Below are 72,089 nucleotides of genomic sequence, written 5' to 3'. Positions count from 1 at the left end.
AATCTCCCTCTGTGTTTCCTTGGACAATGATTACTTACTTCCCTGATTCTATAGTCCCTCCAATTTCGTGTTCCTGGCTACCTAACTTCAATGAGAATAAGATTAAAGCCTTTTGCCTTAATCTTATTCTCTCTACACATTCTCTGGACATCCCTCCCTTTTCAAGATCATCTATGATGTGTATGCTAATGACTCCCAAATTCACTCCCTAGCACCAGTCCTAAAGCCTGCTCAAATTCAACTTCAGTGTGCTGAAAACCACTCTCATTGTCTTCTATAACCCTGCAGGGAATGATAGAGTAAGAGAGAAGGAGAAAGGGGAAGTGGGGGGGAGACAAACTTGCACTCTTCCCTTTCTGTCTCGATAAAAAGCAACATAGGTTCTCAACCAACAAATCCCAGGCCCATCCTTGTTGGTCCTTCTGTTTCAGCCTCTAATTAGTTACCAAGACCTTTAAATTACATGAATTTCTCTACAGTTTCTCCCCTTCTTTTCACACTCCTATTGCTCCAATTTGGGTCTGAAGCATTTCTAACTTGAACAACTAAAACAATCTCCAAACCAGGCTCCCTCTCTTAACCCTCAAAATTCATCCCTCACTTAGATATTACAATGTTTCTTTTTTAACTTAATTTTTATTTTTAAAATTTATTTTATTTTATTGTTGTTCAATTACAGTTGTCCCAATTTTTCCCCTGTTGCTCTCCCCTGCCCCACCAATTTTTTAAATTACAGTTTACATTCAATAAGTTAGTCAGAGAAAGACAAATACCACATGATTTCACGTATAAACGAACAAAACAGAAACAGACTCATAGACACAGAGAACAGCCTGATGGTTGCCACAGGGGTGGGGGCTTTGGAACTGGGTGAAAAAGGTGAAGGGACTGAGAAGTACAGATGGGTAGTTACAAAATACTCATGGAAATGTAAAGTACAGCCCCAAAATGTAGTCAATAATATTGTAATGATTATGTATGGTGTCAGTTGGGTACTGGAAATGTCAGGAGAAACAGAGCCATGACACTGCTGTGATTAAAATCCTTCAGTAGTACCCCGTAGTACAGAGCCTTGCTATTGAAACCTGCATCATCTGGGAGCTTGTTAGAAATGCAGAAACTGGGACTCCTGGCCCCCAGTCTGAATCAGATCTGCATTTTAGCAAGATCTCCAGGTGATTCATATGTATATTAAGGTCTAAGAGGCACTAATCTAAATAAAGCACAACTGTAGCCTCATCCATTCACCCTATACAACTCCACAAACTGGTAATCATCTGTCTTTCTAGTTTTAACTCTAGCCCTTTCCCTTCCACACTGCATTTCCGGCCTCAGGACCTTTGTACAAGCCATTCTTTGCCCTTGAATACACTTTTCTACATCATTTGGCAATTTCTGACTCATCTCTCAAGACTGCACCTAAATGTCACCTCTTCTTACAGTGTGTCAAGATTAGAAGTTTTATTTCAAGAGAAGAATAAAAAAGAATAGGCCATATTAGAATACAGTGTCTGTACTAAACATGAGTATTTTTTTCATGAAAATTTTGTTCCAATTGTGTGTGTAAAAATGCATATTGGTAATGACCTAAAATGCATTTCTTACTATAAATAACAATAAAACTTAGTCTTAAAATTAAGATACCTTCTCTAATTCAGAGGTGGTTAGAAGAGCCTCAGATTCTTGCCATGGTATGCATACTGTTCTTATAAAACTGATTCAATTTTACAAAAGTAAATTTTTACATGTCTTTTCCCCATAAGACCATGAGTTCCTTCAAGGTGGGGGCTATAACTTCTACATCTCTGAAAACCCAAATACTACCATAATCAACATCTATCGAATGAATGAGCATTAGTGAAATATATCTAATATTACTCAGGTAAAGGAAATGGTAAGGTCAACAGATGGAAACTGTCCCACCTCTGATAGAAACACAGCACTATCCTCATGCTAGAGGATGACGATGATCTAGATGATGATGATGATAATGATGTTAACAATGAAAGAACAGCAATTGTCAAGCTTCTTATGTACTAGACATTGTTCTAAGTGCTTTGCATATATTAACTCTTTAATCCTTACAGCAACCTTAACTGCTATCTCTACTTTACAGATGAGAAATTCCAAGGCTTAAAGAGGTTAGAGTAAGCAGTTTACCAAAAGTCACACAACTAAGAAGTAAGTGTAAGGGCCGAGATTTAATGCAAGGTACTTTGATCCTAGATCCCCATATTTATTTCTGTTGAAGAGAAAACAAAATAGAGGTTACTGGTTGACTATACCACTAGACCAAAACTCATAGTCACATAACCAAAACTTAAACCATCCTAATTTACCTGAAATGCTGATTCCGACCTTAAACAAAACTTAAGTTTTCTTCATGTCCTTAGAGCATAACCTTATGGCCTCCTAGTGAATCAACTACAAACACATTCATGCAATAAAAAGAATTATATGTTTCTAGTAACCAAGCACAAGAGAAACAATGTGCTCACTTATGCTTTATAAACCAAAGCCGTAACTACTGAAAGCAAGTACTAAGCAACTTCCATTTGAAGTTTTTCTGTTCTAACTTGCCCTGTTCACAGTTCATTTCTTACTAAATAAAATATTCATATCAAATTAAGCTTTCTGAATTTTCTTCTGATATTTTGAAGTATACAAAAATGTTTTAGGATATCCCAAGAAGAAAGTCTATCTTATATGAGATAGAGCATAAAATGACAAAACAGTAACTGCCAGGCCTTTGCAACCATGGGGGAGGTTCACATTTTTTTTCTCATTGGAGAAATACATATCAGTTTAGCCCCAACAATTATTTTACCAGAAGAATGAAAATAAGACTCTCCTAATACATCCCAGAGGAGCAGACAACACAGAAATAGACCAAAATAAAATATAATGCCAGAATAAAGAGCACTTGGATAAGAGGGAGAAGGTGAGAGAGAAAGAAAGACTTGCACTACTATGTTAGTTCATACAGATGGCAGGAAGTTAATGTATCGCAAAAACATTTTTGGAGAAAATGTAAGCCATCTTGGTAATTACTACTGAAAAAGATTTTGAATTCAAATGAATCTGAGGTAAATAGAAAGTATCAGGAAACAGTACCGTACTAATTCCCTGTGGTTACTATAATAAATTACCACAAACTTGATGGATTAAAACAATAGAAATTAAAGTGTCGCTGGTTCAATTCCCAGTCAGGTCCCCAGTTGGGGGCACGAGTGAGAGGCAACCACACAGTGATGTTTCTCTCCCTCTCTTCTCCTTTCCCCTCTCTCTAAAAACAAACAAAAACAAAAAACAAAAAAAACAAATTATTTTTAAAATGTATGTATTAAGGAATCAGGGTTATTTTTAAAAAAACAAAAACAAACAACCAAAAAAACAATAGAAATTAATTAAGTTCAGTTATGGAGCTCCGAGGTCTGAAATCACTATCACTGGACTGAAAACAAGGTGTGGGCATAGCTGAATTCCCTTCAAAGATTCTAGTGGAGGATCCATTCCTTATCTCTTCCAGCTTCTTACAGCTACCAGCATTTCTTGACACGTGGCCACATGACTCTCATCTTCAAGGCCAGCAGCTTGAAAACTCCTTCTGCTCTGTTCTCACATTACCTTGTCTTCTGTGTGTGTAAAATCTCCCTCTGTTTCCTTCTTATACAGATAAATCTGATGTCATTCAGGTCCACCTGGATGAACCTGGGTAATCTCTCCATCTCAAGGTTCTGAACTTAATCACATGTGCAAAGACCCATTTTCCAAATATGGGAATATTTAAAAATTCTAGAGAATAGAACCTTATATCTCTGGAAGTGGTGGGGAGTGTATTTCAGCCTCTTACAAGTACAAAGTGCTGTGATGACAGGAAGTAGCTATCCTTAGCATAGACCAGTGAGACACAAGAACACTGTAGACCTCAGAGAAGACCAGCAGACTTTATTTAGTGCAAGAAAAGGAATTCCTCCTGGACCAGAAGACAAATCATACTTAAATGTTTTTCCTAATGCTCTAATGAGGAGATAATTGGATATTAAAGCCAGCATAATTATAGTAGTGTAATGCGTAAAAGTTTTTGCTTAATTCAATTGTAAATTATATCTAATTTTACTCCATAACATGGGTTTAGTCAATGGTGAAAAATGCTTGGCTGTATTTATGGAGTTCTAAGTTCAAGTGCCAATGCAAATACACTTATGCAGGATAAAAAAAGAGAGGGCTTCTCTGTTTTACTCTAGTTATAAGAATCCCAGAGAAATGCTCTGATTGACAGGCCCACATTAGCAAGAGGGATAGCTTGTGCTAGGTGGAGGGAGCAGGAAGGATCTTCAAAGCAAAGGGGAAGCTCTACCAAAGAAGAGAGGAAGGTGTGCTGGACAGATACAAACCACAGAAGTCCTACTACACTCCATGCCAATCCACACACACCTACTATAATACACACAACTATCTCGCATTCATACATATACACAGTAAAGAAATTACACTCACTCTTCCTTCAAGGAAAACAACCCAAAGCTTTGTCCTGTTTCTGCATCTAGCCACGAGTTCAGAATATGAAGGTGGCATGGACTTTTCTTCATTGGATGCAGGCATGTCTCTTCTTGACTTTGCACCCTTTAGTTAACAGTCTGGCTTAGTGGTTAAAAGCATGGGTCCATTCAGACTGCGTGAACTTAAATTATGGCTCCACCTTTATTCTATAAAATGGGGATTCTGATAGTATCTACTACATAAAATTGTTTTAAGCATTTAATGAGAGAAAATGTATGAAATGCACAAAGTAAGTATTCAATAAGGTGTATGGTTATGACTGTTTTTAGATGATGGAGAAAAAGCAGTAAGCAAAATAAGCACAGCTCCTAACCATCATGGAGTTACAGTTCTAGCAGGGGAAATACATAATTTTTCTTTTTAATAATAAGTAAGTCTACTCCTAACAATTTCTGACCAGCTATTCAAGCTTAGAATGAAATCTTACCTCTTTTTGCACTCATGAGGCTATTGCTGAACATATTTAAATGAGGTGAAACTTACAGGCTGACATGAAAGGTCATACAAAATAGATTAAGTAAAAAGAGAAAGAGGCATAATAGTATATATAGTGTAAGTCCTGATTATATTAAATATACATATATATCATGCATTCCTTTGTTTCTGCATTAAAATGCCAAAGAGGATACACAACTTGTTAATAATTACTTTTAGGAAAAAGGAAGAAGTAAGGGCTTTACTTTTCTAAGTGGACACGTAATACTACTTCTTTTTTTAAAAGTTTATAAAATTTTAATTTAAAAAATTCTGATGGCTGGAGTTGATTTTAAAAACTCAAAATCCATGTAAATAATACATAGTTTTATAGCCTGTTCTCTGAGTTAAACTTGTTTCTTGTCTGCATGTATGTTAAAACTAAATCTTATCAGTTTACTGAGCACCCTTCCCTACTAAACCCATATATCTTTTCTGCAATAATGACAACATATTTCCTTCATTAAAAAGACACATACATACAGGTTAACTACTTTATCCTTGGTATTTGTTTACTCAGATGAGTAGAAAACTTAGGTCCAAACAAAAAAACTTGTGCACAGATGTTCTCAGCAGCTTTCCCATAATTGCTCAAACATAAAAGCAACCATGATGTCCTTCAGCAAGTGAGTGAACTAATAAACTGTGGTACATCCAGAGAATGGAATGTTATTCATCACTAAAAGGAAATGAGCTATCAAGCCAGGAAAAAGACATGGAGAAACCTTAAATGCATATTACTAATTTTTAAAAATCCCACCTTAAAAGACTACATACTATATGATTCCAACAATATAACATTCTGAAAGGGATAAAACTATGAAGATAGTAAAAGGACAATAGTTAACAGGGGTTAGGGGAAGGGATGAATGAATAGGTGGAACACAGAAGATTTATAAGGCAGTGAAACTATCTTGTATAATACTACAACGGTGGATATGTGTCATCATACCTTTGTAAAAAACTTAATAATGTACAACACCAAGTATGAGCCCTAAAGTTAACTATGGACTTTAGATGATAATAATGTGTCCTTCCCTGTAGGTTCATTGATTGTAACAAATGGATCATGTGGTGAGGGTTATTCTAGAGGGTGAGGCTCCCTGTATGGGAGTGGAGGGAATATGGGAACTCTCTGTACTTGCTGCTCAATTTTGCTGTATACCTAAAACTACTCTAAGAAGAAAGTCTATTTTTTTAAATATAAAACACTTGTTTTAGGTATTTGAGTAGAAAACTTAGGTCTGAACAAAAAACCTGTGCACAGGTGTTCAGAGCAGCTTTATTATAATTGCTCAAAATTTAAAACAACCATGATGTCCTTCAGCAGGTGAGTGGATGAATAAACACTAGTACATCCAGACAATGGAATGTTATTCATCACTAAAAGGAAATGAGCTATCAAGCCAAGAAAAGACATGGAGAAAACTTAAATGCATATTATTAAGTGAAAGAACCCCACCTTAAAAGACTACATGCTATATGATTCTAACAATATGACATTCTGAAGATAGTAAAAGGACAATGGTCACCAAGGGTTGGGTGATGGTGAATTTGTGTTCCATCTTTCCCAAGTCCACACTACCCTCCATTCACATACACTCAGCACAAGCAAGCCATATTAACAAAAGTCTGGGTTTTTCAAGACAACTGGAAAAGACTATTAATATGTTTCTTGTCCAGGAACATATTGAAACAAAACAGCTAATTCAATAATAATGAGCAATGTATACTTTTTCTCTTCCAGTTTTTGCCCATTTATTCTGACTTGATTTTATTTTGAAAGAGCTAAATTACAACTCCTTTCTCGTTTTTGTAACATACCCATAATCCCAGAATGCAGATCACACACAATGCATTTCTTAATATTGCCACCTGCCCTGAAACCATAAACATTTGGAATTTCAGTGTTATTTTTAGACCTAAGAGGTTCTAGTGACCTGAAGTTGTTCCTATAGGCTTCAAACCCTTGACAGTGTTTTTTAAACAGCATTTTTGAAGCATATTTAACCAACTACAAAGTTGTACCTGTCAATTCCATGATTTTTAGTAAATTTATAGAATTGTACAACCATCGCTATAAGCATTTCCATCACCTCAAAGAGTTCCTTCAGGCCCTTTTACACTCCCACCCTCAACCCCAGACAACACTGGTTTGCTTTCTGTCTCTTTACATTGACTTTTCCTGATCCATTCATATCAATGGAATCATATACTACAGGTCTTTTGTGTATCTGGCTTCTTTCACTTCGCATTAGTTTTTTCAGGCTCACCCACCCTGCAGCATATATCAGTATTTCATTCTCTTACATGGTTAAATAATATTCCATTGTGTGGCTATTCCGCATTGTTTATCCATCCATCAGGTGACAGATACTTGGATTGTTCCAGTGTTTGGCTTTTATAAGTAATGCTGTTATGAACATTTGCATACACATTTTTACATGTCCATGTCTCTTGGATAGAGTCCATGGAATAATATTGTTTGGGTTATATAGTAAGTTTCTGTTTAATTTTTTAAGGAAGTACCAAACTGTTCCAAAGTGGCTATACAAGCTGACATTCCTATCAGTTTCTCCCCATCTTGTCAATACTTCTTGTTTTTTTTTCTCCCATTATTATAGCCATTCTAGCTAGTGTAAGGAAATATCTAATTGTGGTTTCAGTTTGCATTTCTCTAATGGCTCATGATGTTGAGTATCTTCTTCACGTTTACAAGACATTTGTATATCTTCTTTGGTGCAATATATATTGAAACTTTTATTTTAACTGGATTGCTCTATCTTATTATTGACTTTTGAGAGTTCTTTGTATATTCTGTGTGCAAACCCTTTATCAGATATATGATTTGAAAATATTTCTCCCTTCTGTAGCTTTTCATTTCTTTAATGTCTTTTGAAATGCAAATGTTTTCAATGTTAATACAGTCTAATTTATCAATCTGTTGTTTTTGGTCATGATTTTGGTATTGTCTCTAAACTATTTGCTTGACCCAATATTTTCTCCTAAAAGTTATATAATTTTGGCTTTTACATTTAGGACATAATCTTTTTTTAAATTAATTTGTGAATTTATAGATAACCAATTGTCCCAGCAACATTTGTTAAAAAGACAGTCCTTTCCACCATTGAATTGGCTTGGTAACTTTGTCCAAAGTCAATTGACCAGAAATGTAAGGGTTTATTGTTTGACTCTCAATTCTGTTTCATCAACTATATATCTATACTTATGCCAGTGCCACACTATCTTGATTACTGTCACTTTATTATAAATTTTGAAAGAAAGAGGTTTAAGTCCTACATTTACTTTGTTCAAAATTAGTATGGCTATTTGGTGTCCTTTGCATTTCCATATAAATTAAAAATCAGCATGTCAAATTTCTGCAAAAAAATGCTCAAAATTTTGATAGGGGTCATATTGAATCTAAAGATTAATTCAGGAAGAAATGCAATAGATTTTTGTATATTGGTCTTGTATTCTGCAACATTGCATGTTTATTAGTTACAGTAGGTTTTGGTGTGAATGCCTTAAGCTTTTATAGTTCTGCAAGGACAATTTATTTTACTTCTTCTTTTCATATTTGGTTGTCTTTTATTCTCTTTTTCTTCCTTCTATTGCTCTCCCCTGCCCCTCTTTTTCTTTTTCCTCCCCTCTCTATCTTTTCCTTTCTTCTTTCCTCCCTTTCATTTCTTTCCCTATCTCCCTCCCTGCCTCTCTGCCTTTCTTCTATTTTCTTTTCCTTTCTTTTTCTTCTTTTTTTCCCTTCTTTCTCTTTCTTTCTCTCTCCTGCCCTTTCTCCTTTTTTTAAAGTATATTTTATTGATTATATTGTTACAATAGTTCCAATTTTTTTCCTTTAACTCCCTCCGCCCAGTACCCCCCCTCACCCAACACTCCTCCCCAAGTCCATGCCCATGGGTCGAACACACAAGCTCTTCTGCCTCACTCTTTCATATATTCTTCTTCTTCTTTTTTTAATAATTAATTAATTATTTTAACAATAAAAAATAACAATCCCTCCCTCTCAGACTTAAGACACTTTAAATCTTATAAAGGACAATGGGTGAAGGTCTCGAGCTCTTCTAGCTGCTTTAAGCTGGACATGGTCGTCGTCCTACCTACCCTTGGGTCCAGAAATCCCTAATAAGAGTGGGGGTGTGGAGGGGAGGGTGGCCTTCCCACATGGGGAAGGATCGTGCAGACTCCAGGTCAGCTGGCTGTCCCCGGACAATGGCATGCTTGATTTAACAGGCTGGCATCCTTGTTGTATTCGGTCACATTGTGATGTAGCGGCCTTTTCTGTCTCTCTGTGGTTATAAGACTTCTCTCCAGCTAGTGTTCGGTTGGAGATGATTTCTCCAAAATTAAGTTGTAAATCCAGACTAGTTCTGGGAGGAGGTTAGTGTAGCTTCCACTTACTCTTCTGTCATCTTGTTTCTCCTTCTCCTTCTTTCTTTTCTTTCTTTCTCTCTCTCTCTCTCTTTCTTTCTTTCTTTCTTTCTTTCTTTCTTTCTTTCTTTCTCCTTTTTCTTTCTTTGTTTCTCTTCCTCCTTTCTCATCTTTCTCTTTCCTTCTTTTCCTCTTTCTTTTCTTTTTTTTTTTTTTTCTTTCCTTATTAATTGGACTAAAACTTCCAGTACAATGTTGAATGGAAATTATGAGAGTAAACATCCTTGCCTATTCCCAATATGATGGAGGAAAGCACTCAGTCTTTCACCATGAAGCATGATTTTAGCTATAAATTATTTTTATATAGATGCAGTTTATCAAGTTGAGGATGTTCTCTTCCATTCCTAATTTGTTTAGAGCTTTTATTATAAATGGGTGTTGAATTTTAGCAAATGCCCCTTGTTTTTCACCTCCATGGAGACAACCATGTGATTTTTTCCCCTTTATTCTATTAAGATAGTATATTACATTATAATTTTCACACGGTAAACAAATCTTGCATTTGGGGGATACATTTTATTTGACCATGGGATATAACCTTTTTATAGAAATGGTTTTTTCAATATTTTGTTATGAATTTTTTATATCTATATTCATGAAGAATATCGTCTACAGCATTATTTTCTTGTGATATCTTTCTTTGTATTTGGTATCAGAGTGATAACATTGGCCTCAAAGTATAAACTGGGAAATGTTCCTTCTCCCTCTATTTTCTAGAAGAGTTTCTGAAAGATTTGTATAATTTCTCTTTTAAATATTTGATAGGCTATATCAATGAATATCTGGGCCTGGGCTTTCCTCTGTAGATATATCTTAAATTACTAATTCAATTTCTATATTTGTTACAGATCTATTTACATTATCCTTTCTTCTTTAGTTGGTTTTACTAATTTGTTTCTTTCAAGGAATTTGTCCATTTAATCTATATTTTCTAATTTGTTGACATAAAATTATTTTTACATATATTTTATTATAATTTATATTAAATTCATAAGCATGTCTGTGTATATACATATATATATGTATCTTGTACCATTGATATCATTTATTCCACTTATGTATAAGCATTTATAAGCATATAAGTGAAATAATGACAGTAATTATACAAGAAACAGGAGGAAAATATTAAGAATATTTAGCACTATCTGCAAAGTCATATGTAGATATATCACAAAAACACCGTAGAAGTCCATAGAAGACATATGTACCCAATGCCCACCCACGCTATTATAATTTGTAATTGGAAAGGTAGGAAACAATAAAGATCATGTAATAAGGGACTTACCAAAGATATTACACTACATCTATACAACAGAATATTAGGCAGACATTATACAACAAAGTAAATCAACACAAACTGGTGTTAAAAGATATGTGCAAAATATTGAGTGAAAAAAGTCAAGTGACATACATCGTGCAAAGTATGCTCCAAGTTATGGTAAAAAGAAAAAGTTGGAAGAATATTCACAACTATTAATGATGTTTATCTTGTAGCATTTGTAAATCTGGGAGGTGGGTTAAAATGGAGAAAGATATTTTTTATGGAGGTATGTATTTTATGAATATTTTAAATGCCAATGTTTTGCTTTTGTGAATTAAAAAAATATATTCTTTTTTGGAAGAAACTGTGTTTAGGAGGGAGGGAAAAAGCAGCTGGGAAGAAAAGTGCCATCTGACTTGATATGATTTTGAAAAATAAAGATGATCACAATGAAATTTAAATATAAGAAGCTGAAGACCTACATTTTTAAATTCTGTGGTACAAATTAAGGCTATATGTTGAGCAAATTCTGACAGTTAAAAATATTTTTGAAAATATCCTAACAACAGATTGATTCATAGCAAAGAATACATTGACCATCTAGCATTACATTGCTGATTTAGCTGGGCTGGACAGCAGGTTTCAGGCTTAAGCAAGTGATTACAACAGTCTCACAATTCTATCCCTGAATCACCATGACAACATGAACATATAATTATATACATGCACTGGAAGAAAACCAGAGAATGAGAAATACAAAGGCATGCAGAGATTTTTTTTTTTTATTATTATTCTATAGAGGAAAACACAGAAGAAAATTATTTTTAAAATATTTCTTACAAAAGAACACCATGTTTGTGAAAATAGTTAATTAAATGGATTTAAGTGAAACATAACTTAAACACTAAGGCCATTTCCATCTTCCAGCCCTCTTGATTTATCAAAGCTCTCAATAGCACACTCAGGAGCATTCAAACAAAACTAAACAGCAATAAAGCTGTTCTATGCTTCTGGTAATTTAAGTAACAATTTCTATAATTACGAGTATTTGAAAACTTTTAAAAATCATTTCTAAATTATAAATATCTGTGAGTTTAGAAGATTGTATTTTGAAATTCATTTATATACAAACCTTCCATAAAAAATCAAAATAAATTAAGCTATTACTATGTTTAGCTGTTGGTTTATAGTGTGATGTATATGAAATAAGAATTTTCAAATAAAGCAAAAGGAAGGGGTTAGTTACTGGATCTAAACAGTGGTAGAAGCAGCCTGATTCCTTTTTGTTGGTGGTTCAGGTTGCACAAAATGGAATAATGTAATTAGCTTCATCCACATTGAAGAGATACATAAGAAAGACATATATATACCAATATTCAAGAATAAACAGAGGAAGGGAATTGATCAAATATATTTGAAGGATGTATTAACCCTCTATCACTAGACAGACTAAGTAAATCTTCCAGCCCCCAAGAACATTAAATAGCATTTATCAAGCCCTGTGTTGAGCATTTGGGGAAAAAAAAAATCTCTGTCATTGAATAGTTCACCAGTCAGTGGGGAAAAAAGGCAAGTAAATAATTATCATAATCATGCATCCAAAGATAGGAGGACAACATGCCCCACTGCGTGAGACAATTTCAGTTTATATCTATTATTTTAGCATAATTTGTAAAATTAGTATTAATAAATTTAATCTCAAGTGTGTACCAGTTGAGACAATAAATTATGTGATCATATTTGTAGGAATACTATGGGAACCATGGAAAGACCCTTACTCCAGCATTTGAAGGGCTTCCTGGAGGAAGTTCTGCCTTAGTCATGAAGGATAAATTAGACAACCACGTGAAGAAGGGGCACGAGGACATAGTGAACACTTAAATTATGCAATGTCACATTTGTGGATGATCCTAGTTCCTCAGACTCCTTTAATAAGTCTCTCACCACTTCCAAATTCCAGGAGGACATACGCAAATGACACTGGGCACCTTTTCAGACTTTTTCTCAGGATTTAGGTAGAACCAAGATCTCACAGTAGAGCCTTATAGCTGCAATTAAGTTCTAAACAACATCTCTTACATGTGTTAGTCCAGCATTTTTCCTTTCAGAAAAGGCTCCTCCCCTATCAAGTATGGACATCATTTACATAGTCCAAACCCTCCCACCATAAGGGATGGCAGGTGACCCAGCAGACCAGAGTCCTTTTGGGAGGTTTGATCAGTATGCTAGGACATCACTAAGCATAATGAGCTGCTGGCGATCTTCTTTACCACCACTTTTAAATCCCACCTAGGCCCTGGTGAGGGTAACTCAGTTGGTTAGAGTGTCATCCTGATATGTTACCCAGATTGTGGGTTCAATCTCTGGCCAGGGCACATATAAGAAGCAACCCATGGATGCATAAATAAGTGGAACAACAAGTCAATGTTTTTAGTCTTTCTCTCCCTTTCTAAAAATCATTTTTAAAACTTCTGCCAAAAAATAAACTCAATAAAAATAAAACAGACCTGAGAAATGGAAAAAGAATGCTGCAGTTGTTCTTTGAACTCCTATATGAGAAAAAAAAAAGAGGGATACTATTGGGTTTTCCCAGTACATAGGCTAATAATTCCACCCTCAGTTGTACTAAGAGAGTGTCTTTATTTCTCCATAACTGTGTAGTAGTAGTGGGGGTCGGAGGAGTGGTTGACAAAACACTGGTGCTATCTGTTAATCTCAGTTAACACCAATAATTTAACTCAGTCTCTGCTTAAAAGACTCAAGTAAATCTCAGTGTTTCAAAGTTCTGAGCCTTCCCACCCATCTTTAAGAAAGCACATAGGTGTGTGAAAGAGGAATATGGCTTGTGGGGTTGGGGGGGGGGTTGGAAATAGGTTCTTTTGGAACTTTTTCTCTGGGCCAATATTGATCTCTACAACAGAGTGGCTGCTCCATCAATTGCTTCCCAGCTGGTACCACCAGTCGCACTGCTGATCATTCTGTGGGCATCTATCGCTGCTGAAAGTTACAGCTATTCTCTTGGCTGCGGCGATGCTGTCCCTGAGCACTGGTCACCTTCTTTCTTAACTGAGTCCTACTCCAGCTCTCACTAAGGCTATGGTCTTCCCTAAGGTAAACTGGTTCAGATGTCTACACTACAGCCCTTGGCTGTGGACTTTGTCCCCACCACAAGGAAAAACCCTTTAGATAAACTCATCAGCACCTTCAGCTGCCTTCCCCATCCCTTCACAGAGCATAATTGAATTTCTGGATTTTCCCCACACTACACGGCATCTAGGGGATACTCAGGACACCTAAACTCAGATTCTCTCCCCATCTAAGCATGTTGAGCAAAAGTAACTTGGATATGGTTGTGCAGGCTGCTGAGGTTATTGCATCCAGATTACAGTGGAAACTGGGGCAGGAGGCCCTGTATCTATGACCGACCACACAACCCCCATCTAAGCCTTCAGCCTAGAAAGAAACACACATCTCATAATTGGTTTTCCCGCCCTTAGTCCAAGAGGGTGAAAAAGAACACCTTTACCCACACCTTTTTTTTTTTTTTTTTAACCTTCCAGTCTGCCAACACTTCCCACATTTAAAACTCTATGGTCAAAAAAACAAAACAACACAAAAACAAAAATTAAATGATCAGGTTCACTGGCTTGTCTCTTTATATGTTAAATGAAGAGATAAAGGAGTTCACAAAATACTTTACCAACTTAGTTTCATTTTCAAGCCTGTCATTTTGCACACTTGAAAATTCTGTTTTGGTAATAGCTCATTATTAACCCTTTCTCTCTCTTTGCACCTCTGAAGTCTACAGTCCTAATTTAATCCCCTCCCTGGCCTCTATGTCATGTACCCCAAAATGTAAGCAATAAACATATTAACTTCCTTTTTAAAGTATTACCCTAGATCAATAGTTCTCAAAGCATGATCTCCAGATTGTCAGCATCATTAGAAATGTAGATTCTTGAACCATCTGTAGACCAAACTGAATCAGAAAATCCAGGGATGGTGCCCCCAAATCTGCATTTTAACAAGGCCCCTAGGAGTTTCTGATAAATTATAAAATTTGAAAACCACTGCCTTGTGTGCATTTATATAAAAGATTCTCTTTCAACATGATTAAGGTGTATATAATCTGTTTCTCACAGGCTTCGCCAACCTTGAAGGAATCACAGTATCATTTTAGAAGGGTCACTCTGGGCCACCTCTGAGCTATATAGTATTCCTGTTTGATGCTTCATTCTCTCAGAGGGGTAATGACACGGGAACAGGAGAGGAGTACAGGGGAGACTCTGTGGACATAAACAACATAAATATGAAGTAAGTGCAGAGCACAACATTCCCTAAAGCTTTGATAAGAATCCCCATGAGAGCTCCAGGCCCCTAGCTTGACACCATCTGAAATGAGAAAGAGGAGTCCCTGCTTACAGACATCTGCATACTCTTCACCATTCATGGTTATTCTTGGCTGCAAGACCTCAGGAACTTTTTATTTCTTTCATCTCTTCCCTCTTTAAAGAATTAAGATTCCATCTGCTCCTCAACCTTAAATATTAAGATGGAGGATACTTACTGTCTTACCCCAAATTCCCACACTCTTAAGGCATGTTGCTATACCTAGTTGTCTGAGACATGGAACGACAAACTGAACATCAGGATCTCTAAACATGGAATTTAGAAAACTCTGAAGAATGAAAGGAGTAACATACATATGTATAATAATATCCCTCTGACTAGAGGCTTACTTTTTATTTTAGCCTCATAAGTCTATCGTTATATCAATAGGTTATAAGCAATAGAAACTAAATGTAGATAACTTAAGCAGAAAACTGAAATCGAAAGATTCTGATCAATTCAATGACTTGAAGGAAATACTGGAGAGGAAACATCTATTCATCTAGGAGGAGACAGGAACAAAGGCAACTCCAGAAATACAAGTAGCAGGAACTGATGGATATCTCTTCAGGCAATCATCACTGACAAGAGTTTTTGGTAATCCTCTCAGGAAATACAGTCCTAGAGAGACTCAGATAGGCTAGTTTGAGTGGCATGCCCACCCTTTGCTGAGAGAATCATAGGACACCTTGAATAACAGTCTCACTAAGGGGGAAAAGTAAATCCCAAAAAAGAAAATCAAGCTGTTATCTCAAAAAGGGGAGAAATGGATGTTGAGTGGCCAACAAATGTCCATCACAATGATACCAAAAAGCAAATATTAAGAAAAGAGGCTGAAGTTCAGAGATGCTGTGAGTTACCCAAATCCCACAGATAATGAAGGTCAAGGTAAACCGAAGCTTCAGTCCATTCCTCTTCTCTCTGCACCCTCCTCATCTATTTTTTTACTTTAACCTCCTCACTGACATTAGATAGCGAACTTTTCATTGAGAAAATAGTAAATAAGAACAATAACTGTTAAAAGCCCAAAGGCTCTAGTGGCTCCCCCTCCCCATATTTTCTTCACTTTTCTCTGATGTGCTCAAAGTGAGCTATATGATACCCCAAACAATACATTAAACTGGCTCGGCTCTGCAGTGGACTGGCTATGAGACCTCAGACAGGTTACTTAGCATCTCCAGGCCTCAGTTTTCTCAGTTGTAAAACAAATGGGTTCGATAGGATCTCTAAAATCCCATTTCTGAGATCTTAAGCAATTAAAATAAAATATAAGATCTACTTATTTCTAAGGCCATTGACTTTCTCTAAGTCTGTCAACTCAGTGAGGTGTACTGCATTTTTTGTTCATTGTAACTTTTCCAAAACATATAAAATGATTCCCCTAAAGCCTGACTAATGCCGTCATTTTCAGAGGTCGTAGTCAAACAAAGATTTGGCCATTGACTAAAATTACAGAAAGGAAGTTAATTCTAGTTTCTCATGCCTGGGTTGACCTGCTCTCTTTCACCATCTCAGATACATAAAAGAGACCTTCTAAATATAATATTTAAACTAAATCTATATATGTGTTTATAAATGTATAATAGAAGTTTTTTAATAACATATGAAATAGCCGTATACTCATCTCTGATTTTTAATTCACAAATGATGTCACAGAGAAGTATAGATTTTTAAACTATAAATACACCTGCCTTTCATTACACTGCATTAATCTAGCCCTTTATGTGAAACAATACTACTAATTCCCATTAAAATTTCCCTGAATAAAAAGCTATTTTGTGAACACAGAAATCCACTTTTTCTAAATCTCACTTCTTTTTATCTTTGACACCGCCATTGTACTCTCTCTTTGTACAAAAGAGTAAATCCTTTCAGAGCCAACAGGCTAAAACACCATAGCGACTGAGATCACCATTACTGACAGCTCAGCTGAATGAACTGGAAGGAGCATTTCTTCTCACCTTTCACCTTGAAATAATCGCAGCACGGGAAGTGCAGGCTCCTGGGTGACAAATGACAGGAAAATCATCCCTTACACTTTAGCCTTGGAAATTGACTTCAATAATGGTTTATAAAGTTCTTCTTTTAAAAATAAATTTTGCTAGGAATAATACCAAATTTAATAAATAATAATTTAAATAATACCAAATGTTTGACCCAAAACCATAAAAATCCTTGAAGAAAACATAGGTAACAAGATCTTAGACACACACTCGTAGAAAATTTTTATCTGATATATTTCTCCAGACAAGGGAAACAAAAGAAAAAATTAAAAAATGGGACTACATCAAACTAAAAAGGTTAGGCACAGAAGAGGAAATCATCGACAAAATAAAAATACACCCCACAAAATGAGAGAACATATTCATTGATATATCTGATAAGGGGTTAATATACAAAATTTATAAAGTACTTGCAAATCTCAACACAAAAAACAAACAGCCGAATTAAAAAATGGGCAAAGGTCCTGAATAGACACTTCTCCAAAGGACATACAGATGACCAACACACATATGAAAAGATGCTCAATGTCACTAATCATCAGAGAAATGCAAATTCAAACCACAATGAGATACCACCTCACACCTGTCAGAATGGCCATCATCAATAAATCAAACAACGAGTGCTGGTGAGAATGTGGAGAAAGGGGAACCCTTTTACACTGATGGTGGGAATGCAGACTAGTGCAGCCACTGTGGAAAACAGTATGGAGACACCTCAAGAAATTAAAAATGGATCTGCTTTTTGACCTAGCAATCCCACTTCTGGGAATATATCTAAAGGAAACCGAAACACTAACTTGAAAGAACATAAGCACCCCTGTGTTCATTGTACCATTACTTATGATTGCCAAGATATGGAAGCAGCCCAAGTGTCCATCAATAGGTGAGTGGATAAAACAACTACAGGATATTTACACAATAGAATTTTACTTGGCTGTAAAAAAGCAGAAAATTTTACCCTTTGCAACAGGCCCTAGGAAACTAATACAGGGCTCACCCTAAAATACTTCCTATTTCTCCTATAGCAACCTCATTCAACCTCAATCTTATGTTTAAGAAATCCAGTTTTCCATTTTTAACATAACTGATATCTTCTCAATATCTCCTGGGCTTCCTACATTCCTTACTCCACAATTTTGTATCCTTCTAAGACTTATTTTTTCTTTGTGCTTCTGTATTTTCCAACCACATAATTCCAAGTCTTAACATAATGCTGCCATTTCCTTCTCTCTCAATGATATCACTTGCTCCAGATACCTAAAACAGGACACTGTACATGGTGAGTATACAACTATGTTTGCATTCATACACTTTAAATATGTAGTTGCTGTAACACTTTAAGAAAGCAATTTAGCAATATATGTCAGGAGTTCAAGAGGTATTCACTGTTTAACTTGAGGAATTTATGCTGGGTAAATAAATTAACAGGGGAAAAATACTCTATGAACTGCAACGTTATCTAAGAGTGAAAATTTGGAAATAAGTGTAAAATATTCAAGTAGAAGAATGATAAAATAAATTGACGTACTTAAACTTCTGAGGTATCATGGATTTGTGAAAAAGGGTCTACCAGAAGAATATACAGAAGCATGAATAATATTTTGTGTATCAAATCAAAAACAGTAAATAAAATTGGAAACATGAGTATAACTGTGAGATATATGTAAATGCTCAAAGACTAGAAGAAAATATGCAAAATAAAAATATTCAAATGATTTGTATGGTGTTTTTATTTTTATTATTTTATAAAGTTAAAAACAAAGATCTCTTAAATTGATTTCCAAGAATATCCATTGTGTCCTTCAAAAGAATTGGACCATGGCCCCTGTACCACAGAGCAATCAAGGCACACTTTGCATTTTGTGTAATTGATATCCCATAGCAGTAAACCCATGAGAATGAACCCCGACTAAGTCAGTTCAAAAGACTTAAAAAGGGGATTTTCAGCCTCTTTTCTCATCGATAACTCTGAGCATGCTGTTTATTTCTGAGTCAAAACAATGAGAAGAATATGAATCTAAAATAAAAAATTAGTCAAATTCTGCAAATAGATGTCACTGCTGCAAATCAGAAAGGTGTCTTAATATAAACAATGTAGAGGCACCTGTTTCCACATCAGTTTTCTCAGTCCCACCTGAACACCTACATGTTGGAGGCTCCTCTGAGTGTGTATGTGCAGGAGAGGGTTGATGGCCATCATTTACAGCACATTCATGCTCTCGCAGACATCTATGGGGATCTCTGTGTTCAGAAACTGATTCACTTGCTGTTCTGGCCCCTCTTACCAATTCTTTCCTCACAATACTTCATACACCTAAGATTTTTCTTGTCATTGCCACAGAGGCAGTTCATGGTCTTATTACTTCATCACTAGAGCATTGTAATAGTCCCCAACTCTTCATACACACCTGTTCACTTGTTCAGGTTCTATGCCATCACCAAACTCCATGTGTGAGTGTGTGTGTGTGTGTGTAGAGTCATGTATTGCTTACCAATGGGAATACATTCTGAGAAATACATCATTAGGCAGTTTCATCATTGTGCAAATATCACAGGAGGGTGCACTTACACAGACCTAGAAGGTATAGCCTAGTACATACCTAGGCGATATGGTATAGCTTGTTGTTACAAAGTTGTAGTGCATGTTACTGTACTTAATACTTTGGGCAATTGTAATACAATGATAAGTATTTGTGTATCAAACATATAAAAGGCACAGTAAAAATAAGGTATAAAAGATAAAAATGGCACACCTGTACAAGGGCACTTATCATGAATGGAGCTTGCAGAGCTGGAAGTTGCTCTGGATGAGTCAGTGAATGAGTAGCGAGTGAGTGTGAAGGCCTAGGACATTACTGGACATGACTGTAGACTCTATAAACACTGTACCCTTAGGTTACACTAAATTTACTAAAAAAATATTTTTATACCTTCAATAATAAATTAACCTTGGCTTACTGCAACATTTTTACTTCATAAACTTTTTTTTTTAACATTTTTAAAAGTTTGTTTATTTTTAGAGAGAGGGGACGGGACGGAGAAAGAGGGAAAGAGATATTAATGTGTAACAGAAACATCAGTTGCTTTTTGCACACCCCCAACCGGGGACCTGGCCCACAACCCAGGCATGTGCCCTGACTGGGAATCAAACCTAACTGGCAAACTTTTGGCTTGTGAGGATGATGCCCAACCACTGAGCCACACTAGTCAGTGAAAAAAATTTTTTTTAACTTTTTGACTCTTTTATAATAAAACAAATACACTGTTACAGCTATACAAAAATATTTTCTTTCTTTATGTTCTTATCCCATAAGTTTTTTTCTATTTTTAATATTTTTTACTTAAATTTTTTTTTTGTTAAAAACTAAGATTAAACCATATATCAGCCTAGGCCTCCAGAGCGTCAGAATCATCAATATCACTGTCTTCCAGGTTCACATCTTGTCCCACTAGGTCTTCAGGGCAATAACACACATGGAGTTGTCATCTCCTATGATAACAATGTCTCCTTCTGAAACATCTCCTCAAGGCCCTGCCCCAGGCTCTTCCTGAAGAGATATCTATCATTCTTTTCAGAAGTGTGTCCATGGTGGTTTTGCTTGATTTGTTCCTTTTTTCTGTCATAGATTTGCTTGCAAGCAGATAACACACCACAAACACTCCTCTCTAGTAATAAAATATTTCAGTGTTGGGGCAATCTGTTTTTAAACATTTTTAAGGAGATTCTTGAGGTCTGCAAAAACTTCTGCTAAACATTTCATGGTGAATTTTCTTGGGGGTTCTTCTTTTTCTACTCCTGCTATTTACTTTTTTCTTACCTACTCTTCAGCTGTGTGTTCCTGTTTTGGTTCTCACAACTCCTTACTGGTCAATTCCTCAGGCACCACCTCTAAGAGCCCCTCAGTGTCATCCTCATCCACACCCAAAGCAGTTTGCCAACTCAGCCATGCCTGGTTGATTTTTGCAACCTCCTCATCCTTAGCAAATTCTCTGAAGTCATGGACAAAACTTTTGAGTGTCTTCTTCCAGAAGTTGTTCGTGTACTGCTTGGTGACATAAGCCCAAGCAAGGTTCTTGATGTAGTCACAGATTCTGTAATCCTTCCATAATTAAATCAGTGTCACCTCAGTGTCTTCCTCAGTTGCAGCAATAGCCTGGGCAAAGGTCCTCCTCAGCTAGTAGGTCTTAAAAGCTGCTCTAACTCCTTGATCTATTGGTTGGATCAAAGAAGTAGTGTTTGGAGGGGAAAATACCACTTTGATATTGAGTTGAAGATCACCATTAAAAGATGGATGTCCAGGAGCATTATCAACAATAAGCAAAATCTTGAAAGGCCTGTTATCCAGAGTACTTCTCCAGTCCATGGCACAGCAATTCAGGAGGGCATCTTGGAAGAGGAGCAGGGTCATCCATGACTTCTTGTTCCTGCAGTGCACTGGCAGTGTGTGCTCACCTATATGCTTTAAGGCCCTGGGGTTCTCACTGTGCCAGGTCACAAAGGGTTTCAATTTGTAGTCTGCAACACTGCCCCCAAGCAAGACTGTTTTCCTGTCATTAAAGCCTTGAAACCTGGCATTGACTTGGCTGCCTTAGGGATGAAGTCCTTTCAGATCTCTGTTTCCAGAATAAAAAGGTTTCATCCATATTGAATATTTGTTCTGACAAGTAATTTTCCTCCACGATCAGCTTACCTAGAGCTTCCAAAAATTCTTCAGCTGTCTTCATATCAACACTTACAAACTCATCACTCACTTGCACATTATGTAATAAATAACAATTCTTGAATAATTTAAACCACCTGGAGCTGGCAGTAAGCTCAGCATTGTAGTTGAGTTCAGCCTTTCCTTCCAACATCGCAAACAAACTTCTTTTTTTTAATTTTTATTTTTTAAAAATATGTTTGATTGATTATGCTGTTACAGTTGTCCCAATTTCTTTTCCCTCTGCTCCCCTCCACCCAGTGACCCCCACTCCCTCCAGTTGCCCCCCCACCTTAGTCCAAGGCCCTTGGTTGTGCATATAATTCTTCTCAACATCTTCCTGTCTACTCCATTCCCACCTATTATGCTTCTTAATTCCTGCATCATCTCCCTCCCCTTTTCCCCTTTCCCCTCTCTGCTGACCTCCCCCCAATATGTTCCCCATACCTATAATTCTTTTCCCACTCTCATTGTCTACTTAGTTTGCCTTTGTTTCGATTCCCTAGCTTCTGTTCTTGGTTGTTGTGATACAGTTTTCATTTTAATGTTCATAGTTTTGATCCTCCTTCTTCTAAACAAGTCCCTTTAACATCTTATGTAACAGTGGTTTTGGATCTAATGAAATCCTTCATTTTTACTTTGTCCTGGAAGCACTTTCTCTGCCCTTCTATTCTGAATGACAGCTTCGCTGGATAGAGTAATCATGGCTGTAGGCTTTTGCTTTTCATTACTTTGAATATTTCTTGCCAATCCCTTCTTGCCTGCAGAGCCTCCTTTGAGAAATCAGCTGATAGTCTAATTGGGACCCCTTTGTATGTAATTCTCTTCTTCTCTCTTGCTGCTTTTAAGATTCTCTCTTTATCTTTAATTTTTGACATTTTGATTATCATGTGTCTTGGTGTGGTTCTCCCTGTGTCAAGTTTTTTTGGAACTCTCTGTGCTTCCTGGACCTGTAAGTCTATTTCCTTCCCCAAGTTAGGGAAGTTCTGCTTCATTATTTTTTCACATAATTTTTCCATTTCCAGTTCTTCTTCTTCACCTTCTGGCAACTCTATAATTCGGACGTTCATTCGCATATAGTTGTCCCAGAGGTTTCTGAGCTTCTCCTCATATTCCTCACTTTTTCCCCCCTCTTTCTGCACTGGTTGACTGTTTGTTCCTTCCCTCTGTTCCGATTTGTTGATTTGATCCCTGGTTTTCCTTTCCTCACCACTTGTCTTGTATGTGTTTTCATTCACTTCAGCATGACTAGCCTTCATTCCTTCCCTGTCTTGTTCAATATCTTTTGTTAATTCTGTAAGCTGCCTTATGACTATAGCTCTGAACTGAGTCTCAGATAGATTATTGATTTGTTCATTGGCTAATTCATGTATTTGCTTTTTGGTCAGCTGCATGATTGGTATTTCAATCATGATTCCTGCCAACCTGACTGTTTTGTTTATCTTTCCTTCTTGGGTGGGGCTGTCACACCTCCTACGCTATCAGGAACAGAGCCCCGTGCACTCATCACTACCGACAACCCTTCTCACCATGCTGTGGCACTTTGTGTGGGGGCGGGGATCCAAGATGAATTCCTGCTGTTCACTCTCCACTGGGAGACCGGGAGTCTCCTCCTCCATCCCCACACCGTCTGGGCCTCACAGTCTGAGGCAAAGGGGGTCTGCCTTCCCCGGCATTGGAATCGCAAGCTGACAGGTCTGGTCTGCAGCAGGGGGTGCTCCCCTGGCACTTCTCACCTCCCCTTAAATACAGGTGTCTATGCATATCTCAGTCTTGCTGCCTGTCACTGCAGCTGCCACCAACAGCACAGCTTGACCTCTCCTCCATGACTTCACCCCTCCTACCTGTCCAGACAAGCACTCCTTGTTTATAACTTCATATGTTGGACTTCCATGTAGCTTTATTCTCTGGAACTTCTGGTTATTTCTGGTTTTGCGGTAGTTATAGTCTTTCTTAGTTGTGCAGGGAGACAGAGCATGTCAGTCCAAGCCTCCATCTTCACAAACAAACTTCTTATTTTGGCTATGATCATCATGGTACTGACAGGGATTCACTTATGTGTCTAGTCTTCAATCCAGATCATTAGAAGCTTAGGCATACCTGACCTAGGCCTTTCTTGAATTTTTTATTAGTCTTGTTACTTTCAATGAAGCAGATCCTTTAACAGCTTCCATCACTTTGTTCTTGATCTTCAAGATCATAGCTATTGTGAAATGGGACATGCCTGACTGGCAAGCAATAACCATCACTGATTTTCCACCTTTATAGTTTTTAATCACTCTTAATTTTTTTTCCAGATCAACCACCCAACATGGCCTCTTACTGGAAACACTAGTAGTGAATCTTGTAAATTTAAGTGCCATGATGAAAAAAACAACATGAGATTAAATCAAGAAGAAGAGAAAATGATGCAATCAAGAGAAGTGGTAAACATGAGATATATGAGGTTGCTGCCAGCATAACATGTCATACTGTTCCACAGCGAACCTTTTTATAAATAGAAAGAATGTAATCCAAAATAATGATAAAAAGTATATTATATCAATACATAAGCCAGTAACATAGTCATTTATTATCATTATCAAGCATTGTGATTATACATAATTGTATGTTCTATACTTTTATAAACCTGGCAGCACAATAGATTTGTTTATACCAGAATCACAACACATACATAATACATTGTGTACAACATTAGGACAACTATGACATTAATAATCAATACAAATTTTTCAGCTCCATTATAATTTTATGGGCCCACTGTCATACATGCAGTCTGTCATTCACCAAAATGTCATTATATAGCAGTTGACTGTATATATATTTATGTAATATATATATACTATAGTATATATAGTCTGGTGGTGGCATAGATATATACTTAGATATTATATATGTAGGTAATTTATATGTGAGAAGTAAATGTCTGTGGTTTAATCACTCAATCTATGGTATTTGTTATAGCAGCCCAAGGTAAGACCTTACCCTCACAGAGCTCACAATCTGTAGAAGAGACAAGTGTTAAATAATTTTTAAAAATTAATAAATGAAAAGATAAGATTTACAAGACCAAGGCACATGGTGATGTGGAAGAGAAACCAGCAGAAGGGCAAGAACTACTTAACTGAAGAAATGGAGACCCAGTGAAAATCCAAAGAAAGAGCAGGAATTAATAAATGCTGAACACACATGGGACAGTAGTGGGGCCACAGTGTAAAGAAACATGCAAACCTCATTAAGGATTTCATCTTACAAGTGACAAAAATTCATCTAAGCATTTTAAGTTTGGAAGAACATAATCTTATTTGCCTAGAGAAAAAAAAAATCTCTGGTTGCTGAGTAGAAATTATTCTAGAGGAAAATCAGAGTGTTTACAAAAAAACTGGTTCAAAAGTGATTTCGGTAGTTCTGGGGTTAAGTTGTCTGCAGCATGGACCAGTGAGGATGGAATGACATTATATGATGGATATTTAAAAGATGAAATCAATAGAACTTGGTGAAATATATAAATTGGTAAACATAAATCAACTGAATTTGGTGATACATTGGGTATGGTGGATAAGAGGTTAAGACTGACTCTTGGACTTTCAGTTTATGCAGGTAGATGGATAGTGGGTCATTTGCTGAAATATAGAACACTAAAGAAGTCTAGGGTTTTTTTGGAAGTGTGAAATCAGTGAGGAACTTATCAGCTTTGAAGTTCCTGTGGATCAACCAAGTGAAGATGTCAAGGCTCTTGAATACACGAATCTGGAAGCTAAAGCAGAGATCTGTGCTGGAGATAGAAACTCATGAGTCATTGCAGATAGTCCTCTTCCCCGATTCATCCAATTCAGACCTTACCGAATGCCATCATTGTGCCAGGATTGTATTAAAGACAGTGGACAGAAAAAAGTAATAAGACACCATCTCTTCTTTTCAACAACGCCTCCCTAGTTCCTACAGAGTAAAGTCCAAACATTTTATGTTGGTAATATTCAGGTTATATACTTCACAACCTGGCCCCAACTTATACTCCCCTCCCCTCCATGGGTAAACTGTCAAGCTCCCAAACTCTCTGAGCCAATCAACCTGCTTGGTGTAATGGCTATCCTCCCAGATAGAATGATGAGTTCCTGCCTCCACATTTTGCCCATAAAATAGCCTTCTCTACCTCCCAACTCAAAATGTCTTCCTTTCTTTGCTCTACAAATGGAAACTCCTTTAAGAGGTGGGTCAGTTCAAGTCCTTTTTCTCTCCATATCTTCCCAAGAGTTGAATATGAAAAGTACTTAATTTCTTCCCACTATAAAATTCACAAATGCATTTTTGATGGGAACCCTTCCACAATAATTTAATTTGTACATTTTTTGGCAAAGACACATTCTTTTGTAGCTAGCTATACAATAGGGTAGACATTATTGCAAATGACAATAAGCTAAATATAAAATAGGAATTAGAGCCTCCATGTAAGGTAAATTTATCGCTCTGTTTTTCTTGTCATATCTAAAGAGTCTCCATTTTCACTATCACAATTTTCAGAACTAATTTTTTTTCTCTTACCCTTTCATTTCTTTTTTTGAAGGGTAGGTCTAGAAAGTATAGGATTAAAAGAGCTTGTTTTCACTTTTCAAAAAATGGGGCCACCATTTATAACACAATGCCACAATTCCTACTTGAAGTCCAGATTTTTCTAAAGAAAAATTTGGGTACTGCCCTGACCAACAATTGGTCAATGTTTCTCTCTTGGACCAATGTTTCTCTCCCTTTTTTCTCCCTCCCTTCTCCTCTCTCTAAAAATAAATAAATAAATAAATTTTTTAAAAAAAATCTGGGTACTACTTTGTCCATGTACATTTTTATGATTCTGGGCAACTATAATTCAAATGGAAAATAAGAAAATACATGTTCAACATTGTTATAAATTGTGCAATAGATTGCAAACCCAAAAGATGTTTGAAAAATGTAAAAATGTTGCCAAAGGCATTTCTACAGTAAATAGAGAAAATAAAACACAACAATTTAATGAAAAGTGCAGGGCCATAAATATAGGAGGGAAATATACAAGAGGACAAGGTTTTCACCTGGGTAAAGCCTTAAACAAAAGTACTTTTCAATGATATTTTACCAGCTTAACATAAAGGCAAATCATTTCACTCACTCCTAAAATTTATTTACAAATTGAACAAAACATAACTCATTTAGTAATACTGCCCTATTGTAATATATAGGAAAGGAAGAAAAGTATACATGTTTCTTTCCAAAAAAAAATTAGGGCCATTCATCACAGGAGTTAACAAACAAGTCAGTCTCCCAAAATATAATTCATTTATTTCTCATAGCAACCCTAGAAGTAGATATTATCAATTTTATGTTGTATATGAGGAAACTGAGACAAAGAAAAGTTAGGAAATGTGCACAAGTTCTCAAAGCTAGTAAATAAAGGACTTGACATTCTATCCTAGGTCACTGTAGCCCTGAAGACAGTATCCTAATGACACTATAAAAGTGAGTTTTGGCTATGTCTTAGTCACTTCAAGCTGCTATTATAAAATACCATAGACAAGGTGGCTTAAAAAACATTCATTTCTCATAGTTCTGGAGACTGGGAAGTCCAAGATCAAGGTGTCCGCAGATCTGGTGCTTGGTAAGAGCATTCTTCCCAGTTTGCAGGTAGTAACCTTCTTGCTGTATCCTCACATGGCAGAGAGAAAGCAAGTTCCAGAATCTTCCTCTTCTTATAAGGATACTAATCCCATCACGAAGGTTCCACTCTCAAGACCTCATCTAAACCTAATCACTTCCCAAAGACTCAACCCTAAATACCATCACATTGGGGGGTTAGAGCTTCAACATGTGTATTTTGGGGGGACATAAACATTCAGTCCATAACAGCTTGCATGGTCCTCTCTCAGGAGGAAACACTATAAGCTCACTCCCTGTGACAAAATGTATTCAATATATGACATCTTAATACTAAAGAGGAATGGGGATGAAGTAACATTTAGAAGGTAACTAGAGTAGACAGACCAGAAAAAAGTGGACCAAGCTCTAGTTTTCTGGGAAAAAAATAAAATGTTCTGTGGAAGAGCCAGCACTGCCTAACTTTTCCAGTAGAGTAGAATCCTCAGGCTGTTTTCTAAAAAAGCTCAGTCTCTGAAAAGAGTTGGCTGAGGAGACAGTGTTACCATGGAAATAACCCATGAGGTGTGGTGGTAGACACAATGCTAAAGAAATGCCTAGAGGGATCCAGTCAAGATGGCGGCATAGGCAGACATGGCTCACCTCTTTGTGCAACCACATAAAAATTACAATTATATAGAACGATTACAAATACAGAACAACCATCACTCAGAACCATCAGAAATTCAGTTGAATGGAAGTCTGACAACTACAGAATTAAAGAAATCACACCCATCAACATGGGAAAGAGGGACACAGATGTGGAACAGGCTGGTCCCACACACATGTGGTGGATAAAAATTTGGGAGGGATATCTTGGGAGCAAGGAGTCCCAGCCTCACACCAGTTCCCTCAGCCCAGGGTTCCAGGAAGATAAGTCCCCATAACTTCTGGCTGCAAAAGCCAGCAGGGTTTGAGTTGGTGGGAGAAACTGCTGAAATCCCAAGCAGTTCATCTTAAAGAACTTACACACAGACTCACCTACTCTGACTCACTCCCTCTAAGCTCCAGCACCGGGGTAGCAGCTTGAAAGGCACCAGTGGTATACAGGGAGGAACTGAACTGTCTGGCATCAAGGCAAGTAGAGTTCATTGTTTCTTTTCTAACCACCCCCTCCCCCCACCACACACACCCACAGAGCTGGCAAGCTGTTGCTATATCTCCATCAACCTGGCTAACACTGTTTGACCTGCCTTGGAGATCCCCAGAGACTCCTCCCCACCCAATTTACCGGTCAATCCAGGCTGCTTTTCCATATGAATGGCTGATCTTGGCTCATGCTTCACAACTCCCTAAACCTTCTCAAACAAGCAACAGCTGGCCTCAGTGAGCTCAAGACCAGCACTACCAGCAGCCACCTTAGATTCACAGCTTGGCTTCACCTGGGAATCTTCAAGCCCAGCACAAGTAGTAGCCATCACAGATTGCTTTATAGCTCAGGCAGGGTTACCCAGGCAAAACACAGGTGGATGCTGACCTTGGCCAGCACCACCCAGTGGACAGCTACAGACAACATCGGAGTACCACCACCCTGCCTCTGCACAGCCGTTCCTCCACAGAAGGTGGAGGTTGGTGGTAAGTGGTCACAGCCAGTCCTTGTAGCTTACTTCCCTGGATAAATCCCTTCCATTGATCTGCCAACAGCAACCAAGGCTCAACTACAAGACGAGGGTGTACTCAGCCCACATGAAGGGCACACCTCAAGTACCCAGCTTGGGTGACAGGGGAAGCTGTGCCACTGGACCCTACAGGACACCTACTACATTAGGCTATACTACCAAGACAGAGAGTCAAAGCCCCTCTACCCAATACACAGAAACAAACACAGGGAGGCTGCCAAATTGAGGAGCCAAATAAATATGGCCCAAATGAGACAACATAACAAAACCTCAGAAAAATAACTAAATGAAATGTAGATAGACAACCTATTAGAGGAAGAGTTCAAAACATTAGTGATTAGGGTGTTCAGAGAAATGATTGAGTACAGCCACAAAATAAGAAAAGAAGTGAAGGTTATACAAAGTGAAATGAAGAAAAATATACAGGGAACCAACAGTGATGAAAAGGAAGCCAGGATTCAAATAAATGATTTGAAACAAAATGAAGAAATAAGCATTCACCCAGAACAGAAAGAAAAAACAGGAATTGAAAAAAGTGAGGAGAGACAACTTTAAAAATACCAACATCTGAATTATAGGAGAAGAGAAAGAGCAAAAAATTGAAAGCTTATGTGAAAAAATAATGAAGGAAAATCCTAATTTGGCAAAGGAAATAGACATACAAGTCCAGGAAGCACAGAGCATCCCAAACAATTTGGACTCAAAGAGGACCACACCAAGACACACAACAATTAAAATGCCAAAGGTTCAAGATATAGAGAGAATCTAAAAGCAGCAAGAGAAAAGAAGAGAGTTACCTACAAAGGCGTGCCTATAAGACTATCAGCTGATTTCTCAAAAGAAATTTTGCAGGCAAGAAGGGACGGGCAAGAAGTATTCAAGGTGATGAAAAGCAAGGACTTACAACCAAGATTACTCTATCCAGCAAAGCTATCATTTAGAATGCAAGGGCAGATGAAGTGCTTCCCAGACAAGGAAAAGCTAAAGGAGTTCATCATCACCAAGCCATTATTACATGAGATATTAAAGGGACTTATTTAAGAAAAAGACAATCAAAATTATGAACATTAAAATGACAACAAACTCACAACTATCAACAATTGAATCTAAAAAACAGAAAGAAAAACAAACTAAGCAAACAATTAGAACAGGAATATAGGTATGAGGATCATTTGAAGGGTTATCAGCTGGGAGGGGGAAGTGGTAAAAAGGGAAATGGTGCAGGGGTCAAGAAGCATAATTGGTAGGAACAAAATAGGGGGATGTAAAGTACAGTATAGAAAAGGGTAAAGTCAAAGAACTTAGATGCACAACCCATGAAGATGAACTAAGTGGGGGAATCGCTGGAGGGAAGTGGGGCAGTTGGTGGAGGGAGGAAAAGGGGAAAAAATGGGACAACTGTAACAGCATAATCAATAAAATATACTTAAAATTTAAAAAGGAAAAGAAATGTCTAGAGAGAGCCAGAATGAAGTAGTCAGGGAATGGCTGAGATAAGTCTTACAGAACAGACAGAAGTTACCCATGTGAAGGACATGGGGAGACACTCCAGGCATAGGAAATGAGGAAGAGAAAGGGTTGGGTGGACAAAAACAGGTTGATATGTTCAAAGAGAATGGGAAAATCAACTAATTTGTAATGTCTTCTAAAATCTTCAATATCCAATGTCCAAATCTACAAGCTGGACACTATCTCTCTAATTCTTAAAATTGTTTTTACCATGAATTAGGTCCTCATAAATCCCCCTTTTGGTTTCCTCCAAGAGGGCAGCTAACAACATACATCTCGATGCATAATATGTATATTTTTGTCCTTAACGTTTTTGGACTTTAAATCCATAAATTAAGTAATGATATTATAGCAAATACAATTCAGGATGAGTCCAGGTGTGGCCAGTTCCTGGGATGTGACACAAGGAGGTAGATTCTTATAAACCCTAATAAATAACCTGATCTGTATCATTCTTCCCTTCCCTCAGTGTAATCTATTTTAGAAGGTAAAGGTAAAGCAAGAGAAATCAGGAAAAAAATTATTTGGTTTGGTGCTATCTGAAACTTACAGTGCTTCATTCACACAGATCCTTTAGTGATATGTAAGCAGTTACAATTAAGTGGCTCCAGCTGGAGAGGATGCTGAGAGAGCAAGCAGATGGGGGAGCAGTTGGGGAGAGCTCCATTACCCTCCAGGAAGAAGCTGCTTTTTCTATTTCATTTGCCTCCACACCACCATCACCTTCCACCTCTCACTTTTCATCTGTCTCCACCCACCCCACCCATTTCTTCATGGGCAATGATGAGTGGTGGTACAGTAGATTAATCTGATACATATTTTGTATCTATCATGCTGTTTATGCTAAGTCTTTGTGTGTGTGTGTGTGTGTGTGTGGTTTAATTGTATTAAACCTCTTTAAATTGTATTTATTGGGGTCAGTGTTTAATAAAATTATATAGGTTTCAGGTGTACAATACTATAATACATCATCTGTGTATTGTATTGTGTGTTCACCACCCCAAGTCAAGTCTCTTTCCATCGCCATTTATCCTCCTTTATTCAATTCCATGTCCCCCTATTCTCCTTTCCCTCTGGTAATCACCATACTATTGACTATTAGTTTTTGTTTTTTGCTTAATCCCTTCACCTTTTTTACCTAGACCCCCAAATCCTTCCCATTTGAGAGCTATCAGTCTGTTCTCTGTACTTAAGATTCTGTTTCTACTTTCTTTATTAGTTTATTTTGTTCATTAGATTCTACATGTAAGTGAAATCTTATGGTACTTGTCTTTCTCTGACTGACTTATTTCACTTAGTTTAATACTCTCCAGGTCCACCCGTGTTGTCACAAAAAAATAAGATTTCCTTCCTTTTTACAACTAAGTAGTATTTCATTGTATAAATACACCACAGCTTTTTTATCCACTCATCTACTTATGGGCACTTGGCTGCTTCCAAGTCTTGGTTATTGTAAATAATGGTGCAAGGAACATAGGGGTGCATATATTCTTTCAAATTAGTGTTTCAGGTTTCTTATGCTATATTACCAGAAGTGGAATTGCTGGGTTATAAGGCAGTTTCATTTTCAATTTTTGGAGGCAACTCCATACTGATTGCCACAGTGGACGCACCAATCTGCATTCCCACCGACAGTGCACAAGGGTTCTCTTTTCTCCACATCCTCGCCAGCACTTGTTGTTTGTTGATTTATTGCTGATATCTATTCTTACAGGTATGAGGTGATAGCTCATTTTGGTTTAAATTTGCATCGGTCTGCCCTGGCTTGTGTGGCATGGTGGATTGAGCACCAGCCTACAAACCAAAAGGTCACGGGTTCGATTCCCAGTCAAGGCACATGCCTGGATTGCTGGGTCAGGTCCCCAGTTGGGGGTGTGCGAGAGAGGACACATTGATTGATTGATGTTTCTCTCCCTCTCTCTGAAAATAAATAAATAGAATCTTTTTTTTAAAAATTTGCACCTGTCTGATGATTAGTGACACTGAGCATCTTTTCATATACCTATTGGCCATCTCTATGTCCTCCTTGTAGAACTATCTATTTAGGTCCTTTGTCCATTTTTAATTGGATTGTTTGTTTGTTTTGGTGTTGAGTTGTATAAGTTCTTTGTAAATTTTGGATATTGACCCCTTAACAGATATATCATTGGCAAATATATTCTCCCCTTCAATGGGTTGTCTTTTCATTTTGTTGATGGTATGTATCTTTGCTGTGCAAAAGCTTTTTAGTTTGATGTAGTCCTGTTTGTTTACCTTTTCTTTATTTTCCCTTGTCTGAGTTGATATATCAGAAAAAATACTGCTATGAGAAACATCCAAGTTTTTGTCATAAATAGGTGCTGGATTTCATCAGATGCTTTTTCTGCATCTATTGATATTACAATGTAGTTTTTATCCTTCATTTTGTTCATGTGGTGTATCATGTTCATTGATTTGTGGATATTGTACCAACCCTGCATCCCAGAATAAATCCCATTTGATTATGGTACATGATCTTTTTAATGTATTATTGGATCTGGTATGCTAATATTTTGTTGAGGACTTTAGCACCTATGTTCATCAGGGATCTTGATCTATAATTTTCTTTTTGGTAGTGTCTTAATGTGGTTTTGTAATTAGGATAATGCTGGTCTCATAAAATGAGCTTGGGAGTCGTCCCTCCTCTTGAATTTTTTGAAATAGTTTCAGAAGGACAGGTGTTAGCTTTTTTGAATGCCTGGTAAAATTTACCTCTGAAGCCATCAAGTCCAGGACTTTTGTTTGTTGGGAGTTTTTTTAAATTAGTACTTTGATTTCATTAGTTCTTATCTGTCTATTCAGATTTTCTGATTCTTCTTGATTCAGTTTTGGAAGATTGTATATTTCTAGAAATTCATTGATTTCATTCAGATTGTCCTATTTGTTGGCTTAGAGTTGTATTATTTTCTTACAATTTTTTTGTATTTCTTTCATGTCAGTTGTTACTTATCTTTCATTTCTGATTTTATTTATGTGGGCCCTCTCTCTTTTTTCTTGATGAGTCTGGTTAAATTTTGTCACTCTTGTTTATCTTTTCAAAGAAGGATCTCTTGGTTTCCTTGATCTTTTGTACTGTTTTTTTAGACTCCATTTCATGTATGTCTGCTCTGATTTTATTTCCTTTCTCTACACATTTTGGGCTTTGTTTGCTGCTCTTTTTCTAGTTCCTTTAAGTGTACAGTCAGGTTGTTTGAGTTTTCCTTATTTTTTGAGAAAAGCCTGTAATGCTATGAATTCACTATCTCCCATAGATTTTTGGATTGTTGTTTTCGTATTTCATTTGTTTCAAGGTATCTTTTGATTTCTTTCTTAAAGTAACAAACTCCTTCAGCTTTTTCTTGTCTGAGTAGTTCTTTATTTCTCCTTCAATTTTAAATGATAGCTTCAGTGGGTAAAGTAGTCTTGGTTGTAGGAATCCTTGCTTTACATCACTTTGAATATGTCATGCCAATTGCTCTGGCCTGAAATGTTTCTGTTGAGAAATCAGCTAACAGCCTTATGGGAGCTCCCATGTAGGTAATTTACTGTCTCTTGTTGCTTTTAAGATACTCTCTTTGTCTTTAACCTTTTACATTTTAATATGATGTGTCTTGGTGTGAACCTCTTTGGGTTCATCTTGTTTGGGACTCTCTGCCCTTTCTAGACTGGTATGTCTAATTTCTTCACCAGGTTTGAGCGGTTTTCAGTCATTATTTCTTCAAATAAGTTCTCAATCCTTTGTTGTGTGCTTCTCCTTCTGGTACCCCTCTGATGCAAATGTTGGTATGCTCCATGTTGTCCAAAAGGTTTCTTAAACTATCCTCACTTTTTAAAACTTCTTTGCTCTTTTCCCTGATCTTAGTGGATGTGTTCTGCTAGCTTGGCTTCCAAATTGCTTAATCAATTCTCTGTTTCATCCACCTACTATTTATTGCTTTTACTGTATTCTTAATTTCAGATATTGTATTCCTCATTTCTGACTTGTTTTTTTATGGTTTCTACGTCCTTTTATCATGCTGTTGTAATTTTAAGTTCCTTGAGCACACTTATCTGTATCTGGTAAATTACTGGCTACCATTTCATTTAGCTATTTTTTCTGGAGATTTCTCCTATTCTTTCATTTGGGTTGTTTCTTTGTCTCCCCATTTGGCTGGCTCTTTGTGTTTGTTTCTATGTATTAGGTGGATCTGTATGACTCTGAGTTTTGGTAGGGTAGTCTTACATAGTAGGTGTCCTGTGGACCCAGTGGCGCAGTCTCCTTGATGATCCAAGCTGGGTGTTCTAGGAATGTCCTTTGTTTGGGTTATGTGAGCCCTCCTGTTGTAATTGAGTCTTTATTTCTAAGGGCCTGTTTGTGCATGGGGTGGACCCTCAGGCTGGCTGACTGTGAGGATCAACCCGATCACGGTGTACAAACTGCTGTGCATATGCTTACCACATGAAGCAAAATTCACTAGCAGGATCTGGTGCTTGCTGAGATCGCCCTTTGGCTATGCTACTTTTAAAACTAATTGGATCCTGCTCTGTTGCTGACTGAAGCTGACCACTGGGTGTATTGGTTCTGGGGACTATTGGGAAAGGCTCTGTTGCAGATCAATGTCATATGCTGCCTGTGACTGGCCCTGGGTGACCTGTTAGGAGCTACAAAACAATTCACAGTTTGTGGCTGCCTCTTCTGGGCCTGGACATGCATAGGAAGTCAAGCAGCTCACCAAAGCTGGGTATTACCCACACCTGGCCCAGGTACAGGTCAGCAAAAGTTCCAAGGAACCCCAAGATCCACCACCATAACCTGCCTGCAGCTGCCTGTTATGCTTAGTCACTAAAAGAGCCTCTGAAAGTACTAAAGTTGCATGAGGTAGATTCTCAGAGAGTCAGCAGGTAGAGACGAGTGGTGTTCACCAGATTTATACAAGTTAAACTTTGTATGCTGGGTCTGAGGCCACTCAGCAAATATCACAGGGTATACCAAGTCTAGCTTCCACCTGCTGGGTGATTGCACACCTGTGTGGTAGGGCACGGTCTCAGGGAGTCATCAGAGTGAGGCCAGCAAAGTTAGATTTGACCGTGTGAAGAGAGGGTTCTGCACTGGTCAGGTATGCAAGGGAAATTTTTCCCTGTCCTAGAGCCACACAACTCAGTCTATCCTAGATTCTGCCAGGAATCCGACTTTAGCAGGGCAGGGCCCCTGAGAGTTGAGAGAGGGGGAGGTACCAGTCAGGCTTAAGGGAAAGGGGGGTGGCCCTTGCCCCAGAGCCAAACAACTCAGTCTGTCCCAGATTCTGCCCAGACCTCAGCATGGCTGAGCCACTAAGCATCAGGAGGGTGGGGCCAACAGGAGCCCAGAGAGTAGAGTTAGCAAATCTATAACGGGAAGTACCAGTGAGGACCACAGGAAAATGGGGGGAATGGCCCCTCCCCCAAAGCCACACAACTCAGTCACTGACACCTCCTGAGCCTGCCCAGACCTGTACAATCTGGCCGATGCAGCTGACTCCTCATCAGGGTGCAAATTACAGGGATTCCAGAGGGTGGGCTATTGCTTTCTACCAGGCTGATGCTGTATAGAGGGGAGTGCTCCATGCAAGAAAGATGGCATCTGCAATGTAGGAGAGGATCTCAGCACAAAGGTCTCAGTGGTTGTTCCCTAAGCTCTCCCCGCAGAGCCACAAACCCCAGTCTCTCCTCACATGACTCTCGGTCACTCACCCACCCTCTGCCAGAGACCAGGGTGAGTGGCTACAAACCAGATTTCATTCATTGCCTCTTCAAGAGAGCACCTGTATTTCTAAAGACTCCTGTTTCTTCCTGTCAGAAAGAATCCCCACTGATTTTCACAGCCAGATGTTATGTGGTCACCTCTTCCTGGCTCTGGTACTCTGGGCTGGGGAACCTGGTGTGGGATTGAAACGCTATGCTCCTAAGGAGGAACTTGTGCAGTTGAGATATCCCTCCAGAATCTCAGTCAGCACCCATGGGAGCAGAGCCATCCCTCTTCTCATTTCTGCCCTTCCTACCAGTCTCATTGTGGTTTCTTCCATAAATCTTTAGTTATAAGACTTCTCTTCAGCTAGTCTTCAGTAGATTATTCAGGTTGACTGCTCTAAATTTTAGTTGGTAATTACAATTTGGTACTGGAAGGAGGTGAATGTAACGTCCACCTACTCCACCTCCATCTTGGATCTCTCTATGCCAGCGATTTTCAACCTTTTTCATCTCATGGCACACATAAACTATAATTACTAAAATTTGGTGGTACACCCAAAAATATATTTTATTTTTTGCCAATCTGACAAAAATAGGTATAATTTTGATTCATTCACACTGGATAGCTATTGTTGTTTTGACTATTGTCATTTTTTTATTTGACAATCGAAGGGAAAAGATGTCAGTGCCCCTAACTAGTCAGTTATTACATGTTTTAAAGATTCTTGCGGCACACCAGTTGAAAAACTGCTGCTCTCTTGATTCTTTACCATAAATATGAAACGTGAGTTATGTTTTATTCAACAAATATGACTGATTTAATAGATGCCTGGCTTAGGTGGTTGCTGATGATATAGTAGTAAATAAAGTAAATCTGACCTCCCATCACAGAGCTGAAATTCTAGTGGGTGATATTGACAAGTGAAAGCTGTGATAAGAGCTGTACTGGTAGAAATATTAGGATACTACAGAAGCATGTAAACCTAGAAAATGGAAGTCTCAGGATGAGCTTTGGTGTGGTAGGGATAAGGTAGTAATAGTTCAGAGAGAAAGGAGGGCATGTACAAAGTCACCAAGAGGAGAGAAAACACTGTCAAAACAAAGAGCTGAAAAGTAGATCAATATAACCACAACATTTAGTTAAAAAAAAAAAAAAAAAACAACCTTGGTGGTGAGAGAACTCTCAGACATAATATGTTTGAAATGCCACATCTAAGTGAATACATGGAGTAGACAGGCATAGATGGGTTTAAGACCCAGGAGAAAAATCAGGTTTAGACACATAGCTTTCTCATCTATCCTGTGGTCTTTTTCTTCCTCACAATATTCTTAAGAAATACATTAGTTGGGAGGCAATGAGAACACTTGGTGGTTTTTTATATAATTGCCACTAATATTTAGGAAGTTTGAAGTTAGAGACACAAAATTATATTTTTCTTGCTGTTGTATTATCTTGCCATGGAAGGCCTTCTTTTATTGATGGCCCACTCTGCAATCAATTGAAACCTAAATGAGAACTCATTCTTCCTCTGGGCAAGTAGCTACAAACTTAGTTCTTTATGCTAACAAAGGCTGTTATTCCCTCTGTTGAAAGTTCTTTGTCATCATTTTCTAACTATAATTGCTATTTACCCATTGACTTTTAAAACGGGATTCAGTGTTAGATTAATGCTGAAAACTTAACATCCACCAAATTTAAACTCTGCATCACAAAATCACAAACAAAATAATTTTATACTTACATTGTCTTTTCATATGTCTTACACCAATTAGAGTGAAAATAAACACACAAGTTTTCAATATACTGACAAGCAAAAAATTTACAGACTTATAAAGAGGCACTTATATTTTCTTTCCAAATCTGAGTCAAGATCTATCTAGTTTCCTTCGTCACATTAGAAAAATCCCTGTTTGCCTCTTAATAGTTTGCAAACATTTTCTCATATGTTTCCCAAGTACCAGTGGCTTTAAAGGCAAATGGTATCACTAACAACCATGTTTTAACTACATATCTCTCACCTCTAAAACTCTCCACTGGTTTTCCATCTGAGTTTCAAGAATTTATCTTCTTCCTCGTGTTATCTCTAATTTTTATCTAGTTTTCTTATTGTTTATAGCTTTTTGCATGGTCCAGTCTTTCGCAAAAGTATTCTCTAACTATGGAGCTACTTCACTTTTTCAAAGTTGGACATAAAGTCATATAAAAATAACAATCCAATAAATAGAATTACAGAGATTTGAACTATAAAGTTTTAATCTTCATGTATTGATCATTAAACCAGTGAGGCCTTTTTCAAAGGGAAGAAAAGTAAAAGAAAAATCAAAGTTGGTGAAATAAAGCTACCTATAAGTTATCATTTATTAATTTAATAAATATTCACTAAGTGTGTCTTCATAAGGTCTTCATATCTTACATATGAACAGAAAGCAATAGGGACACTACCTTATGCTTTCCACTCTGTGCTAACTCTTGCACCCAGAGCAAGCTTTCTAGCCTGAAAAGCAACTAAGCTGTCCTTAGATGATGGTGCCACCTTGTGGCTATTTTACAAATCTTTTAAAGGCCATGCCTCTCAAGTTCTCTATATCAGGCAGCAACCTTTTTTTTACATTTCCCTTCCCTACTCTTTTCCAATTCTTGCCCTACGATTTCATACAAATTTATCCCCTTCATCTTATCTGTTCTCTTTTCAATTTCTGAGATAGATAAATAAATAAACACACCAGCCTAAATGTTTTCAGTAAGCATAAGTAGAGAATACCAGTTTTATATTTCTATCAATGAAAAGAAAAGTCATGACATGGAAGACATGAAGAAAGAGTAAAAGGAGAAGTTTCACCAGAAACTTCCCTCTACTACTTCATCATCCCCTCATTTACTTAATTTACTCAAGTAACAAAATATAAAACAGAAAAATCTCTCACTAAGTCCTAGGATAGCAGCAGTTTGATTTCTCGTTAGAAATGAATACATAACTGCGGCCAAGTCAGAGATGGGAGAGCTTTAAAATTTGTAGGCTAATCTGAGAATTTCTGCCACTTCCAACATTATGCCTTTAAGGAATTGCATTCTGAATTTAAATAGCTTTTGATTATGACCCTCTTACGGAGGGACTTCCTATAATTCCAACTTAGTATATTATAAAAAGAGTAAGTTGTTTCCAAATTATCTGAACAAGCATGGCTCAGAGACTATTCTGTAAAAGAGGAATAATAAAATATGTGTTTGTTTATTTTTTAAGCAACAATTTAAAAAATACTTTAAAAGCAGCTAGTATAATATCTGATAAACAAGAGATTTTTCAATTTATTCTACCAGGTGAATAATTTGAGAGCATACATACAATTGGACTGATGTTCATTTTGGGTTCATTTTCTTACCAGTATTTAGAAACATAAATCACAGTTATAATTTTTAATATGAAAAGTGAGATTGATTTAGATGATCTCTGAGTTTATATTTTTCTCTAAAAATATCTTACAATTTGGAAGTGCTCAGAATGTCTGTCAAAATTACACACAACTCACAGAAACCACTTCACAATCTAATATTGTCTACAGTTTCAGTGCACAAAATAAAACTATTTTCCCCAATGCATCACTCCCCATTTATAGGTTTTTTTCTATTAGGCAAGAAATTGGAAAATAGTCCTCTTATTAATATAAAATGAGTTTTGGTCCTTCTTGAAGTTGTCTTGCATGATGTTTGAATATCTGCACATTAACTATTATAAAGGCAGTCCTATTAGGGTGTATATGTTCCTAGGAAGATGTTTAAAAATTGAAGTTCTGAAAATCAAACAATAGACCTCTTGTAAAAAATTCCATCCTATTATAACTACAAAATACTGTATAATCCTTAATCATGGTTTTTACAGGTGAAAATCTTACAAGAGGGATAGAGTAGAAAGTAGATGTAGTCAGAAAGAAGCTTCCAGCAAAGGGCCCAACAGTCAATGCCCCGTTATTCCAGGGGACTGAGGGAAATGCGGGGGGGCGGCATCTCATCTCCTGTCCCTCCCCCTGTCCCTCCTAAGGGCAGATATTCGGAGCCCTGGAATGATTAATTCTATGTTGCCCTTACCACCCATCTGTAGCCACCCCTTATCCAAGCAGACACAAGGAACCTAGAGCAGGACTGGGAAATGGGTATGCACATTTCCATATCACCTAGCCATACCAAATCAGTTTCATCCTTATCTCACTAATCTCTCACTTTGACCCCTAGAAATCTCAAACTTGAGGGTGCATCAGAATCACCTGGAGAGCTTGATAAAATAAAGATTGTTGTCACCATTCCAGAGATCTGATTCAGTCGGTCTTTGAATGGGAATCAAGAATTTGCATTTGTATTAAGTTTCCAGGTGATACTGATGCTGTTGGTCCCGGCACCACACTTTGAGAACCTCCACCCTAGAATATTCACTTTTCAACACACATTCATTTTCAAAATCTTAGAGCCCAGTAAATCATCCTTAGGCCTATGTATTTGATTATAAGAATAGCAGGTCACACATGAAAAAGGCTAAAATCAGCTTATTCATATATGCTTTAAATAAAACTAATCTTCCAAAAGTATCTTTTGCTAAAATAAATTCTTCAAAGAAGTTCATTTCTATCTTTTTTAAAGTATATTTCAATTGAGATAAACTCCTTCTAACATATGGTACATTATCTTGAGATTTTAGATCTTTCAAATGCTTACTCTCTGCCTTTTTGAAATCATGTAATCTTAATACAGCTGAATATTTTCACCTTAAGGACTTAGAAAAAATTTTTATTATAGAACATCAACTACTCTAAAAAATTGTAGAAGAAATTGACCTTGGCTTCTTTATGGAAACCTTCACATAATGTGTCAGTTCCTTCAAAGTATAATAATTGGGTAGAGTTAGAAGAGGATTTCATCTTCAAACCAAAATATAAGGAAGTAGTAATATAATAAAGACCCTCAGGATAAAGGTAGCCATTTACAGGGGCTGTGAAGTGATCATAAATTTAATAAAAGCACTTTTAAACAGTAAAACGTATTTGAATATTTTGTTAATATTGAAGACTCTCAATTTCTTCTGAATTATTTATTTTATGTTTGTATGGAAGCACAGACCTCCCCTGTCCCAACTAATTGCAGGGGGCCTCCTAAAGGGAGGTTCAACCTTGGTATCTTATAGGAAATATCTGAGTGAAAGTCAAATGCTATTTTTGTTCCCCACAGTAAGAAACCCCCAAACTCTTTGTAATTTTGTCGTTCTCATTCCTGCATGATAAACATTCTTATACTATGGTAAAGATGAATGTTAATTTCCAGATTATATCACTGTATATTTCCCTAAGAAATCTTCTAGACCACCAGCTACCCCTGAATTCCTTATGAATGACTCTAATAATTCCCAAGACAATATTCATCTCAAAAATTGTCTTCTATCTATATATAAAGAGAATTGCATCAGTTATTTCCAAACTGAGTTCTAAGCTACATATTCGCCACTAAAAAGCAGGAAAAAAAATTGAAAGTTGGCCCAATTATTAATCTTCAGGATTCAATTGGTCACTGACTTATTTAATCATGTGCTGATGGTAATTGGTTAAAAATCATTCACTTAGGTACTCAATTTATCAGGGTGATCACTCTGTGAGTTATATAAATGTCTAATCACTACATTGTACAGCTGAAACTAATATTGTATGTCAGCTATAATAGAAAAAATGAAATACTTCTTTAAAAAAGGGAAAAGGCATTCATTTATTTGGTTTAATGTATATACTTAACAAATTTCAAATGCAATGAATTAGAACATTAGTTAAGACATGCTGGCTTAAAAAATGCTTAAAATTTCCTTGAATAATCCTGCAAAGGAAGTCAGTTTAAATGCACAAACAACATAATCCAGTGGTTCTCAATCTTGATTACAAATTGAAATTATTGGTGAAGCTTTAAAAAATACTGATGCCTGTGTCGCACCTCCAAAGATTTTTTATTTAATTGGTTTATAGATGATTTAAATGTGATTCTGAACTAGAACCACTGGCCTAGTTGAGAAAATTATCAGAGGATATTTATAGGTCAACTCAAAAGTCCTATTTTCCTTAAATATCAAAATTAATATTTCCTAATAATTTCTATAATTGGATTAATAGAGTCATCAAATAATTTATTCTCTGAACCAAGACGCTGTTGAAAGTGAAAGCAATTAGTATTTGTGATTGGTCCAGGACAACAGCAGTAAACCAGGACTGTCTTGGGAAAAAGAGGACCATGTGGTCCCTCTACTTACAGAAGACTTATTGAATATTTTTAACTATGTGATTTGTTTCTGGGATTTTTATATAGTGTACAGCTTTATATCCTAAGATATTTTGAGGTTTCTAATGACAGAAAACAGCTCAAATAATACTTAAGAGGCTAACATTTAGATTCTCAATCCATTAGATAAATGCCTAGTTACTTAGGATCATATGCACAGAGAAGATTTTTGGACTAAATTAAGATTTGCTGGGAGAGCAAACTAAAATAGTAAAGATAATATTTTAAATATCATTAATTTTATGTGCCAACCTCATTTCAATGTATAATCACATACAATAATGCTGACTCTCAAAAATGGTAGATTAAAATAATTCATTTCTGTTTTTAATTAAAATTGAGAAAGTAGGAACTAATAATATAATGCGTGTCAGAGCTGCATGTGTGCAGAATCAAAGATAAGGAGGGATTGCAACAAGGGTTTGCTTCTTGAGTTCCTTGAAAATTCACAAGGAAGCAGAAAGAATGGAAGCTGGTGGCTGTCAGACAGGCACACGATAACACGTGAAGCAGCTCTTTTTTTGGCTGACTTGCTGGAAGCCATTCCCTTGGTCCTCTAATTACTCAAGGTCACCAACAACATTGTCCATATATACCCAGTGTGAGAGCCTCTGCTTTCTCTGTGGGTTTTGATGGATACATCTACTTGGGGTGTTTTAATGGTAATCTCTAGTATCAGATCTTAATGCCAGCTGGGCTTGAAGGTGATAGAAATAGTGTCCTGTTCTGCAGAGAGGCTTAAATGAAAAGGTCACAGTTGCCTGGAAAAAAAAACAAAACAAAACCAGATACAATATAGAATAATTCCCACCAGATCACTAGATAAGATTGACTTACTGTTTCCTCCATGTCCTTCCTGAATTTCTGAAGTCCTTAGAGTATAATAAGTAAACACCTATTTCCTTAAAGTGTGACATGAGGATTAACAGGACACCCATCTCTGCACAGATTATGGATATCTCTAACTCAGAACAAATCTCAGTTTATAGGAGCTTTACCCACTTGCACCAGAACTGCTTCTATGTACTGGGCACACTATGTTACTATAATTGTGAAACTGAGTTCCATGAAAGACTTTGTCCACAGCGAGAAACTGGAACAAGAGCTTTTAAGAGTATTTCTGGTGCCAAAGAATAGCCTAATCTTGAGAAAACAAAACCTCATCCTTGGCTAGTGTGGTTCAGTGGATTGAGCACTGGCCTGTGAACCAAAAGGTCACTGGTTGATTTCCCATCAGGGCATGTGCTGGGCAGTGGGCCAGGTCCCCAGTTGGGGGTGCACAAGAGGCAACAAATTGATGTTTCTCTCCCTTTCTTCCCCTCTCTCTGAAAATTAATAAATAATAAAATATTTTTTTGAAAAAACAGAAATTTTTATTTGTATCCCAGGGCCATATAGTCCTTAAAAAGACTCTCCCAAAATGTATGCTTCATATCACCAAATGCTTGAAATGGGGGAATGTTGAATTAACAAAGTTAAATGGATTTTATTACAGCAGCCTCTCCAGGGTCTAAAATGCACTGTGAATTTCAATAAAAGAGATAGAGGATACATGTTCACACAAAATTATGAGGTCTTGAAGGGTTTTTTGGTTTGAGAAGCCCATGGAATTAGCAGTGTGAAGAACATGCTGTATGCCATACTGCATCATGGTCAGTAACTTTTTTTTTAATTATTTATTTGTTTTTTGTTTATTTCTTCTTAGAGAGAGGGGAAAGGGCAAAGAGAGGGAGAGAAACATCATTGTGTGGTTGCCTCTCACTTGCGCCCCCAACTGGGGACCTGACGTGCAACCTAGTCATGTACCCTGACTGGGAATCGAACCAGCAACACTTGGCTCGCAGGCCAACGCTCAATCCACTGAGCCACAGCAGCCAGGAATGATGGTCAGTAACTTTTTAATCAAGAATCTTTTCTTAACCTCCCTGGTACAACTTAAACCAACTACCTTTTGTCCTCAACTTTGTGAAAATTGAGAATATTAACTACCACCCATGAAGTCTACAGTCAGCAAAATATTCTTTAAGAATAAAAGTGAAATATAGATATTAACAGACAAATGAAAACTGAGTTATTACCAGCAAACTTTAAAAAAAAAAAAGAAATACTAAAAGGTTTTCATTAGGGAAAAAAAACCCAGATGAAAATGCAGAGGTTCAGATATAATAACAATGAAAGGGGTAAATATACAGGTAAATCGAGGGGAGTGCTAATGGAGTTAAAATATACTAAGATCCTTACACTGTTCAAGAAGTGGTAAAAGCATAAATATAAGTTAGACTTTAAATCAAAGATTCATGAAATAATACTGATATTTATTGTTAAAAATAGAGTAAAAGGGTATATAATTACAAGATAATAAGGGAAAATATAAAATAATAAAAACAATACTAAATAAGCACAAAAAAAGTTAAAAGGATAAATGGTACAAATAGAAAATACATAGTAAAATAGATTTAAACCCAATTATATCAGTGATTACAATAAATATAAATAGGCTAAATCACTCAATTAAAAGATCAAAGATGTCATACTAGACTTCCAAAAAGCACCTAGCATAAACACAGTATGTATATTATATATATATATGTAAAGCTTAGCATATATATGATTTATATCTGATATATCAAAATTGCCAGATTTAAAAAGAGAAATGGACAAATCCACAATCATAGTGGAAGATTTTAACACACCTCTTGCAGTAGCTGGTAGAACAAGCAGATATTAAATTAGAAAGAATGGAAAAGATTTGAAGAATACAATGAACAAACTTGAACTAATTGATAGCTTTTAACAACGAATGCAAAAATGAAAGAATACACATTTTTTTTCAAGTACGCACAGAACAAAAAAAGCAAGAAAAGAAAGTAAATGTTCAAAATTGGAAAGCTCAGTATTGTTAAAATATCATTTCTCCTAAAACTCATCCATAAATTCAGTAAAATCCCATTCAAAATCCTAACAGTTTGTGGAAATTGATGAGTTGATTTCAAAATCACATGGAAATAAAAATGGCCAAAATAATCAAGAAACTTAATGTGAGAGAACTTAGTCTACTAGTGGCATATATAAAATACAATAAAGCTATACTAATTAAGAGAGGGTAGAATTGGTATAAGCATCGACATATATACCACAGTAATAGAACAGAAAAAATTCATGTATATGTAGATACTTCAGTGATATCCAATAAAATACTTATAGCAGTGGGGGAAATGACCAACTTTTCAAAAACTTATGCAGGTTCAACTGGCTATCTAATATAGGAAAAAATGAAATCTGAACCCTTCTTCAAACTTCACATAAAAAACATTCGGTTTTGTGTGAATGAAAGTCTAAATGTAAAAGTAAATAAAAATACTAGAGGTAATAGATTCCTGATCTTTGAGTAGATAGATTTCCTAAACAGGTTACAAAAAGCATTAACAATAAGAGAAAATTGGATAAATTGGACTACATTAAAATTAAGAATTTCTACTCATCTAAACACACACAAAACTAAAAGTTCAAGTTAAGGGGAAAGGTATGACAAAAGGAAATTGAAAAACAGAAAGAAAGTTGACCATGTTCTTCATAAAGATGAAGATCTAAATGGCCAATAACCTTACTTAGTATGTATCGTAGATATTAAACGGTTGTGGCTAATATTCATTTAAGCATTTACAAAATAGCATTTAGATATAATATTGGTATATTAAGTGAAAGAATGAAAAGTACCTCAGGTTTATGGGATAAGGTTATAAAGAAGTGTAATTCAAAATAAACAGCCCCAAAAGATAGACTCATGGACACAGACAACAATATGGTGATTGCCAGAGGGAAGCGGGGTGGGTAGAGGTAGAGGAAAGTAAAGAGGGGATAAATGGTGACAGAAGGAAACTTGACTTGGGGTGGTGAACACACAATATACAATATACAGATGATGTGTTATAGAATTGTATACCTGAAACCTACATAATTGTGTTAACCAATCTCATCCCAATAAATGCAATAAAAGATGGACCATAAACTTTTAAAAGCCAACAATTAACTGTGATGGTCAATTTTATGCATGAAGTTGACTGGCTAGAGGGTGCCCAGATTAAACATTATTTCTGGTCATGATGGTGTGAATGTTTTCAGATGAGATTAGCATTTGAATTGGTGGACTCAGTAGACTGCTCTCCCCAATGTAAATGGTTATCATCTAATCACTTAAAGGCTTAAATAGAAAAGGTGGAGGAAGAAGGAATACACCCATTTGTTCTGCCTTGCACCTCTAGGTGGGGCATCTCATCTTTGATCTTCAGAATGAGATTTACACCATCAACTCCTGTGGTTTTCAGGAGTTCAGATACAGACTGAATTACACCATTGGCTTTCCCAGGCCTCCAGCTCATGTAATCACATGAGCCATTCCTCATAATAATTAAGTATATGTAACTATAGACTTCCAATCAAGATGGTAGCATAGGTAAACAAGGCTCAACTCCCCACACAGCCATATTAGGCCACACTACCATGACACAGAGTCAAAGCAGCTCTACCTAACACAGAGAAACAAACACAGGGAGACTGCCAAAATGAGGAGGCAAAGAAACATAGCCCAAATGTAAGAACAGATCGAAGCTCCTGAAAAAAGAACTAAATAAAATGGAGACAAGCAATCTGTGAGATGCAGTGTTCAAAGCCCTGTTTATAAGGATGCTCAAGAAATTTAGTGAGGACCTCAACAGCATAAAAAAGATCCAGTCATAAGTGAAGGACACACTAATTGAAATAAAGAACAATTTACAGGGAAACAACAGTAGTATGGATGAAGCCAAGAATCAAATAAATGATTTGGAACATAAGGAACCAAAAAACAACCAATCAGAACAGCAAGAAGAAAAAAGAACCTAAAAAATGAGGATAGTGTAAGCTGCCTCTGGGGTAACTGCAAAAGTTCCCAACATTTGCATCATAGGGGTGCCAGAGGAGAAGAAAAAGAGCAAGAAATTGGAAATCTATTTGAAAAAATGATGAAAGAAAACACCCCTAATTTGGCGAAGGAAATAGAGATGCAAAACCAGGAAGCACAGAGTCCCAAATAAGATAGATGCAAAGAGGCCCACTCCAAGACACATCATAATTAAAATACCAAAGGTTAAAGATAAAGAGAGAATCTTAAAAACAACAAGAGAAGTTAGTTACCTACAAGGGAGTTCCCATAAGACTGTCAGCTGACTCTTCAAAAGAAATTTTGCAGGCTAGAAGAGATTGGCAAGAAATATACAAAGTCATGAAAAGCAGGGACACACAGCCAAGATTGCTCTACCCAGCAAGGCTATCATTTAGAATGGAAGGACAGATAAAGTGCTTTTGAATTCTAAACCCCAATGTGATGCAATTAGGAGGTGGAGCCTTGGAAGGTAATTAGTTCATTATGTTGGAGCCCCCAGGAATAAAATTGGTACCTTTACGATAGTACCCAAAGAGCTCCCTTGCTCTTTTCTGCCACGTAAGAGTATATCAAGAAGTCAGCAGTCTGTAAGCTCACCAGAACTTGACCATGATGGCATGGTTTATAAGTCACCCAGTCTATGGTATTTTGTCATAGCAGCCCAAACTGACTAAGAAAACCACTTTGGAAAACTGACTGAGATTCTCCTAAATTTGAACATACATGTTTCTTATGATCCCACAACCTTACACTTTGTTATATGCTCAATAAACAAGTGTGCACATATGCCCCAAATACATGTACAAAAATGTTCATAGCAGCACATTACTTAACAGCCCCGAACTAAAAACATCCCCAATCTCTATCAACAGTAGAATCAATGCATAAATTATGATGACAGACAATACAATACCAGGTAGCAATTAAAATAAAAGAACTACAACTTTGTGCAGCAACAATGAATCTCACAAGCAATGGTGAGTGAAAGGAAATTAGATACAAAATAAATACTGTGTAGCTTCACTTTAATATAAAGTTCAAAAACAAGCAAGACTACCCTGCCATTTAGTCCTCCTAAGAGTTTAATCTTATTTTAATAAGCAAAGGATATACAGGAAAGCTTCTGGGGCACTAGCCATGTTCTAGTTCTTGATGTGGATAGTGATTACATGGAAATGGTTACCTAACAATAATTCATTGAGCTCTAAACTCATGAATTGTGCTCTTTTCTGTATTGTGTTATATTTCATTAAAAATTTTGTAATGTAGTTGTTATTATTTTAAAAGGTGCTTGGTCATAATAATAAATCATTCCTAAGCTGATTCCTAATATTTCAGGTTAATCTCAGTCAGTCTGTGGCTCATGAGGGAAGCAGTAAGTTAAAAAGATAGAGAAAACATATAATACATGAGAAATTCATACAAGTTCTGTGATTTCAGTGACTAACCCGAAAGCTTTTAGTTGCTATTAGTTGTGGTTATCTATTTGTGCTGAGGAATAACTAAATAAGGCCTACTCTAGTAGGACTACCCAGCTGCTAAGCATTTTGAGAGAGATGCAGTAATTTAAATTATTAGGCAAGAAGCTCAGTTATAGAATTCAGTTTTTTATTGAGATGAGAAGAGAATGAATTATTTGAAGTCCTTCTGTAACACAACAGAATGTTGTATTTGGAAGCAACACGACAGATTACTCAGTCTGAAGATAAAAAACCTGATACCTGGAGAGGCTGCATAACTGGTCAAGATCAAGGTCATCTATGTGGAGGCAAAGCCAGGAAAACAACTCATATCTATTCCTAGTGCAGAACATTATCCATTTCTCCAGGCTGCTTCCCACTGCACCTGCTTTGGTTGTTATGGTTGAAAAAAAATTTTTTGAAACCTAAGAATACTGAATATAGGGAGTTGTGCAATTTTTGTCTTGACTTGCTCTTAAGAACAGGGTCTAAATTTTTTTTAATGGGACTGCATTTGTACCTCATTCTCACAGCACTTCTGCCAGAATTTATACCTTTGCAAATGCAACAAATGTTATTACTGAGCAATTCACTCCAGTGCTTACCTTTCAAATTCAGTTTTTAGAACATAGTATAATGTAATTCATAAGTAGCTAAAGACATACTTAGAGAAAAGTACCAGCAACCCAATAAGAATATATCTATCTACCTATTATATTTGGGGCCTCTGAGTTTACAAATTACCCAAAGGAAACAGTGGTAACAATGAATGTCCTCTGTGGAGGAAATCTGCAATCATAACTCCATTTCAGTTCTCTATACATTTTTACTCCTATTATTTCTATTACTTGGTAACCATGGAAGCATACATCACAAAGACACTGCAGGAAAAACAAATCTGTAATATACACTTTGAAACACTTTGGTACAAATGATCTGCCTTTGAATAACCATTCTACTTGGATTCTTTTTTTTAAGTCATCAATTTGTAATTGCATACCTAATTAAAAGGATTTTTCCTACTGGCAGGTACCACAGGTTACACATCATAAATGTCTATAAGATTAATAAAGCCCATCCAATGTATTTCTCTGAAAGAATCTGTGACAATCATTTATGCAAAGCAAACAAAATATTTATCATGAATAAATACATGGTGGGGCAAAAGTAGGTTTAGAGTTGTATGAAAAATAATACAATAATAAATAATAATACAAGAATAAGTTGTGCTTTGCATACTCACAGCTGTAAACCTACCTTTGTCCCACCCAGTATCTCTGGAAGTGTTCACAAAAACCTGCTAATGGTAGTTGCTTCTGAGAGAGAACTTTGCAAGAAAAATAGAAAGACATACTTATTCTCTTTTGAACTGTTTAAGTATTTATCTCCTATTTTAAAAATAATTAAAATTAATTCCACATCTACTTACATCTTCATTTTACATTTTTTTTAAATAAAATATTTTTATATTTTTCTCTATCTCCCCCTTTCAACCACCAGTCCCTCCCCAATCATATACACACACAGGAGCCAGTGATTTTCTAAAAATATATGTTTTGGCAATGAGACTAGTTTTCAAAAGAACAGAACAATCAGGTACTCACCTTCTCTCTCAAAGTTTCCTTAAATAGTATCTCCTTTTAGACACTCAAAACATAAAAATAGGAATTACAACCCTTTTCCTAGACAACAGGGCACCTACCTGCTCCTCTGCCAAAAACTGGCTAACCTGGGGCCTCCAGGAGGCAGTAGACCATTTTCCCACTGAGGGGAGTTGTTAATATTCTCTGAAGGACACTCAGAGTGACCCTCTGTCCTATAATGTTAAAGAGAAAGTTTTTGTGACAGCCTCTCATGCTTACCCCGGAGGTGGGTGAGTGAGTCAGCTGGAGGACCAGAGCCATGGGATCTCATTTCTCAGTTTAGTGAAGCTAATTTAACTGAAGTCCCAGGTGTGGAGAATTGAATCTCAGTCTTCTTTTTTCTCCACCCAAATCAGTGGGAGATAGCACCTTAGGACAGTGTTACTGTTTAGAACACTCAAAGTAAGTTATGCCCTACAATCTGTCACCAACAAAACTGACAGATTTACTCTCTAGTTGCATATTCTCTTGACTCACTTTTCAATTGGTTTTAAACTGGGATAGAGAAGAGGGATGCCATTTATAGAAATATATCAAACACTCTAACAAAAATATTATCATATTAAATGTACATCTTGGCCACAAAACACACTCTAATTTCATAAGCATTAAAATGGCTGGGAGTGAGTGTCTTTGAATAAAGGAAACAGGATGTATCCTTATAACCCAAACACTTCAAACTCAGCCCTCCCTCAGTTGTTAAATTCCTAATCTGGCATCCCTTATCCAAAATCAAGCCACTGTTGAAAGCACGTTTAGTAACTAATAACCAGACAGTAGTAAACTGTATTTCATTGTCTTAAATGGAAAAATAATAACAATGCATGCCCAACCCATCCTAAACTTCTCACTAATTGTCCCAAATATCAGTAAAACATTAGTATATAACAACCCACCAAGAATTTCTGCATAACATAAAATGTTCTATATACAAATAACCTAATTATTAAAACAAAAAACCCTATTAGTTAGGCCTGTTTGTGGACAGTATACATAGATAATGGACAGTATTAGATAAGAAATCCTTCTTCAATGTAACAGACATGTTTTTTAATGTAAATGACAATAAAATAAAGTATTAAAGATACTATCTAATTTGAACCCTGAGATAGTAGGCCCAGGTACCTGGCAGAAGAAAATATGGGGCTGATGTAAGGATAAACCTCAGAGACTACACAATATATTTATACAATGGAGCTAAAAAGGCAGGATCCCACTGAGCAAAAAACACCTCAGATGGGCCCACCACTCATCCACATCCACTCTCTCTCTCTTCTCCCATCTTTCCTTTCTAAAAGAAGGTTGGGCAAAGGGATTAGCATCTGTTGAAGCAATATACAACACACATGTTATCGGAATTCCTCATATCATCCTTATGATATAGATATGATTGTCCCCATTCTGCGAATGAAAACACTGAGTCTCAGAAAGGTTAACTGCCCATGAGTCAGGTCACAACACAGCTGGAAAGTAGAAGAGCTGAGATGCAAGTTCTGTCTCACCTAAAAGCACTGCCGTTTCTTATGAACTCCTTCCACGTTTCAGTTGCTCAGACCAAAAGTCTTGGAGTCTTCTTGACCCTCCCCTTCTCTGACAATCCTCATCTGATTTTTCAGCATACCTTGTTGGCTCTACCTCCAAATACATTCAAAATACAACAGCTCCAGCATTCTGCTGCAGCCCTGATCCACACCATTGTCCTCTTTTTCCTGGACGATTGCCCAGCAGCCAGTTCCTGCCCTTGGCCCCACCTCAGGCTGTGTTAACACATCAACCCAAGTGATCCTCTCATAACCAGTCAAGTTAAGTCTCTCCTCTGATGTGAACTCTCCGAAGGCTCCCCAAAGCCATGCACAGTACCTACAAGACTTAACCTCTTTCACACAAACGTGCACACACACACACACACACCCTATAATCCTGTAACTCTCGGACTCATTGCCGCTTTTCCTCGCTCACTCCACTCCACCACTCTGAACATGCTGGGTTTACTCCTACCTCGGAGTCACTGCACTAGCTGTTCCTTTGGCCTGCCACGACCTTCCCTCACAGGTCTCTGTGATTCCTTCTCTTTTCAAGATTTCATTAAACTGTCACTTTATCTATGAGGTCTACCCCGAAATTATAGCAACCCTTCTCCCCCAACCACATCCCTGATCTCCCTTACCCTCCTTATTTCCCACAGCACTTACACCCTTTAATGTACCTTAGAATATGTTATGTATACTGTCTGCTATCTGTCTCCTCCAAACTGAAACATAACTTAATAAGAAAAAGCTTGGGGGGATGTGAGGGAGTTGGTTCATTGATGTACCAAGAGCCTAGAACAGTATCTGGCACATTGCAGGTGCTCAATAAATATTTGTTGTTGATCTAAACATGGCCTCCAGGTCATAGATTACCACATTAGTGGTTATTTATCAACCTTTTAAAATATCTTTGGGTCAAATAGCTAACTCATTGAGAATCTCATAAAAGCTATGGACTTTCTCCCCAGGAAAACATACATTCACAGGAATGTATTATGTATGCGCATTCAAACAAATTCTTCTGTTTAATTTCAGTGGGTCTCTGGACTTCCAAAAGTCTGTCCATGAAGACCTGAACCCACAGGATACACAGACTACTCAGGTGTCATCAATAAGCCATGCAGGACACCACAAATGGAATAAGAGTTTCTGTACTTCAGAGGGAGTCCACAAAGCACTGGATGCTTCTTTCACAGCAAGCACTGGAGTAGGGGTTTCCAGGAAGGGGACTTTGTGGAAGGAGAGGCTCAGGATAAGACTATGCTAGGACCAGAGCAGCAGGTAAGCAGGAACAACAGCTCAAGTACTTGTTCTTCCCTTCTTCCTTGCAACTGTCTGGCTGACCACTCCTCCAGCCCCACCAACCCTGCCCTAGATTATGTTAAAGTTAGATCAGAAAGCAGGAGCTGGCCTCCCATAAAATGGAGAAGGTCCACAAGTAGCTTTGGGGTCTACAGTCATAGGTAGTAAGAATACTGCCAAGTAGGTACAGTGGAAGAGCAAGAAAATTCCAGTGGCCTCCCACTCATTTATGCATGAATATGACTACTTCAGAGGCTCCTTGAACAAAGAGAAAAAAATAAAATGTTTAAGGGCTTTTTATTTCTCTTCAGGGGAAAAAAAAACCCTCTACAAATATATAATCAAAATCAATCAAAATTATAAAGAAATACGATTAGTAAGAAATAGAAAATATTTGTTAGAACACAAAAGATGTTTTACAGAAAATGGTCTCAATGTCCCTTACAGTATTTATAAATAGTAGACCATTAATTGAAAATGTATTGTACTAACAGAATGACTCCACCTGGAATATTTGCCCTTTGGGGTTCCATTTCCTTTCCTGTCACAGAAAGAAAGCTCAGGTCAATAGTAGCAGGAGCAGAGATGAGAGGCAGCGGAGGTGTCATTCCAGGAACTAGGAGACAAACGCAAAATTCAACATAACCAGGCTCTCTTTCAAGATAGCTATTACTATAGAAAGCAGTGTAGTGAAACTGAATAATGTAATTCCCTTAAATGTCTGCTTAAAGGGTCAGTGCAAAGAGAAGAGGCCTGGAAAGTCCACTGATATAATGAAAGCAGGATCTGTCAAGTGAGAAGGGGGTGCAGCTAAAGCAAACATACAAAGCATGGAGAAATGTTGATCACATCTGTTAGAATTTCAAAAACCCTGCAAATGTCGTCAGGGTTGCCAGGTGAACGGCAATAGTGTGGATTCTTGTCAGCACTAGAAGTGTAACATATCCCAACAGACTAAAGAGAAGTATCGTTGTACCGATTCTATAAGGAAGAGACAGACACAGAGCCAGCCCTCTGGCCCCTCATGGATGGCCCTATACTTGGCCTGCCCCTACATGCAGCCTGAGAATAGAACTTATTAGGAACAGGAACACCCATCCTGGAGGAGTACCCCATGTTTACACAAGCCCTCCCCATCCACAATCTCACTGGGCCTCAGACAGTCTGTGACTTGGTGCCACAGTTGCAAAACGAGGTCACTGAGCCTGCGGTCTGACTGCTCAGACCATACAACTTGAACTATCTTACTGCTGCCTCCAAAATAAATAGGTCAGAGAATTTCATTAATGCCATATGTCTACGATTTCTCCTTTCGAGCTCCAAACTTAGAGTGAAATTCAGGCAGAGGCAAGACTCCACACTGGTTCCAAGACGCTGCCCTGGGAAGATGTCCTGAGGAGCTTGTACTCCTCGCAAAACCCTCACAAAACGCTCCAGGTCTCCAAAGCAAAGGAAGCAGCTAGAAGTTCAAAGTGTCTGTAACAGCAAGTTCCAAAATGTCCTGAAAAGTTCAGGAGAATCCAGCCAGAGCTATCCCGACCCCTCATTGCTCCCTACATTTTCATAGTCCTAGAATCCTAGTCTCTAAAGCAGCGATTCCCAACCTTACTCATCTCATGGAACACATAAAATAATTACTAAAATTCTGCAGCACATCAAAACATATATTTCTTACCAATCTGACAAAAATAGGTATGATTTTGATTCATTCACACCCTATGGCTATGGTTGTGTTGGATGCTGTCATATTTTTACTTGACAATTTAAGGGAAAAGAGGTCAATGCTCCTGTCTAAATAGTCAGGTACTGCATGTTTTAAAAATTCTTGCAGCACACCAGTTGAAAATCACTGCTCAAAACAAATAAACATGATCATTTCCGGCATTTGCTTTTCCTTCTCCAACACTTCTGCTCATCCTTAATCATTCAGTCTCTACTTAAAACTCCCTCCACACAGCTCCCCTGTTATATTAAGCTGACCACCTATTTCTTCCCTCTTCTACTGCAGAGAACAAGAGTTCTTAAGATATCTGAACAGAGCTACCAAAACATCACCAGTAAATGTAGAATAAGGCAAATACTCTTAATTAAATCTCAGACCAAGCAAAACATAATTAGCAAAGTAACATTAGATTTATAGCTTGCAATATCAATTATAACTACACAGATAGAAACATATGGATTGAGCACATGCTACAAAGTTTTTTCAGCTTTCTTTATGGTACTTATGGACTATTGGTCTTACATTTAAATGAGTTTACCACCGTTTGGGGCTGCATTCCCAAATATCAGGTCACATTGGCACACCTGAGGCTTTGCATTATGTCTTAGAGGGAGAGTAGTAGCCTTTCAAAACAACCTAAACTGGTCAAAAGACTATTTTAAAGCAAAACCTACAAAATGAGGCAAATTTGTCACCAAAATATAACCAAAAGATTGTTAAAGAGTGATCAGCATGTGCCTAAGAAAAAACTAAAAGACAGCAGCAGAACAATATTAATAACTTTATGTCAAACCCTCAGGCTGATTTTCCTGAGAATTTCTTACTCTCCCACTGCTGGGCAAAAGCACTTACAAACTTACTATGAAAATCTTCTACTCCTCAGAAAACCCACTGAAGCCATGGCAGCAACAACACTCACATAGCACTGTGCAGGTTGTGAGGCATTTTCACATTGCACGCTTGGTATGACCTACTACCTGCCAGCGAAGGTAAGATGGAAATTATCGGCCTTGTTTATAGATGAAAATATATTGGACCCTACAAAACTTTTAAAAAGCTAAATGAATTGACAAAATTACCTAGCGATTAAAAGGAAGAGCTAGGATTAGAACCCACACTTCAGATTCCAAACTCAGAGCCCTCTTCTTATCCTGTACTGTTTCCTGTGACCTACTCCGGGGCCTTGTGTGGGGAGGGTGCCTGGGGCAGTTCTGGGTGAACACATGTGGCCCCTTTATATTAAAGTCCTCAAAAGCAGCACAGGTTGGGGCAGAGGGTGAGGGGGATAGCATGGAGGGAGTGGTGGGGTGGGTAATTATGGCCAACTTCCGTAAAATTCATCCTGACATGATTGCATTTTGAGCATTCTTAATTGTATCCATGGTTGCATTGTATCATAGGTAATACAAATGTCATTATTTGCTATTTTTAGTTGTAGTTTTACCTTTCAGTTTTATTCCTGGAGCCAATCTTAGACTTAATCACTATTGAAGAAATGAAAGCAAGTTGGTGACAGTGGAGAAAGTCTTAAAAGCCTGCTCAGGGGGCTGGAGGAGTCCAACCTCAGGTTCAATATTTGCTTCGGTTAATCCTTAAGTAGATAAGAAAATATTAAGAACACATATCCCAGAAACCCTTAATACTTCTGTGAAATCGTCCATTAATAATTTATTTCCCAAGTTTTGTATGAAAAGATGTCATAAATGAATAAGAATAAAAATATGTGTTTGAATTTACTTGTATATGCATAAAGAAGCCTTGGAATGATGCATAAGAAACTAATAATTCTGGATTCCTGACTGGAGCTAGAAAATGGGGACTGAGCAGATAAAACTCAGGGTAGAGAGAGATGTCATGATATGTTTTTACATGTTTTGATTTTGAAAAGTGTGTACACATTCAAATATATATTTTAGAAAATCAATCAAGTTATTTTTAAAATTATATGTATGATACCTTGAAATGGTGAACTACATAAAATTCCACATGAACTTAGGAATTATAGATTTTATTAGGCTAACTATAAGAAACATCTAAATTAGCTAAGTCCTCATTAAAAATTCCTAAAACACATGTGAATTTTATAAATTTCTTCTGTTAAATCCTTTTTTGTAAATCCTTATCAAATCATGTTTTATACTTCCAATAAGACTAAATTGTCTTAAATCATTAGGTTCCTCAGGATTGATAATCACAGATCTTGAATTTCCTAGGAAGGATAATTCCAATTTCTTATTATTTTAATAAAAAGTGTTTGTTTAAAACATAATGATATACTTTAGCAATACTTTTTATAAAAGTGTATACAAAAACAGGAAAAATACTTTCAGAATATATGTCCTATACTCAGTTTAAAAAATGCAGTCATTTTGATCATAGGTTTCTTTTACCAGACTTTTGAAACATTTCAAACGATTTCTCAATCAGCTCTATTTCTTCATTTAAAAATGTAGAAACAACAACCAGGAAGGAATACAACTACTGCAAATCCAGAAATAACAAGAAGTTCCAGAAAATAAATGGCAATCCAATGTATGAAGTTATAAAGAAGTGGGTCTCGTCTGGACGGGTAGGAGGGGCAAAGCCGGGGCAGAAAGGTCAAGCTGTGCTGTCAGCGGTGGCAGCGGCAGCAGTGACGGCAGCGGGACAGCAGTAAGCACAGACACCCATATTTAAGGGGAGGCAAGAAGCACCTGGGGTGCACCCCTGGCTGCAGACCAGACCCATCAGCTTGTGATTCCAATGCTGAGGAAGGCAGACCCCCATTGCCTTGGACTGTGAGGCCGGAAGAGGGTAAGGATGAAGGAGGAGGCTCCCAGTCTCTCAGAGAAGAGTGAACAGCAGGAATCCATCTTGGACTCCACCCCCACAGAAAATGCCACAGTGTGGTGAGAAGGGTCACCTGGTTGTGACGAGTGCATGGGGCTCCGCCCCCTATAGTGTAGGAGGCGTGATAGCTCCATCCAGGAAGCAAAAGTAAACACAAAATGGTCAGGATGGCACAGATCATGATAGAAATCCCAGTGACACAACTGACTAGCCAGCAAATATCTAATCTAATGAAGCAGGAGACAGGAAATCTTTCTGAGACATAGTTCAGAGCTTTGGTTATACGAATGCTTACAGACCTAACAGCAGATCTTAAACAAGACAGGGAAGGAATGAAGGCTAGTCCTGCTGAAATGAACAAACACACATATAAAACTAGTGGTGAGGGAAAGAAGACAAGGGATCAAATCAACAAATCAGAACATAGGAAAGGAACAAACAGTCAACCAGTGCAGAAAGAGGAAACAAAAAGTGAGGAAATTGAGGAGAGGCTCAGAAACCTACGGGACAGCTATAAGTGGGCCAATATCCAAATTATAGGGTTGCCAGAAGGTAAAGAAGAACTAGAAATTGAAAAATTATATAAAAAAATAATGAAGCAGAACTTCTCTAACTTGGGGAAGGAAATAGACTTACAGGTCCAGGAAGCACAGAGAGTTCCACAAAAACTGAACCCAGGGAGAACCACACCAAGACACATTATAATCAAAATGTCAAAAATTAAGGATAAAGAGAGAATCTTAAAAGCAGCAAGAGAGAAGAAGAGAATTACATACAAAGGGGTCCCAATAAGATATCAGCTGATCTCTCAAAAGACACTCTGCAGACAAGAAGAGACTGGCAAGAAATATTCAAAATAATGAAAAGCAAAAGCCTACAACCACGATTACTCTATCCAGCAAAGCTGTCATTCAAAATAGAAGGGCAGAGAAAATGCTTCCAGGACAAAGTAAAACTAAAGGAGTTCATCATATCCAAACCACTGTTATATGAAATGTTAAAGGTACTTGTTTAGGAGAAAGAGGATCAAAGCTATGAACATTCAAATGAAAACTGTATCACAAGAACCAACAACAGAAGCTAGGGAATGGAAACAAAGGCAAACTAAGTAGGCAGTGAGAGTGGGAAAAGAATTTTAGGTATGGGGAACATTTTGGGGGGAGGTCAGCAGGGAGGGGGAAAGAGGGAAGGGAGGGAGATGGTATGGAAATTAAGAAGCATAGTAGGAGGGAGTGGAGTGGATAGGAAGATGTTGAGAAGAACTATATGCACAACCAATGGGCATGGACTAAAGGCAGGGAAAAATGGAGGGAGGAGGTCACCGGCTGGAGAGGAACAAAGGGAAAAGAAATTGGGACAACTGTAACAGCATAATCAATAAAGCATATTAAAAATAATAATAAAATAAAATGTAGAAACATAGATTAATACCCTATTCTCACAAATCAAACTTCATTTCAGACATATTGATTATATACTGGATTAACGGGACAAAGTTCAGCATTAGGCAGTATAGTAAAACATAAATTGAAAAGGTGAATAAGGGCCAGTCACTCCATGTTAGGAATTGAAGTTTAATGTTTCCATTGATATGAAAGGAGCTAAGTAAAATTATCAATTATATATTTAGAAAGATCACTTGGGCTGCAAAGTGGATAATGGGATGAGGCAATGATTAGATAGTTCAGATGAGAGCATGAATTAAGGAAAGGTCATGAGAATGACAAGGAGGGGATAATGTGAGAGATTATCAGGAGGCAGGACTGGCAAGAATCAGTGACCAATTTGGACATGGATAGTACTTTGACTGTCCAGCTTCTGATGTGAGTAATGAAGTGGATGACGCTGATGAAAAGGAATGAAGAAGGAGGAGCAGATTTGGGAGTGGAGGAGGTGGGGAAATGTATATTTGATTTTCTTAATATCACTTTTGAGATACTTATCTTGATTTAAATGGCTGGTAAATAGTTGGATAAAGTTGTGCAACTAAAGAGAGAACCATGGACTGAGGATATTCACCAGACGCTGCAAAGAGGAGATAAATGAAGCTGAATTCCTCTGACATTGCTGACCAGAAACTGGTTGTGTGTACATGGTTGGTGATAAAAAGGTTGATAATCCCAAAAATATTTTTTAAATCCTTTTAAGTAATACATCACTAAACTTCTGAACAATTCAAAGATAAAAACACTTTTATAACTGAAATACCACTTAATAAAAATTAAAATGTCTACTATGAGCAAGAGGTTCACTAATGCATTTTCAAAATGCAATCTGTGGAATGTTCTTTCACTGCTGGAGATATATATATATATATATTTATCTCAAAGATATTTTTACAATTCAGAAAAATTGTGACATACATTTGTACTCTAAAAAAGGAATTTGATCAATAGGATTTTTTTCCTGGTCTCTCCAGAGAAGATAGGCATAGCAGACACTCCAGGCAAATGACACCATCTTATTTCTTCCTGGCAGGGGTATTGGGTCCCAGTGCACATATGTTCTTCAACCCTGAAGTCCTGGACTTGAAATAAGCTCAATGACTTATATTGTACCTTTAAGTTAAGACTTATGCCAGAAGTGGCCTAAGATGTCAGCATCATGCATTTTCTAGGGTCCCATTTTGGTCTTGGCCTTCTGTATCTTATCACTTAGCCTAAGACCTCTACGATAAAGAAAATATCTTTGCCATATCTCTCCACCCAACCCAGCAACAGAGAAAGCTGAGATTAAAGAATGGAAAAGCTGTGGCATACTCTCTACCTTTGAAGCTCTGCCACTCTACTGAATCTGTTGAGCTACAAGGCTCTGTGTTTGACAGTTTTGCCTATTGGAGTCTCAAGCAAAGGGAGGCAGCCTGAATCCACAGGGGCCTCCTGGGGTTTTGGACTCCTTGCCTGCCTGACACAGATCACAGGTACATGCCTTCTGAAAAGCAGCTATTAACTCACCATCAGGACCTTGTCAAAACTGAACTTCTGGCCCATGAAGATCTTGCGACTCTCTGGCCTGATAGTCTCTTTTTGAGATGGGGTCAACTCAGACTTAATGCCTAACATGGTGCAAAAAGCCAAACGAGCCTAATACATCAAATGGAAGTGGCATATTTAAGCCTATTGCTGGCCTATTGCGGCATCTCAGCTATATGTGAAAGAGCACTCGCTAGCTCTCTGGGAGAAATTTTATCTTCTCTGCCACCTGAAGTAACAATTGCAAACAACACTTTCTTTCCAGGTGTACCATCTCTCCCCAGCATTGTAGTTCCTGTGTGAAAGCCAAACAGTAATTTTCCTCTCACACAAAACTTGTACCTAAAGATGCAAGAGAATTTCAAGTATTTAAGAAAATGTCGGTAATAGATCTTGTAACCCTCAGATGACTGAAGATACCACTCCAAAATGAGATTTCCCTTGGTTTCTCTGAGGAGCTTCCAAAAGGATAACTAACTCATTATTTATACTCACCTTACAAGCAGTTTTTCCTATAATCGGGAGAATCTAGTTAGAAATACGTTCTTGACTTTAGCCGAAATGATCAATGACATCATCTTACCTCTGTATTCAGATCTGCTTGAGTTCACTGGGCAAGGTTGTTTTGAATGACAAAAGTGTCCTAGACTTCCTCCTTGTGGGCCTGTGTGGAGTCTGTGCATTTATTAGTACAACCTGCTATATCTGTTAAGGTTAAGTAAAACAGACAATATAAAAATATAATAAATAAGTCACCTAACTTTATAAGGTAAACCTTGATGGTTTATGCCAGCAATTTTCAACGAGTGTGCCACAAGAATTTTTAAAACATTCAATACCTAACTACTTAGTCAGGGGCACTGACCTTTTTTCCACTAGACTGTCAAATTAAAAAATGACAGCCCTGACTGGTGTGGCTCAGTTGGTTGGGTGTTATCCCTCAGAGTGAGGAACTGCCAGTTTGATTCCCAGTCAGGGTACACGCCTAGGTTGTATGTTCAGTCCCCAATTGGGGCACCTATAAGAGGCAACCAGTTAATGTTTCCCTCTCACATCAATGTTCTTCTTCTTTCTCTCTCTCCCTCCCACCCTTTCTCTCTCTCTAAAAATAAATAAGTAAAATCTTTTAAAACTATGACAGCAACCAACACAACAATATCCATCTGGTGTGATTGCCCTGTCTTGAACCATAAACATATACGTCATATAACAGAGTTGTATCTTATTGGTCACATTGCATAATAAGGTTGAGTTGACTGGTAATTCTTGGTACCAGAAATCCTTATACTTGTATACAAATACAGGCACTTGATTTTTTTAAAAGTCATTTTGGAGCAAAAAGGGTAAGTAATTACTCTTATTTTTTTGTAACTCAATTAAAATTATATCTATTTTTTGGTCAGGTCAGCAAAAAATATATTTTGTGTGTGCCGCAGAATTTTAGTAATTACTTTATGTGTGCCATGAGGTGAAAAAGGTTGAAAATCACTGGTTTATGGGATTGTTTCTGATTGTATTACTTGTTATTGTGAATAGAAGTACTTACAGCTTTTCTTTTGGACTATATTTTCAAGGATGTTTGTGTAATGAACAACCTAGGAAGACAGAGGTAATGTCTCCCTCCATAGCAAAGATTAGATTTGTTTACTGACTGATATTTTAAAAATAATGTCTCCTTTTGGAGCAAAGGACAAATTTCTTTGTAGGACATTATAAACTTAGGATTCCTCTCCTGTAATACAACCCACATCTGCAAATGTCACCGGAATACTTGTCATATCACCCTGTAGGAACTGCAGCTTGGGGAACTAGCACAAGAAAATGATGATACTCTGGCTATTACTACTTCTTTAAGCAATAAAACATCCTTTGCCTTTGACCCAAAAGTCATATGTCTTCTGCCAGCATTTATGAAAAACATAGAAAAAAGCTGAGAAACCTTACCAAAACAGCAACTAAGTCAAATGGAAAGAAAGTGAGAGTGAGCAGAGTTTTCTGTAGTGTCAAAGACCTGGGGAAACATAAGTCAGAGCTCAGAGCTACAAAGGCAATCAGAACTTAAAGAATCAGATCCCAGAGATAAGGAAGCTCAGAGAAGTGAGCACAATAGCTTAAGCCATTTTCTTCCTAAGGTATTCAAGAGTTCATAAGTGGCACAGGTAAAGAGACAGAAAAGCAGAAAAGAATATGGCTTCAAAGAGGCTGAAAAGCTAAGAAGAGTTTTCGGTAGTCTCACAAGGCTGGGAAAATAAAAACTTGAGTTCATGGTTTTGCTTGGAAAAAGTACCTTGCTAAAGATCCCGGACTTTTAGCTGGGAGTCCTATAGAGTTCCACCCTAGGAATAAGGATGAAGTGTAAATAACCTGACCTTATAGAGACTATAAATCAAACCTTAATCATACCAGTAAGCCATGAATGAGACAATGGAAGATTAGATATAGTTAAAGAGATAATTTGAGATCTGGAAAATAAGTTAGTGAAAATATCGAAGCTGAAAAAAATAGAAAATACAGAAAAGGTTTTAAGATACATATGGGATGTAGTCAAAAGAACAATGATATTTATAACTGAAGTACCAGAAAGGCAAGAAAGAAAATGGGGGAAAAGTAATATTTCAAAAGATTATGATTCAGAATTTTCTAAAACTGAAAAAAATATCAATTTTGATCTCCAAGTAGAATAAATACAAAGAATAACATACCTGGGACATCATAGTAAACTTCTATAAATAAAAAGCGAAGAGAAAATCTTAATGTCACCCAGCAATCAAAGACACACAATTTTCAAAGAAGCAACAGTAAAATTAACAACTGTCTTTCCCACAGAAATAATGGAATTCAAAAGACATTAGAATGACCACTGCATTTTTGTACCCTTCAAAATTCATATATTAAAATCCTGACCCCTATTGTGCCTAAATTTGGAGAAAAGGCCTTCTAGGAAAAAATTAAGGTTAAATAAGGTCATAAGAGTGGGACTCTAACCTAATAGGACCAGGTTCTAATAAGCAGAGAAAGAGACTCTAGAGAGTTTCCTCTCTACATGCACACATAGAGATATGGCCAGAGGAAGACACAGAGGAAGGCAACAATCTGCAAACCAAGAAGAAATTCCTCACCAGAAGCCAACCCTGGTGGCACCTTGTTGATGGGCTTCTAGTCTCCATAAGTATGAAAGACTGCTGACCAATACAGTAACCTAAATTCTATACCCAGCAAAAATTTAATTCAAAATGAAGGTAAAAATAAGGACATTTCCAGAAAGCCATAAGTAACAGGATTCATCAGGAGCACCAAAATAAAAAAATCAACAAGTGGGGTTCTTCAGGAAGAAGAACTATTATATCATTGGAAACACAGAAATGCAAAAACTGAGGAACAACAGAAAAGATATTGATAAACATGTGGAAAATTTTAAATACATACTAATTACAGAAAAAAATCAAAACAACACTGTCTTAGAGGCTCCTAAAAATGTGCAAAAATTACATACATCAAAACAATAACATAAAAGGTAGGATAAAAATAAATGAAGTTACAGTATTAAAAATAGTGATAAAAATGCTAATTTATATCAAATGTGTTCATCTCTTGAGTAACCAGTAAAAAACTAGCAAAATACTTATAACTAAGAAGTAGTAGGAGAAGGAATACAATAATAAAAAGATGCTTGATTAATCCAAATATAGGCAAGAACAGGGAGGAAAGCAAACTGTGACAGACATGCCATTCCAGTAAGCATCATATAAATACATATTAAAAAATAAAAGTTATATAATTATGTTCTCTTGTCCATATTGTAATGAAGCTAAAAATCAATGACCAAAAAGTTACTAGAAAATCTTCAAATATTGGGTAGTTAAGCAACATACTTAGATACATCATTGACTTTTGGACAATGTGAGAATTAGGGTACCCACGCCACACACAGTTGAAAATCCTCATATAAATTTTGAGTCCTTCAAAACTTAACTGTGCCAAATGTCTTTTGGTGTAGGACTGGTTCCAGGACTCCCACAGATACCAAAATTCACCATTGGCCCTTCATACCCATGGACTCCCAACCATATATCAAAAAGAATTATTTTTAAAAATCCATGTATAAGTGGACCTGCACAATTCAAACCTGTGTTGTTCAAAAGTCAACTGTAGTTTGAACTGAAGAAAATTATACAAACTAAGCATATAAAAAAGCAAGACAATTATTAACTAGAGTAATTGTCAATACTTTTTTTTCCATAAAGGGCCAGAGAGTAAATATTTTAAGCTTTGTAGATCATATAGTCTATCATAACTACTCAGCTTCTACCAGAGTAGCACAAAAGCTGCCAGAGAAAATACATAACTTAGCATAACTGTCTTCAATTAAAACTTTATTTGAAAAAAAAGACAACAGGCAGATTTGGCCTACTTGGCTGACTCTTGAAGAAGAAAAACTAACATTTTAATAAAAGAGGACATATAATTAGAGTAAGCTGCTTAACTTAGCAGTAAACCATTTGCATATATTCTTAATAATGTAAATTCTAACTATTGACTAAGCAAAAAAATATGATATAATTATAATAGAAGGAGTAGGGGAGCAAACTCCCACATATTAAAAGGCAAGTAATAGATTACCTAGTTGATAAATCAAAAAATTTCAATATAAGAACATTTTTAGGAAATAGCAGAAAAAATATTTAGTGTTTAAAGTGACTGGCTCTGGGTAGTGTTCCTGTAAAGGGAGAAGAAGAAAAAGGAAGCTACTGGGTTTTGATACAAGACCACTAGTATAACTATTTTATTTTTAGCTATGCATATGTATTATTTACAATAAATATAAGAAGAGCTCTCAAATTAATTAGGGCTCCTTGTGCCCATACTTTTTTGTATTGTGATATGTTCTTCCATCAGGAGGTGGAGTCTATTTCTCTACCCTCTTAATATGGGCTGGCTTCATGCATTGCTTTGATCAACAGAATATTGTGGGTTTGGAACAAGAAGGCACAGAGAAGTTACTGGTCTAATTCTGAAATCCAGCTGGGCACAGGTTCTCAGGTACTCTGGTCACGGGGGCATGGACTTTTCCTTGATTAGAACTGCCTCTACAATATGGAATTCGTTCCCCTGTCCACTATTTTCTTTAGCCCTTGATTCCACCTTCTATGCTCCTGACTCCAATCATCCTTCGCTTTCCATTAGAAATGGCTGATTTTTGAATCTCAATTGTTTTGTTTTGTTTTTCAGGAAGAAAGAAAAAGAAATGTGCACATCCTCTGCCTCACTTTCCTAAAAGTATGTATCCAACTAACCCACTTATACAATACATAGAGTTATATGCTACCATTCAGAGTGACTATTTCTGGAAATTGTGATTGGGCCTAAGGGAAAATGAGTGGTGCTAGGTGGTGATTTTAAATACATCTATACTTTTTGCCTCAAAAATGTTTTTAATCATAATTAGCATGTATTACTTTAATATGTGTATATAGATACACAGACATATATATGCATATGTATTACACATATATATTTATATTTTTTAAAGAGAGCATTCCACACAGAAGAGAAACCGATACTGATCACAAGGGCATGTCTGTCTTGTTTTAGTCCCAGTTCCCCTTCTAGTCCCTTAACCCCTTCATTTATTTATCTAACACTTAACATTGAGTGCCAGGCATTGTACTATGCCCTGAACATTCAATAGCAAATAAGACAGACCTGGCCTCTGCCCTCAAAGACTTTGCACTGTGGTCTGAGATAAGTAAATACGTGATTAGAATACAGCAAGTGACAAATGATGTGGTAGAGGGGAAAACAGTTTGCTGAGGGAGCATATAGAAAGGATAAGCTTGTAGAATTCTAGTTCCTTATTTCTCATTATAACTCAACAAATTGGCATTCTAGTTTTATGCATCAGTGTCACAGCTTGGTTAATGTTTGCTCCTGAATGATGGTTCTGCAGCCAGTCAGGCAACCAACTCATGTTTCTGTAACTACACACCTGAGGACCAAGGGCCCCAACAGAGTGAGATGGCCTTGGTAATGAACTCCTCCTGTGGTTAGACAGACACAAGCAGAGCAAGAACGATGGACTAAGTACAAAAGGTCACTAGGCTGGAAAGCCCCAGCTGCCTGTCAATGGACAAAACTGGGAAAACAAGGACCTTGCTCCTAGGGTAACTCTTCCTTCATAGCATATTGCTGGTCATGCAGTACAGACCCCCTAACCTTTCATATCACTGGTCATGTGGTTTAGACCCCTGACCTTTCCTATCACTGCTTATATGGTTTGGACTCTCCCCGAATCTTTTCTTCCTTGGCATGCCATCAGTCATGCGATAGACCCCCTTGGAGGAGGAACAAGGGGCCAAAGAATGGCCTCATGTGACTCCTTGTGGGCCCTTGCATGACCATTCCCTTAAGCATTAATCCCTAAGAATAACACCCAGGCCTCAGTTGTGTTTCAGCTCCAGGCCCAGAAAAGCAGTAAAACCAGATAACGATACCATGGCTGACATCAGAACCAGCTGCATTGACTAATGACCCCCTGCGCTGGTGCCAACCAATAGTTAGGGACCACAAACCTGAAAGGGCACACTTCAAAAGCTGATGAATATTCTATTGGACTCCTCCCCAGAAAGCTCCAGATAAATACTCTCAAGACAAAGCACCCAGTTTGCCTCTCTCCCTCTCCCTCTTCCTCTCCTTCTCTCTAGCACACCAGTGCCTCCCCCTACTCCCTCCCTTCAGGTATGTTTTCCTTGTATCTCTCTTTCTCCTAAGCTCCAAGGGCTCTTCTTCTGCCTCTGTAATTTGTATTCTGAGCTCATTTTTTCTACAGCTCATTTCTTAGGTCTCTGTGACTTTCTAAATAAACTTTCTCTTACAATTTGAGTCTTGTCTCTGAATTCTTTCTTAGCCAGAACTCAAGTACCAAGGTTGCTGAACCAAGGTCTGGTCTGACTCCACCAGTTTAATACCCAGTGCTGTACACCACCAACACACCCAGTAGGGCTTCCTACTGGCCTTTCCACATAGATGAAAATTGAGATTTTAGTAACCCCTAGTAGATGGTAAGGTTCTTTAAAATGGAAGAAGATTACCAGACAAGAAAAAGAAAAAAAATCTAGTAAAAAAATAAGACACACTACTCACAATGCAGGGGCTTCTTGTTATTAAAAAATAAATCATATGTTCATTCAACAAATTATTTTTGAGTATCAACCACTGTTTTATGCATAGGGATACAGCAGTGAATGCAAGTCTCTGATCTCATGGTATTCACATTTTCGAGTGACCAAGCACACAAGTGAATCAGAGGGGACAGGAGCAAGTGTAGGTTAGGCAGGATAAAATAAAGGCCTGCACACTGCAGCGTGAGGGAGGTGAGGGCCACCAAAGGCTCTAAAATTGAGCTTTTCAAAATATAATTAGGAAATTATTTATATATTAAGACATGCACTTAAAATTAAGTTTAAAATTGCTATCATTAGCCATACATCAGACAAATTGACAAGAGATTGCAAACAAATGACAGAGTTAGGCCTTAAATCTAGAGTATCCCAGAAATCACAAACAATAAAAAATGATGATGGAGTGTTCATGAATTTAAACCTCAAATCAATAGGAAAAGATCAGTTACTCAAATTGGTCTTTGTAGCATTAAGATATTGTCTAAAGCAAAGTCTTTCAATATTACTCTTCCTTCCCATCTAGCAGAGTCTTCAAAGAAAGAAGATAAGATCCCACCCTTACAATACTTGCTAAAGAGCCTCCTGTGTAGGCAAAACCTGCCAAAACAAGGTTCCTTCATCTCCTTTCACTCAGTTTTAATTAAGTCAAATCTCATGACAAAGAAACACCTGTTATTTCAGAGGCCATGTAAAGTGAAGTGAATAATAAGGCTGAAGGAAAGATTTAAAATGCACACAAGCTTCTATAATAAAATCAGAACCATCCCTTTTAGAACAAAAGAATTAAAAATAGGTATTTAAATTAGCAATTAAAAGGTCATATTTTTTAGCTTAGCTAGAAGGAATAAATGTAAATGAAAGGAAATAATTCACTAAAGACTTTAAAAGGCAAGTATTCTTGCAAAAAAAAAAAAATCAAATTTAAAGTCCAGCAATATTTAGTGGGACAAAGAATGGAAAGTAAAAATGTTAGTGCATATTCCCAAACTAATCATTAATATTTAGTCATGAATTTAATTTCATCTAACATTTAAAAAGAGCGTAAAATTTTTGTATTCATTAAGAAAAAGCATAGGTTAAAAGGTCCCAGTCCAGACCTACCATGCTAGAACCTCTGGTGCCCTTGACTCAGCATCTAGGAACCACTGCTATAAGACACCAACTCAAATACACAACACACCCCAAAAAACATAAGAATAAGAATATTTAAAATCAATTATTTTTAAACATTTTAAATATTGATATTTCACAAATATTCATGAGAACAAGCACACCAGAAACTGCTCCTTTCAGAGCTAATAATGAACAGTATTATTTCACGTTCACATTGTCAAAACATTTCTCATGCTGGTGTTACCATGTTTACCAGGTAAGAATCCCAAGCTCAGAAGGGTTACAGAACTCCCTGAGGGTCACTCAGCTAGCAGAGCGGCAGAGCAGACTTCCAAACCAAGGCATTTCATACCATGTGCAAGGCATTTTCTACCACAACACATGGCTCCCATGGAGAGGGCCAAGAAGTAAAGCAGTACACAGGTGAGGAGCCCAGGAAAGAAGCATCCTCTGACACCAATGTCCCCTTCCACTGGATGGGATTATCTTTGAAGCATACCCCTTTTCACAAATGTGGATCTAGGGATCTTATTCCCTCTGTAGCTTATGAGTGCATCCATTTAATCATTCATGTTATCTTCTTTTTAACTTCTTCAGAATCCTGCCTAATATTCTTAACAGAGGAAAAGTTCAACAGATATATATATGTGCTCGGGACCAATTCTTTATGCGTAAATTGTTATGAAAATTGGGACTATGACTCATTTATGTACCCTCTGGTATGGCAAACTGCTAGATAACCAACTCTAAGTTTTACAGCTGTGAGTACAGGAAACGCAGTTTATTCTTGTATTATTTATTAATTATTGTATTATTTTCCATATGAACAACAGTAAACCTACTTTTGCTAACCCCCTCCTTCTGGTTAATAAATCAAGGGTTCCCAAACCTGAATGTTCATCAGAATTACTTGGGAACTTAGTAAAAATGATAACCCTTGAGGCCCCTTAAATCTACTGAAACAGAACCTCTAGTGCCCTTGAATGAGCTTTTGGGAACCGCTGTTATAATACAGCAATAGAAATAAACAAAACGTTTTTTGTAACCAAGCTATTCTATTCTTAGATTTTAATGTATTCAGACTGAGAAATGAACACAATTTAAAAGAATCAAGTAGATCTAGTAGATGGAGGAATCCTGTCCTTGACTGGAAATGGGCAGAAAGCGCACAATGGAAAGGCTGCAATTGTGTCCACCCGCAGGATGGTGGAGCTATGCCTGTCCTGCGTATCAGTCATACATATCAACAGCCTTAGGCCCCAGAGTCAGCTCTGCGCCTGTGCAGGTCATAACTCTACTGCCGCCCTCAGTTTCTCTTGGTTTCTAGGACACTGCTGCTCCTTTCTGACCATTCCTTTAAATGTGACTGTCCTTTAGAGTCCTGTCCTCAGCTACTCTTTGAACTATACACACTAAAACTAGCTAATTTCATCAGAGTCCTGTGTCTTGAGCACCCATCTACATGCCAAAGTCTCCAAAAGCTGCATCTTCACCACTGTCCTCAGCTGCACTCTGATTTACAAGACCACCAGGCTGTGCAGACCACCCTAGACTTAGAGAGGTAACAGACACCTTTCCTCATCATCAACCTATTTTTCACCGATTAAGGTGAAATGTTTTTAACTTTTCATTTTTTCTTTCTGGAATATCTACCTTTAAGAGCTGATAAAGCCAGATTACTGGCAATAAAAAAAAATAAGTAAATTTTAATACCTATATTTAATGGAGCATTACACAGCCATATAAAATGATAATTTTGAAAATTATGCAGAAATATAGGGAAATAGAGAATACGGTCACAAAAGACAATACTAAATTTTATCTCTATTATAATTATAATTATATAAAAAGGTGAAATACATTTGGAACAGAATTGGAAGAGAATATTAAAAATGACAGTTTTTTGTTACTTGGAATTCTGGGTGTTTTTTTTCCCATTAAGATACTTCTATTAATATTATTATATTATATTATTTGTAATGGTTAATTTGTATGGCTACCTACACTTCATAACAATTTCGTGGAACTAAATAATAATATAACAGCTGCTTATTGATTTATAAACAACAAGATACTACAAAGCAACCCAGGCTGCACTTATAAAATATGTTTGCTATATCAACATATTGTGGAAATAACAACACATCTATCTGTCTAGATCTCAGAACCCTTTGCTAGAAGTAGTACCATCTTCCAAACCAGTATATGATCATGCTTGAGAGATAAATGGGATTATTACAACTACTTTGCAAGACAGAAATGGAGAAACAGAAAGATTTCAGTATTTATTCAAAGGGTAACCACAAGTCAGAATGAATTTACAACCCACTAATACTTGCGTGATTAACAATCAATGAATCACTAAAATGTAGTGTTCTCTTTACTTAGTCAAATTATACTGTGTATTAAAAGCTAAGAACACTGTGTTATCCTGATTCATTGATTTCATATCTTATAACATGTTCCTTTTTTATATTTGCTTAGGAGGTTTTTAAAAATTCTCAGATACTCATTTATACACGATGGATGACTTTCAAAGACAACATTGTAGAGTCTTTCATTTCAGGTGTTCAATTTACATGCAATTTAACAAAATTGAAATTGAAGTAAAGTTATATGTATCTTCACTTATTTTCCTATTCAATAGAATAATGACCCCTTTGGTAAGCTAATTCTGATATTGTTATGATTACAGGTTACTGAGCTTTATAAAATGACAAAAAAAGTAAATTACTAAAGCAGGGGTAGTACTGCTCATCTATTATACCTTAGAAGCAGCACACT

The sequence above is a fragment of the Furipterus horrens genome, unplaced genomic scaffold (genome assembly GCF_987537825.1).
Source record: "Furipterus horrens unplaced genomic scaffold, mFurHor1.1.pri manual_scaffold_1, whole genome shotgun sequence".
Taxonomy (NCBI): Eukaryota; Metazoa; Chordata; class Mammalia; order Chiroptera; family Furipteridae; genus Furipterus; species Furipterus horrens.
The sequence above is the reverse complement of the archived record's forward strand: the minus strand, read 5'-3'. Positions refer to the sequence as shown.